Source organism: Lolium perenne, chromosome 7 (assembly GCF_019359855.2).
Source record: "Lolium perenne isolate Kyuss_39 chromosome 7, Kyuss_2.0, whole genome shotgun sequence".
Taxonomy (NCBI): domain Eukaryota; kingdom Viridiplantae; phylum Streptophyta; class Magnoliopsida; order Poales; family Poaceae; genus Lolium; species Lolium perenne.
The window spans coordinates 274,763,714-274,835,802 of record NC_067250.2 but is presented as its reverse complement, the minus strand read 5'-3'; the positions used below and the strand labels follow the sequence as shown (position 1 = coordinate 274,835,802).

The following is a 72,089-nucleotide window of genomic DNA, read 5'->3' as shown; positions in this document are numbered from 1 at the left end:
TATGGGGCAAAAGTTTATCACAATCTAGCAGATATGCACAATTAGTGAGGGACCCCTTTTGATTTTGTGCAATTTCCACTAATTAGGTAGAGAGAAGGGGTTAATTAATTAGGCCATGTTAGGGGTTATGTGTTTTAGATTAGGTTGTGTGGATTCAAATACAACTTCTTTATTTGTGTGCTATGATTAATCAAAACTAGATTGATCGACTGCGCACACATTATTAGAGGCGCATGCCTTTGCTCACAAAGTGCATGTGTGTGTTGTTGGCCACCAATTAACGAGAGAGAGAGAGAGAGACAGAGAGAGAGAGGTAGAGAGAGATCTACATACGAGAGAGCGATTGAAATCCCCAAATTAAACACATATATATATGCATGGCACATTTAATTTAATTAGAGGACCGCGAGCTAAGGCACCCCTGGCCTGCTTGATGCACAATTAAGTGTCATTGGCCTATATATAGGGTTTAATTAGGGTTTAGGGTTTAGGGTTAGGAGGTTAGGGTTTAGGGTCTAGGGTCTAGAGTTTAATGTTTATGGTGTTTAGGGGTTTAGGGATTAGGGATTAGGGTTTATTTAATTAGGGTTTAAGGTTTATGGATCATCGATCGAGTGCGCACACACACATTATTAGAGGCACACGCGCCTTTGCGCATAAAGTGCATGTGTATATGTGTGTGTTTTTTTGGCCAACAACGATATATAGATGATCGAGAGAGAGAGATTGAAATCCCCAAGAATATGTTCAAATATATATTAAAATATATGCATGAATGCATGCATGGGTCTAGGGTTTAGGGTTTAGGGTTAGCTAGGGTTTAGGGTTAGGGTTAGGGTTAGGGTTTAGGGTCTAGGGTTTAGGGTTTAGTGTTTAGGGTGTTTAGGGTTTAGGGATTAGGGATTATTAGGGATTAGGGATTTAAGGTTTTAGGGGTTGTTTAAGGTTTAGGGATCATCGATCGAGTGCGCACACACATTATTAGAGGCACCCGCGCCTTTACGTGGTAGGCCATGCATGCACACTAATTATATATATATATTATGAGGAAACTTAATCAAATGTGTTTTCATTCGAGAGAACTTGTCAAAATTCAAGTTAATTAATTTATCATCGATAATTATATAATTAATTAATGAATCTCAGGGAGATGTTATACAACATATGATCGATATAGGCCATGTCGTATATATTAATTGGTGTTAATCTACCGTTTAATTTGCTAGCTAGCTGCTATATATAGATCGAGCATGTTTTTATTAGATCGGGTTATAGCTAGCTAGTATAGTTTAGGGTTATGTGTTTTAATGAACTAGGGTTTGATTAGCTAGGGGTTAGTTATATATATGGTTTAGGGTTAATGCATGGCACATTTAATTTAACTAGAGGACCGCGAGCTAGGCACCCCTGGCCTGCTTGATGCACAATTAAGTGTCGTTGGCCTATATATAGGGTTCAATTAGGGTTTAGGGTTAGCTAGGGTTTAGGGTTTAGGGTTTAGTGTTTAGGGTGTTTAGCTAGGGTCTAGGGTTTAGTTTAGGGTGTTTAGGGTCTAGGGTTTAGGGTTTAATTAGTGTTTAGGGTGTTTAGGGTTTAAGGTTTAGGGTTTAGTGTTTACGGTGTTTAAGGTCTAGGGTTTAGGGTTTAGTGTTTAGGGTGTTTAGGGTCTAGGGTTTAGTGTTTAGGGTGTTTAGGGTTTAGGGGAGTTTTAGGGTTGTTTAAGGTTTAGAGATCATCGATCGAGTGCGCACACACATTATTAGAGGCACCCCGCGCCTTTGCGCATAAAGTGCATGCGTATATATGTACGTGTGTGTTTTTTGCCACCAACAACGATATATAGATGATCGAGAGAGAGAGATCGAAATCCCCTAGAATATGTTCAAATATATATTAAAATTGATATAGGCCATGTATATTTTAATTGGTGTTAATCTACGGTTTGCTAGCTAGCTGCTATATATAGAGCATGTTTTTATTAGATCGGGTTATAGCTAGCTAGTACAGTTTAGGGTTATGTGTTTTAATTAAGTAGGGTTGATTAGCTAGGGTTAGTTACATATATATGGTTTAGGGTTAATGCATGGCACATTTAATTTAATTAGAGGACCGCGAGGCACCCCCTGGCCTGCTCGATGCACAATTAAGTGTCGTTGGCCTATACATAGGGTTTAATTAGGGTTTAGGGTTAGCTAGGGTTTAGGGTTAGGGTTAGGGTTAGGGTTAGGGTTTAGGGTCTAGGGTGGTTTAGGGTCTAGGGTTTAGGGTTTAGGGTTAGCTAGGGTTTAGGGTTAGGGTTAGGGTTAGGGTTTAGGGTCTAGGGTTTAGGGTTTAGTGTTTAGGGTGTTTAGGGTTTAGGGATTAGGGATTATTAGGGATTAGGGATTTAAGGTTTTAGGGGTTGTTTAAGGTTTAGGGATCATCGATCGAGTGCGCACACACATTATTAGAGGCACCCGCGCCTTTACGCATAAAGTGCATGCGTATATATGTGTGTTTTTTGGGCCACCAACGATATATAGATGATCGAGAGAGAGATCGAGACTGAAATCCCCAAGAATATATATGTTCAAATATACATTAAAATATATGCACGAATGCATTGTAGGCCATGCATGCACACTAATTATATATATATTATGAGGCAACTTAATCAAATGTGTTTTCATTCGAGAGAACTTGTCAAAATTCAAGTTAATTAATTTATCACGATAATTATATAATTAATTAATGAATCTCAGGGATATGTTATACAACATGATCGATATAGGCCATGTATATTTTAATTGGTGTTAATCTACGGTTTGCTAGCTAGCTGCTACATATAGAGCATGTTTTTATTAGATCGGGTTATAGCTAGCTAGTATAGTTTAGGGTTATGTGTTTTAATTAAGTAGGGTTGATTAGCTAGCTAGGGTTAGTTACATATATATGGTTTAGGGTTAATGCATGGCACATTTAATTTAATTAGAGGACCGCGAGGCACCCCCTGGCCTGCTCGATGCACGTACAATTAAGTGTCGTTGGCCTATACATAGGGTTTAATTAGGGTTTTAGGGTCAGCTAGGGTTTGGGTTAGGGTTAGGGTTAGGGTTAGGGTTAGGGTTAGGGTTTAGGGTCTAGGGTTTAGGGTCTAGGGTTTAGGGTTAGCTAGGGTTTAGGGTTAGGGTTAGGGTTAGGGTTAGGGTTAGGGTTAGGGTTAGGGTTAGGGTTTAGGGTTTAGGGTTTAGTGTTTAGGGTGTTTAGGGTTTAGGGATTAGGGATTATTAGGGATTAGGGATTTAAGGTTTTAGGGGTTGTTTAAGGTTTAGGGATCATCGATCGAGTGCGCACACACATTATTAGAGGCACCCGCGCGCGCCTTTACGCATAAAGTGCATGCGTATATATGTGTGTTTTTGGGCCACCAACGATATATAGATGATCGAGAGAGAGAGATCGAGATTGAAATCCCCAAGAATATATATGTTCAAATATACATTAAAATATATGCACGAATGCATTGTAGGCCATGCATGCACACTAATTATATATATATATATATATATTATGAGGCAACTTAATCAAATGTGTTTTCATTCGAGAGAACTTGTCAAAATTCAAGTTAATTAATTTATCACGATAATTATATAATTAATTAATGAATCTCAGGGATATGTTATACAACATGATCGATATAGGCCATGTATATTTTAATTGGTGTTAATCTACGGTTTGCTAGCTAGCTGCTATATATAGAGCATGTTTTTATTAGATCGGGTTATATCTAGTATAGTTTAGGGTTATGTGTTTTAATTAAGTAGGGTTGATTAGCTAGGGTTAGTTACATATATATGGTTTAGGGTTAATGCATGGCGCATTTAATTAATTTAATTAGAGGACCGCGAGGCACCCCTGGGCTGCTCGATGCACAATTAAGTGTCGTTGGCCTATACATAGGGTTTAATTAGGGTTTAGGGTTAGCTAGGGCAGATGGTTAGGGTTAGGGTTAGGGTTTAGGGTCTAGGGTCTAGGGTTTAGTGTTTAGGGTGTTTAGGGTTTAGGGATTAGGGATTAGGGATTTAGGGTTTTAGGGTTGTTTAAGGTTTAGGGATCATCGATCGAGTGCGCACACACATTATTAGATCGAGGCACCCGCGCCTTTACGCATAAAGTGCATGCGTATATATGTGTGTTTTTTGGGCCACCAACGATATATAGATGATCGAGAGAGAGAGATTGAAATCCCCAAGAATATGTTCAAATATACATTAAAATATATGCACGAATGCATTGTAGGCCATGCATGCACACTAATTATATATATATTATGAGGCAACTTAATCAAATGTGTTTTCATTCGAGAGAACTTGTCAAAATTCAAGTTAATTAATTTATCACGATAATTATATAATTAATTAATGAATCTCAGGGATATGTTATACAACATGATCGATATAGGCCATGTATATTTTAATTGGTGTTAATCTACGGTTTGCTAGCTAGCTGCATGCTATATATAGAGCATGTTTTTATTAGATCAGGTTATAGCTAGCTAGTATAGTTTAGGGTTATGTGTTTTAATTAAGTAGGGTTGATTAGCTAGGGTTAGTTACATATATATGGTTTAGGGTTAATGCATGGCACATTTAATTTAATTAGAGGACCGCGAGGCACCCCTGGCCTGCTCGATGCACAATTAAGTGTCGTTGGCCTATACATAGGGTTTAATTAGGGTTTAGGGTTAGCTAGGGTTTAGGGTTAGGGTTAGGGTTAGGGTTAGGGTTTAGGGTCTAGGGTTTAGGGTTTAGTGTTTAGGGTGTTTAGGTTTAGGGATTAAGGATTAGAGATTTAAGGTTTTAGGGTTGTTTCAGGTTTAGGGATCATCGATCGAGTGCGCACACACATTATTAGAGGCACCCGCGCCTTTACGCATAAATTGCATGCATATATATGTGTGTTTTTTGGCCACCAACGATATATAGATGATCGAGAGAGAGAGATTGAAATCCCCAAGAATATGTTCAAATATACATTAAAATATATGCACGAATGCATGGTAGGCCATGCATGCACACTAATTATATATATATATTATGAGGCAACTTAATCAAATGTGTTTTCATTCGAGAGAACTTGTCAAAATTCAAGTTAATTAATTTATCACGATAATTATATAATTAATTAATGAATCTCAGGGATATGTTATACAACATGATCGATATAGGCCATGTATATTTTAATTGGTGTTAATCTACGGTTTGCTAGCTAGCTGCATGCTATATATAGAGCATGTTTTTATTAGATCAGGTTATAGCTAGCTAGTATAGTTTAGGGTTATGTGTTTTAATTAAGTAGGGTTGATTAGCTAGGGTTAGTTACATATATATGGTTTAGGGTTAATGCATGGCACATTTAATTTAATTAGAGGACCGCGAGGCACCCCTGGCCTGCTCGATGCACAATTAAGTGTCGTTGGCCTATACATAGGGTTTAATTAGGGTTTAGGGTTAGCTAGGGTTTAGGGTTAGGGTTAGGGTTAGGGTTAGGGTTTAGGGTCTAGGGTTTAGGGTTTAGTGTTTAGGGTGTTTAGGTTTAGGGATTAAGGATTAGAGATTTAAGGTTTTAGGGTTGTTTCAGGTTTAGGGATCATCGATCGAGTGCGCACACACATTATTAGAGGCACCCGCGCCTTTACGCATAAATTGCATGCATATATATGTGTGTTTTTTGGCCACCAACGATATATAGATGATCGAGAGAGAGAGATTGAAATCCCCAAGAATATGTTCAAATATACATTAAAATATATGCACGAATGCATGGTAGGCCATGCATGCACACTAATTATATATATATATTATGAGGCAACTTAATCAAATGTGTTTTCATTCGAGAGAACTTGTCAAAATTAGAGTTAATTAATTTATCACGATAATTATATAATTAATTAATGAATCTCAGGGATATGTTATACAACATGATCGATATAGGCCATGTATATATTAATTGGTGTTAATCTAAGGTTTGCTAGCTAGCTGCTATATATAGAGCATGTTTTTATTAGATCGGGTTATAGCTAGTATACTTTAGGGTTATGTGTTTTCATTAAGTAGGGTTGATTAGGTATGGTTAGTTACATATATATGGTTTAGGGTTAATGCATGGCACATTTAATTTAATTAGAGGACCGCGAGGCACCCCTGGCCTGCTTGATGCACAATTAAGTGTCGTTGGCCTATATATAGGGTTTAATTAGGGTTTAGGGTTAGGGTTAGGGTTTAGGGTATAGGGTTTAGTGTTTAGGGTGTTTAGGGTTTAGGGATTAGGGATTAGGGTTTCGTGGGTTGTATAAGGTTTAGGGATCATCGATCGAGTGCGCACACACATTATTAGAGGCACCCGCGCCTTTGCGCATAAAGTGCATGCGTATAGTTTAGGGTTATTTGTTTTAATTAAGTAGGGTTTGATCAGCTAGGGTTAGTTACATATATATGGTTTAGGGTTAATGCATGGCACATTACATATAGTTTAAATCTCAAGAATGTTTATACATGATAGGCCATATGTGCAAAGGAATTTTTTCCCTGTGAACTTGTCAAAATTCAAGTTTATCAGTGCCAATGGAAACTAGTCCAAAAAATTACATAGAGGACCAAAAGTACTAGACAATAACTAATAGAACCTGCAACTTTACAAAAAGGACCCCAAAACATATAGAAGAAAATCAATCGAGTCCTTCTCGACCGCACATCAGATCTCTGCTCCGCATCCTTTCCAGCAACTCCGTCGCCGGGGACGCACCACTTGGGACGGTGTCGCCGGTAGTCGCCAGGACGAAGGAGAAGAAGGGCCTCAGCAACGGCATATTGGCTCTGAGAAGGGCCGCTGAAAGGCCAAGATGTGCACGGGCAAGATGGATGACACCGTCGTATGCCCCGAGCTTGTGAACTTTAGCAGCTTGACTTCCCCATTGGCCAGATCTGAAGCACTGACCAAAGCAAGCCTCACCGTTAGCGCCATCACATTGATGGCACCAGATCGGGGTTTGGCCGGTAAGATCCGCCAGATTCACCATAGGCCAGATCTGAAGCCGATGACGAGATCCCCGACTCCATTGCGCCATTCTGCTCATGGGAAACACTGGATCTAAGCTTACAACAACACTAACTCCCTCGGATCCAAATTAGCTGACTCAACTTTGCTTATCTAAATATGGATGTATCCACACATGTTTTTACTCTAGATACATACACGTCTAAGGAAAGTTGAATCAATTAATTTAGTTCGGAGGGTGTACAATATACAGAGAGAAGTCGGCCTCGTCTCCGGCCAGCGAGGCCGCCGGAGAGAAGGGGGAGAGGAGCCGGGGGAGTGGGAGAGACTCGAGAGAGAAAGAGAAGAGGAAGAAATGAGAGCTCCCTGGGGAAGAACATTATTTTTGTCGTTCTGCTCGTAGCTTGAAACTGAAAATTTCGGCCGCGCGCCAAATCATCCCGCCGCATCCATTCGAAAATCCCGTGACCAGTTTTACCCTTTTAACCCTGGTCCGGAAGCTACAACCCACCGACCATGGAGGGCTCATTCGGTAACAATGAAATATCTTGCCTAGATCCCGAACCCTCCCCACAGGCCCACACCCACCCACCAACCATTCGCCCCATTAGCTCAAAAATACTCTCACACGCCAAAGCTCTGACTCTCTACAGTACTAGATCTGCTTCGCCGCCGGCATACTCCTCCACAACGTAGCCTTGATCGTGTTGGCTGTCCACCCACCTGATCCGCTCCCCCGCCGCCCTCGTCACCGACGGATCTGCTTCACCGCCGACCTCGCCACCAACGGATCTGCTTCACCGCCGACCTCGCCACCGACGGATCTGCTTCACCGCCGACCTCGCCACCGACTACCTCAGCGCAGCGGCTGTATCAACTTCACCGAATCCCTTGCCAGCCAACCAGATCTGCTTCACTAACGCCCGCTTCTACTGAAACAGGGTCGATTCATCGTCTCCCGCGTTCGCCGCCGCTGGAATGCAAGTTGCCGCCCCCGTCCACCCCGCCGCAGCTTGGTTAGTACGCTGGCCCGTTAGATCGCGGTGTTTCTTTAGCCATGTTTTGTGTAGTTATTTGCAGATCTCATATGCCGTTAACTTTCTTGATGTGTTGCTTCGCATGAAGTTTGTTTAAATATTGTACAGTACAAAAGCATTATCTGGTTGCTACCATCCTGTTCATTCTACTGACACCTGTGTGCATCCACATATTTATAGCCTTATACCCATTCATTTGCTGCCAACTATTTTTGTACTGCATGCTATTGTCGCACTGCTTTTATAGTCATGCTATGGGCATTTCCAATCTGCTTGTTCTTATACCACGTCATTAGCTCACCGCTAGCTGCTAGCTGTTTTCTCGTGTCTGCTATTCTCACACTGCTTTTATAATCATGCTATGTGCATTTCCAATCTGCTTGCTCTTATACCTCGTCTTTAGCTTATATAGTTATTGCTGCGTGCATGTCTGGTCTTTGTATTATCGTAGACTGACTTGTCAATGTTATTTTTCCTAGGGATTGATCATGCGAACCACTTATTAGAACATCCAACATTAACAGCGGGGACGCTAGGGAAGGTTGGAATCTGAGTTCTTGGTTGGTAATTTTGGCAGTTTACTTCCGTTATTATCTATAACCTATATGCATTGTTCCTTATGCAAGAGATTAACACTTGGAACCCTGCCATAGCAATGCCATTCATGCTTTACTATGTTTCTGCCTATTTGATATGCTTGTCTTGGAGAAACTGTGAAGGTGATTTGAACCTGACATTTGGTCATTCTTAATGCCAGTTTACTTTATGTGGAAAACCTTGGCATTACCCTACTCTAAATCTGAATGTCTGAAATTCGTATCTCATGCAAAGCAACATCTAGTTGGTTTTAATCTGATATCTGGTAAATATTGGCTTATTCATTTGGAAGCTCAAGTTTTTTGTTATTTGAAACCAGCTGACTTGGTCTTAAATGTGATATCTAAACACAGATTAAGGACAATGGAGCAGGAGGATTAGCATTTCACTTGATGGCTGAACCTAAAATGACAGGCATGTTGACCACGACTAGTGCACGCAAGAGAAGGAACTGCAGCGAGCCAGTATGTGCTTAGTACATGCATCTTATCTTATCTTGTGCTTATTTCTGCTACATGCTGTTATCTGATCTCTACATTGCGTAATACATGTTTGAATAGTTAATTGTTGTAACTATGTTTGCAATGTTACTGTAATGCGCTTTTAATGAAGCAGTCATCATTAGAAGATAGTCGCCAAAAAAGGATCTGTAGCGACCCTATACAACATTATGATGTAAGTTTGTGCTTAGTACAAGTTCCATACATTGTCTTATTTATGCAACTTGTTATTATCTTATATCTACATTGCATAATAAATGTTTGCATAGTTTATCGTTTAACTCTTTTTGCATTATTATCGTAATGCGCTTGTGATGAAGCAATCTTCATTAGAAGTGAGGCCCACAAAAAGTTCGATATTTCTTCCGATGCATCTTCTCATAGCCGTCAACCTAGACCATTGCTTTCATCAAACAGTAAATATCTCAAGGCTGTACTTTATAAAAGACATGGTATTGCTGCTTTAAGATCTGTAGCTGATATGTTGACAAAGAGTACACAAGATTCAATCAAGGCGATTGCCAAATGTCAACGTGTTATTGATGATGCTAATAGAAGTCCTCAATGATTCTATGTAATTTTTTTATTTGGGCACATTAATTGCCTTGTAATTTTCCTACTTGTTTTATTTGTGTATGTAATTGTGTGTATCATTGATATCAGATTTTAGGCTCATGAAATTTAATGCAAGTTGACTAGTCAAACAAGTAGGGCAATACAACAGATTGGGCCGGCCCACTTACAGTAGTGTAGGACCCACTTTCATTTTGGGCCAGCCCACTTCTTTAGTAGGCCGGCCCGGTTACACGATAGTGGGATCCACATGCTTATTGGGCCGGCCCACTATCTTGTTGGGCCAGCCCATTTGCTATATGGTGGTCCCACATGGTAAATGGGCCGGCCCTTTAACAGAAGGTGGGACCCACTGTGTTTTTGGCCCGGCCCACTATCTTGTTGGGCCGGCCCACTTTCTATATGGCGCACCCCACTTACTAATTGGGCCGGCCTTTTAACTGGAAAGTGGGACCCACAGGTGTTTTAGGCCCGGCCCACAACTTGTTGGGCCGGCCCACTTGCTATATGGTGGACCCCACATACTAAATGGGTCGGCCTTTTAACAGAAGGTGGGACCCACTGTGCTTTTGGGCCGGCCCACTATCTTGTTGGGCCTGCCCACTTGCTATATGGTGGACCCCACACACCAAATGGGCCGGCCCTTTAACAGGAAAGTGGGACCCACCTGTGTTTTTGGCCCGGCCCACTATCTTGTTGGGCCGGCCCACTTGCTATATGGTGGACCCCACATACTAAATGGGCCGACCCTTTAACTGGAAAGTGGGACCCACCTGTGTTTTTGGCCCGGCCCATTTGCTATATGGTGGACCCCACACACTAAATGGGCCGGCCCTTTAACAGGAAAGTGGGACCCACCTGTGTTTTGGCCCGGCCCACTTGCTTCTTGGGCCGGCCCAGTTGCTGTAAGGTGGACCCCACATGTTAAATGGGCCGGCCCTTTTAAGGTTTGACCAGTCTACGTTAGAGGTTCGGCCCGGCCCACGTAACTAATGGACCAGCCCGCCTATATAGTTGACCGGTCAAACTATGTCACTGGCCCGCCCGCTTAAGACGTGGCAGCCTCGTGTGGGCCTACCATCTACCACGGGGTTTCAGCGGTTAACGCCGTTAACCGCTAATCTAACGGCGTCTGCCACGTGTCAGTTTGCATGACGTCAGCAGTCAACGGGCTCCCGGAAACACTTGCGCAACGGTCCGATTTTCCGTGGCGGAAGGGCGCCCAAGCGCGACGGACCGAAAAAAACGTCGTTGGACTTTGTCTGACGCAGTTTCCACAACAGAACCCATATCGTCGGGTTAGGCCCATAGGCGACGAAAAATACCCCTTAGCGGACGATTTTGAGACGTTGTCTATCAGAACTTTTCTTGTAGTGACAAACCAAGGGGATGCCAATACCGATGATGAATTACTCCTTTGGCGGTGATGGTGATGAATCCCTCCCGCGCTTCTTACAGATCTCCTTCAGCTTCAGCTTCTCAGCTTGGCAATTCTGCACTAAGACCCGAAGAGATTCATTGTTATCTGAAGTTGGCGGTGGCGACCTTGTGATGGGTATCGAGTAATATTCCAGCATTCTACGGAGTCGGTAATTCTCCTCCTGTAGTATCTCCACTTCTCTTCTTAGTGCCCGATATTGATCACAAAACTCATCGGTAGTCCGTAGAGCTTCTTCCAGCACAGGGAAAGAGTCGAGGCCAAGAGCAGGTGGTAAGGGTCCCTGCAAGTTATGAGAGAAAGAACGTCGAGTGTCAACAGATCCCACCAAGATTTGCTTACTCCCAACAGCTTGTTGCCCTTGTTTTGACGACACCCTTTTCACTTCTTCCTCCGAAGGCCCTTTGCCCTTGTTGTCGGAGGCCATGGTGCTTCTAGATCAAAGACAAATCCTGGCAGAAACAGCTCGAAACAAAACACGTCGAGAAAACGATATACGGACCTCCAGGGGTCCGGGGGATTATATAGTAAAAAAATTCACAATAAACGGAAAGTACCAGGTCGAACCAGAGTCGGAGAGGGGCGACGAGGCGGTGTCCTCATAGGGCGGCGCGGCCAGGCTGGGACCCGCGCCGGCCTATGGGGGCACGCCCTCGTGCGTCTCCTCCACTCCGTTTCGATCTCGTAATTTTTCATATTTTCCAAAAACAGCAAAAACATTGTTCGGAAAGTAAATCGCGAACTTTTTATTACCAGTACTGTTACCTATCCAAAGTCGGGTTCTGGCGGACTGTCAATTTGACCTTTGATGAAAGCCTCCGGTGTTTCCACTCGAATAACATCAACATCTACATTATAAGAATCACCTGAGATATAGTGCTTGAGTCTTTGTCCATTCACCACTTGCGTGGCATTGCCTTGGAGAGAGCTAATTTTAATTGCTCCTGAACGATACACCTCCTCAACAACATATGGTCCTTCCCATTTCGAGAGTAATTTCCCTGCAAAGAATCTGAGACGAGACCGATACAATAGGACTTTATCCCCAATATTAATTTCTCTTTTGATAATCCTTCTATCATGCCATTTCTTAACTTTCTCTTTAAAGAGTTTAGCATTTTCATAAGCTTCACTTCTCCATTCATCTAGAGAACTTAATTGCAGCAACCTCTTATTACCGGCTAGTTTAGGATCTTTATTTAGTTCTCTAACAGCCCAATAAGCTTTATGCTCTAGTTCTAAAGGTAAATGACAAGCTTTTCCATAAACCATTTTATAAGGTGACATTCCCATGGGATTTTTATAAGCAGTCCTATAAGCCCATAGTGCTTCCTTCAATTTGCTAGCCCAATTCTTTCTAGTTTTATTAACAGTCTTTTGCAAGATAGATTTAATTTCTCTATTTGATAGTTCTACTTGCCCACTAGTTTGAGGATGATAAGCGGAAGCAATTCTATGATTAATACCATATTTAGCAAGAGTTTTTCTAAAACCTCCATGAATAAAATGAGAACCTCCATCAGTCATAATATATCTAGGTACTCCAAATCTAGGAAAAATAATATCTAAAAGCATTTTTAAAGAAGTCTCACCATCAGCACTTTTTGTGGGTATAGCTTCTACCCATTTAGTAACATAATCAACAAATGACAAGTATATGAGTGTTACCTTCTGAAGAAGGGAAAGGACCCATGAAGTCAAATCCCCAACAATCGAATGGTTCAATAACAAGAGTATAATTCATAGGCATTTCATTGCGTCTGGAGATATTACCAACCCTTTGACATTCATCACAAGATAAAATAAACTTCCTTGCATCTTTGAAGAGAGTTGGCCAATAAAAACCTGATTGTAGAACCTTTTGCGCGGTTCTATCTCCGGCGTGATGTCCTCCATAAGCACTACCATGACATTTACTCAATATCTCTTGTTGTTCATATTCAGGAACACATCTTCGCAGAATACCATCCACTCCTTCTTTATATAAGTGTGGGTCATCCCAAAAATAATGCCTCAAGTCATAAAAAAATTTCCTCCTTTGCTGAGCTGAAAAGGTTGGAGGCAAGTACTTGGAAACAATAAAGTTAGCATAATCAGCATACCAAGGACTGTCTCGCGAACTCACCTTTATTACAGCCAATTGTTCATTTGGAAAACTATCATTAATAGGAACAGGATCATAAGCAATATTTTCCAATCTAGACAAATTATCAGCAACAGGATTATCAGCACCTTTCCTATCTACAATATGTAAATCAAATTCTTGCAACAGAAGTACCCATCTAATAAGCCTCGGCTTAGCATCTTTATTTGTCATAAGGTATCTAATTGCAGCATGATCAGTATGAATCGTGACTTTTGAATCGACAATATAGGATCTAAACTTGTCACAAGCAAAAACTACAGCTAACAATTCTTTTTCAGTTGTAGCATAATTTCTTTGAGCAGCATCAAGAGTCTTGCTAGCATAATGAATAACATTCAGTTTTTTATCTACTCGATGTCCAAGAACAGCGCCTACAGCAAAATCACTAGCATCACACATAATTTCAAAAGGCAAATTCCAATCAGGAGGTTCAACTACAGGGGCAGTTGTTAAGGCTTTCTTTAGAGTTTCAAAAGCTTCCTTACAATCATCATCAAAAACAAAAGGTACATCTTTTTGAAGAAGATTAGTAAGAGGCTTTGAAATCTTAGAGAAGTCTTTAATAAATCTCCTATAAAACCCAGCATGACCAAGAACACTACGAATACCTTTAACATCCCTCGGATAGGGCATCTTCTCAATTGCTTCAACTTTAGCTCTATCAACTTCAATACCTCTCTCGGAAATTTTATGTCCCAATACAATTCCTTCATTAACCATAAAGTGGCATTTCTCCCAATTAAGAATAAGGTTAGTTTCTTCACATCTCTGCAAAACTTTATCGAGGTTTCGCAAGCAATTATCAAAACAATTTCCATAGACAGAAAAATCATCCATGAACACCTCTACAATACTCTCGCAAAAACCATGAAAAATAGCAGACATGCATCTTTGAAAAGTAGCAGGAGCATTACATAAACCAAAAGGCATACGTCTATAAGCATAAGTTCCATAGGGACAAGTGAAAGTGGTTTTCTCTTGATCTTTAGTTTTAACAGCAATTTGTGAAAACCCAGAATAACCATCAAGAAAGCAAAAATGAGTATTTTTAGACAACCTTTCTAGCATTTGATCAATAAATGGTAAAGGGTAATGATCTTTCTTAGTAACTTTATTAACTTTTCGAAAATCAATGCACATTCTATACCCTACAACTACTCTTTGAGGGATGAGCTCATCATTATCATTAGGTACAACAGTTATTCCTCCTTTCTTAGGAACACAATGCACAGGACTAACCCATCTACTATCAGCAATAGGATATATAATACCAGCTTCAAGGAGTCTTAATACCTCATTTCTTACCACATTCTTCATCTTAGGAATTAGACGACGCTGAGGTTCAACAACAGGCTTCGCATCATCTTCCATGTTAATGGCATGTTGGCAAATAGAGGGAGAAATCCCCTTCAAGTCATCAAGAGTGTAGCCAATAGCACCTCGGTGTTTCTTCAGTATTTCCAATAACCTTTCTTCTTCAAACTCTGAAAGCTTAGAACTAATAATAACATGATATATTTTCTTATCATCAATATGAGCATATTTAAGATTATCAGACAATGGTTTTAAATCAAAGACAGGATCTTCCTTTGGTGGTGGTGTTGTACCCAGATCTTCCACCGGTAAATCATGCTTAAGAATAGGTTGACGAAGGAAAATTTCATCAAGCTCATCTCTTTCTTCCCTAAAAACTTCACTCTCACTATTCTCCAAATGTTGCTGCAAAGGATTACTAGGAGCAAGAGCAATAGATGCACACTGTTCAACTTTAAAATCACTATTAGGCGAATCAATTTTATAAGGAGTTTTGGTAAATTTAGAGAAGTTAAACTCATAAGATTCACCAGCAAATTTAGTCAAAATTTTCTCTTTCTTACAATCTATAATAGCTCCACAAGTATTTAGAAAAGGTCTACCAAAAATGATAGGACAATATTTACTAGCAGCAGAACCAAGTACCAAAAAGTCAGTAGGATATTTAATCTTACCACATAGAACTTCCACATCTCGAATAATACCAATAGGAGAGATAGTTTCTCTATTAGCCAGCCGAATAACCACATCAATATCTTCAAGTTCACAACAACCAATTTCATGCATGATCTCCGTGTAAAGCTCATAAGGAATAGCACTAATACTTGCACCAATATCACATAAACCATAATAACAATGATCACCAATTCTAACAGATAGCATAGGAACACTAGCTTTCCTAGACTTATTAGGATGCGAAACAATATTAGAGGCATCTTCACAGAAAATAATATGACCATCCTCCACATTTTCAGTCACAAGATCTTTAACAATTGCAACAGCAGGTTCAACTTTTATTTGTTCTTCAGGTTCTATAGGTTTCTTTTCACTTTTATGAACCGCACTATTTATAACAGAGTACTCCTTCATTTTAGCAGAGAAAGGAGTTTTTTCAATATAAGCTTCAGGAATAACATGATCAACAGTTTCAATTACAACACATTTATTTATAGATGAATCAATTTTATCTTTATACGGTTCATGATACTTATCAAAATTCTTCTTAGGCAATTCATAATGAGAGGCAAAAGCTTTATAAAGATTTGCAACGACTTGAGAATCAAGACCATAAGTAGCACTAATATTACGAAATTTATCAGTATCCATAAAAACTTCAATGCATTTATAATCAAAGTTTATACCTGACTCTCTATCTTTGTCGTTCTTCCATCCTTCAGTATTCTCCTGGATCCGATCAAGAAGGCCCCTTTTAAACTCTTCTTTGTTGCGTGTAAATGATCCAGAACAAGAAGTATCCAGCAAGGTCTTGTCTTGAAAAGAAAGTCTTGCATAGAAATTATCAATAATAACATTACCAGGAAGCTCATGAATGGGGCATTTGAGCATTAAAGACTTCAATCTCCCCCATGCTTGGGCAATGCTTTCTCCATCATGAGGCCAGAAATTATATATGCGGTTCCGATTTTTGTGAATTTCACTTGGAGGATAGAATTTGGAATAAAATAAAGGCACAATGTCCTCCCAATCAATAGAATCCCTATTCTTCAGCAATTTATACCAAAGGCGCTGCTTTACTGCATAAAGCGATATAGAGAATAGTTTCTTTCTAACTTCATCCATAGCAATACCTGCACATTTGAATAACCCGCATAATTCATGTAAAAACAGTAAATGATCACCAGGATGGACAGTTCCATCCCCTTCATAGCGGTTATCCATAACACGTTCAATAATTTTCATAGGTATTTTATATGGTATTACTTCCTCACCTGGCGCCTCATCCACTACCGTTGCAGTAGTAGTAGATTTCCCAAATAGAAATTGAAGAGAAGATCCCTCCATAATGACTTATAGCAACAGGCAGAAATAAAATCAGCACAACAATAAAGGTTTTCCTTACCAATTCCACTTACCAACAGCGCTTCACTCCCCGGCAACGGCGCCAGAAAATAGTCTTGATGACCCACAAGTATAGGGGGTGTATCGTAGTATCTTCGATAAGTAAGAATGTCGATCCCAACGAGGAGCAGAAGGTGTTGACAAGCAGTTTCGATGAAGGATTCACTGTAAATGCTCAGACAAGTATTCAGGGGGTTTTGATGTAACAGATGAATAAAGTACGAGTAAGTAAAGTGCGAGAGTAACAATTGCAGCGAGTGGCCCAATCCTTTTTAGCACAAAGGACAAGCCGGTTTGTTTACTTATAATGACCAAACGTTCTTGAGGACACACGGGATTTTAGTCTAGTGCTTTCGCTTCATACAGCTGATTAATCTTCATTGTTTTGATAAGTGTTGTGTGGGTGAACCTATGCTAATGTACTGCCCTTCCTAGGACTAATACATACTTGTGATTATACCCATTGCAAGCATCCGCAACTACAAGAAAGTAATTAAGATAAATCTAACCACAGCCTTAAACTCTGAGATCCTGCGATCCCTCCTGCATCGATATACCAACGGGGGCCTGTGTTTCGTCACTCCGGCAACCCCGCAATTGGCAAACGAGTACAAGATGCATTCCCCTAGGCCCATAAAGGTGAAGTGTCGTGTAGTCGACGTTCACACGACACCACTAGAAGAATAACACCACAACTTAAATATCATAACATTGAATATTACTCAACCATACTTCACTACTAACATTTAGACTTCACCCATGTCCTCAAGAACTAAACGAACTCACGAGACATCATATGGAACATGATCAGAGGTGATATGATAATGAATAACAATCTGAACATAAACCTTGGTTCAATGGTTTCACTCAATAGCATCAATAACAAGTAGAAATCAACACCGGGAGAGTTTCCCCTATCAAACAATCAACATCAAACCCAAATTGTTACAGCGGTGACGAGGTGCAGCGGTGGAGACGGCGGTGATGATGATGAAGATGATGGTGATGGTGATGGAGATGATGTCCAGCTCGATGATGGTGACGATGGCGTCGATTTCCCCCTCCGGGAGGGAATTTCCCCGGCGGATTCCTGCCCTCCGGAGAGCTCTTTTCTCTCTGGTGTTCTCCGCCCTGCAGAGGCGGCTGTGGCTCTGTTCGACGTACCCCCCTGGCTTAGGTTTTCGGGACGAAGGCATACGCGAAGAAAAGGAGGCGAGAGGGGCTGTGGGCCCCCCTCCTCTTAGGGTGGCGCGGCCAGGGCAGGGCCCGCGCCGGCCTGTGAGGGGGGCCCATGGCGGCCCTCCCCAGCTCCCCCTTCTGGCTCCCTTCGTCATCTGGAAAAATATGAATTTTCGTATAATTTCCTTCAACTGTTGATCTTCCGAAATATTGCATTCTGACGGTGCTTTTTCTAGCAGAATCCTGGCTCCGGTGTGCGATCCCCAAATAATCATGAAACATGCAAAATAGATGAAATAACATAAGTATCATCTCCAAATATGAAATATATCAATGAATAACAGCAAATTATGATATAAAATAGTGATGCAAATTGGACGTATCAAAGGGGCAGAGTCGGGGGACGCTCGAGGGGCCCACCCCATAGGGCGGCGCGCCCAGGGGTGGGGCCGCGCCCCCTAGGGTGTGGCCGCCTCGCATCCCCTCTTCGTCTCCTCTTCAGACTTCTGGAAGGCTCCGTGCAAAATAAGACCGTGGGCTTTTGTTTCGTCCAATTCCGAGAATATTTCCTGTGTAGGATTTGTGAAACCAAAAACAACAGAAAATAGGAACTTGCGCTTCGGCATCTTGTTAATAGGTTAGTGCCGAAAAATGCATAAAAATGATGTAAAGTGTATATAAAACATGTGAGTATTGTCATATAACTAGCATGGAACATAAGAAATTATAGATACGTTTGAGACGTATCATCCCTCAGCACATAGTAGGAAAAGGTACGGCGAGAGGGGATCCCCTTGCCGCAGCCCCCTAGTAGGAGAAAAAGTATCCGTCTCCTCAACATTAAACCACACTCTATACTGGACCGAAGAAACACAAGACATAATCAGATCTATCCATTGTTCATCAAAACCTAGTCTTGCCATCATGTCCCTCAGAAAGCTCCATTCAACACGATCATAAGCTTTGTGCATATCAAGTTTGACAGCACAATAGCATTCTTGCCTTGTCTTCTCCCTTTGAGCGCATGGACACACTCATAGGCAACTAGAACATTGTCAGTTATTAAACGCCCTGGAACAAAAGCACTTTGGGCCGGGCTAATTACCTCAGGAAGAATTCCTTTCAATCTATTTGCAAGAACTTTAGATATAATTTTGTACAAAACATTGCACAAGCTTATCGGTCTGAACTGGGTGATCATCTCCGGGTTGTTTATTTTTGGGATCAGAATAATCGCTGTTTCATTCCACCCCGGCGGAATCACACCAGATTGCAGCGCTTCCAGAACCTCCTTTGTTATGGCACCCCCAATCAAGTGCCAGAATTTCTTGAAGAAAATTGCATGCATCCCATCTGTTCCGGGTGCCTTAAAATCACCAATTGCAAACAGTGCCTTTTTCACCTCTTCCTCCGTAAAGGGAGCTATCAGTCTCTGGTTCATCTCATTTGTGACTTTCGGTTGCACTTTTGCGATCAGCTCTAGGTCCGACCCATCTACTTCAGACGTAAACAGCTTAGAGAAATAATCCATGATTAGAGGTTTCAGCAATGTATTACCTTCCCTCCAAACACCATTGTTAATTTGTTATCCTTCAGTTTTACTATCAGATTTCTTTTCCTTCTAGCTTTCGCATAGTTGTGGAAATATGCAGAATTTCGGTCCCCATGGGTTAACCAGTTGACCCGACTCCACTGCATTTTATAAATCTCTGAAAGAAGAGCTGATTTGGATATTCTGCGGAGTGTGGATAGATCGGATGGGTAAAACTTTTAGTCCGTAACTGGCAAATAGCCACTACAACAGCTAAGGATGACCCAATCACCCAATGTAAGCAACAAGGAGATACTCTGCTGGCCCAAATTGTGGCCCATACCGGTCTGGCGTGGGGGCATTGCCCAAGGATCGGCCAATGTACCCGGGCAACGCAGCGTTTGAGACTGGTTGTCGCTATCAAAAATTGCTATTCACCAGCGTCGGGAGGCAGAGAAGCCCAGGCACTCGGCCGGGCAGCAGGGGTGGTAGGTTCGCCGATGTCTCCACTCATGCTCATTTCTTGTAGGGCTCTATCCAGACTCTGATTCAATGAATAGCAATGATCACATTCCCTGATGCATCCTATGCCCATGAACACTAATCTAAATATGGCTACTCCAATGAAAAAAAGGGATAGCAATCCCCAATGATTCTTCACAACTAGAGAGATTGAATGTCGGTGGTGTATAAATTTTCGATGCTAATTTATATCTACACTTGCGCTCTCGCACCGGATAATAGTGAGACTGTATTGTGCTCACAACCTTGTATATATGAGGACAAGGTAGTGAATCCACAACAACCATGTAGCACAAATTATGTCCTTTTTTACTATCTTACGTGCATCGTGCCGCCCCGATGAGTTTGTGCTGGTTGGAAAATACGGAAGGAGAGAACTTAATTCACTTTTTAGAATCAGCCATCATTGTTCATTGGAAAGTGAGGTTCCAAAGTGACTTACTGTTGCACCGTTAAAGTAAATGCAGCTTTAGTTCAACCTATTGTTGATTGGTTGCTAAACAGTAGACCTATGTCTTCCACTTCTTTCCCCCGTGGGTTGAATTTCCTCGTGTAATTGTTCCCTCTTTTAGCATAAAAACTACAGCGCAGGAGGTCCCCTTACGGTAAATTGGTAAAAAAACAGTACTCTTTTTTGCCAAATCGGTGTGACATGTGTGTAAGTTCGCTTTTAGTAGTTTCCAAGAGCCATTATCAAGAGATGTAATTAGCAATTCTTTTTGCGGTTTAGTGTCTTTCTCGATAAAGGAAATATATAAATACCATATCAGTTCCATCAAACATTGGTGCAAATAAAATGTTAAAAAAACATTGAGAATGCACATAATCAAAAATAAGAACAAAAAAGGCCCTACCACGGTGATAAACCACTCGCAGCAGGAACTACACACAAACCACCACCAAACACAACACAGAGCCTACTAACTAGGTTCTCCAAAAGTCGTCACACCTTCAAGAAGGGAACCTATGCACTCAGTGTCATCGCCCGATCAATAGATCATAGATTTTTATCATGGAAAAAGTCCGAAATCTTAAAATAGTGCCTTCAACAAGGTCATCGACACGTACAACAAATAAAGGTCGGGCATTGTGTTTACACCTTGAAAATCCTAGAAGACCCTGTCGCTGCTGTCTGGAGATACAATATAATATAAGTGCCGTTTGCAGGGGACGAAGGGAGAGATCGTTTTCTGTCTGCACCTGGGCGATGCGTGTGTTTCATGTATGCACCTAGGGAGTTTCGTGTTTGAGCCGCGCCCCCTCGCGCCAAACACGCGTTTGCCGTGCTAATTACCGAGGTGAAGGGGGGGGGGGGGGGTTCGTGTTAGGAGCACTTTCTATTATTGCAACTTTTTGATTCGGACAAGGCAATCCATAAGCCTATACCTAGGTATTTGTTGGACTAGGTCGTGCCTAACAAAGCTCGATGCAGAAATCCAAAAGCTACGCCCATCAGAGAAAAAGCATCCCAGGTTTCGGGCCATAGCCCGAGCCTCTTCCCTATTTCAAAGAAAACACAAGCCCAAGCTCGGCCTAGCTATCAGGCTCAATATTCAAGCCTAGACCCGGCCTAACTATCAGGCTCAATATTGAGGCACATGCCTGACCGGTAAGCATGGTTGGGTCGCGCTTCTTCACGATTCTAATACAGATAAAGATCAGCTTTCACTCAATGATGAACTTGGACCATTGGGGATTGCTAAAATTTTTTCAGTTGTAGTAGTCATGCTTTGGTTTACTCATCCTTCTGATTTGTTCATCCATGCCACGTTTATTCCTTCATCATGGTAGTATATGATACAACTGCTCAAAGACGAGTTATTTTCTCCCAAGTCCGAAAGAGGAAATCACTCGACAAGAGTGCATATCTGATACATGCTATACATTTCTGTGTTCATAACCAACAATACATTGAATGCTCACGAAGTGGGGCGGCGTCCAGGCGAGGGGTAAAAGACGGGATCCAGAGGCTGGTCGTTGGTCGTTGGCTCCAAACAAGACGTTGGCGCGTGCCACGAAAATAAAGAGACTTGGACACGTGGCTCGGGCCTCTGACTTTTGCTCCCGTGGAGCAAGTTGCATGGGCGAGAGACCATGCTGGTGGCAACCAAACAACGCTCGACAATCTACAAGGGAAGTCTCCGCCCATGCTCATTTCTTGTAGGGCTCCATCCACACTGTGTTTCAATGAGGATCCATGATCACATTCCCTGATGTATCCTAGGCCCATGAACACTAATCTAAGTATGACTACTCCAAGTGAAAAATAGGGATAGCAATCCCCAATGGTTCTTCACAACTAGAGAGATTGAATGTGGGTGGTGTATAATTTTTGCTATGCTAATTTATATCTACACTTGCGCTCTCGCACCAGATAATACTTAGACTGTATTGTGCTCACAACCTTGTATATATGAGGACAAGGTTGTGAATCCACAACAACCATCAATCACCCCTTATGTCTCTCTTTACTATCTGACATGCATCGTGCCCCGGTGTTGGTTGGAAAATATGGAAGGAGAACTTAATTCATTTTTCAGAATAAGCCACCATTGCTTGTTGGAAAGTGAGGTTCCAAAGTGACTTCTTGTTGGACCAACTAAAGACAGCTTTAGTTCAACCTCTTATTGATTGGTTGCTAAACAATATTTCCGTATAGACATAAATCTTCTACTTCTTTTTCCACTTATTTCCCCCTTGATTTGAATTTCTCCTTGTAATTGTTCCCTCATTTAGCATAAAATTACGCCACGGGAGGTCCCCTACAGTAAATTGGTAAAAAATAGTACTTTTTATTTGCCAAATCGGTGCGACCTATGTGTAAGTTCGCTTTTAGCTAGTTTCCAAGAGCCATTATCAAGAGATGTAATTAGCGATTCTTTTTGCAGTTTAGGTCTTCCTCAATAAAGGTAATATATAAATACCGCGAAGATATCAATTCCATCTAACATCCATGCATATAAAATTTGAAAATGCACAGAATCAAAAATAAGAACAAAAAATGCCTCACCACGGTGATCAACCACTCGCAATAGGAACAACACACAAATCACCACCAAACACAACACCCAGCCTACGAACTAGGTTCTCCAGAAGTCGTCACACCTTCAAGAAGGGAACCTATAAACTAAGTGTCGTCGTCCGATCAATAGATCTTAGGTTTTTACCACGGAGAAAGTCTGAGATCCTAAAATAGTGCCTTCAACAAGGTCATCCACATGTACAACCAATAAAGGCCGGACGTTGGGTTTACACCCTGAAAATCCTAGAAGATCCTGTCGCCGCCGTCTGGAGATACAATACAATAGAAGTAGTGTTTGTAGGGAATGGAAGGGAGAGGTCGTTTTTTGTCTGCACCTAGGTGATGCGTGTGTTTCTATGCATGCACCTAGGGGGCTTCGTGTTTGGGCCGCGCCCTCCTCGTGCCAGACACGCGCTGTCGTACTAATTGCTGAGGGGAGGGGGGGGGGGGGTTAGGAGCACTATCTATTACCGGATTTTTTTTTTTTTGATTTGGACAAGGCAATCCAAAAGACTATACCCGGGTATTTCTTGGACCAGGTTGTGCCTAACAAAGCTCAATGCAGAAATCCAAAGGGCCAAGCCAATCAAAGAAAAGGCACGTTGGGCTTGGGCCATGGGCCGAGCCTCTTCCCTATTTCAAAGAAAACACAAGCCCAAGCCTGGCCTAGCTATCAGGCTCAATATTCAGGCCTAGACCCAGCCTATCTATCTGGCTCAATATTGATTTTTTTTTTTTGAAACGAGGCAAAAGACTTGCCATTTTCATTAATAAAGAAGAAGCACAGAATTTGGCCAGAAAACCGGCCGAAAACCGAAACAAGTGCCCCGTCAACTGTCATGGAGCACGACCGTCGCAGGGACACAGAGCCACCCTGGCAACCCACACAAGATACACAGGCCGCCGAAGCGAGAAGTCGTCGCGGTTGACCTTCAACGTCATCGTCATCACTCTTCAGCGACTCCGACTTCACCGAAGAACCAACCACCAAGACCTCGCCGAAGCGGCACCGTGAAGCTCAAGCCGGCCAACGCCAAACAAGCGACTCCTCGTGAAGCAACAGGCAGCTCCGACTCTGATGACGAGCTCTGAAGAGGATAAGCGCAAGACCTGCGCCGAGGAAGATCATCGCCAGAGGGCCACCCCGCAGGTCATCGTACGCTGCACAAATGAAGACTCTCAACAAACCATAGCAGCTCCGACTCCACCGCAAGCGAAGCACAAGACGAAGAAGCTCGGACGCTCGCCGAAGCCAAGGTCTTGACGCTACCAAACCATCGCTGAACACCGCCATCGTTGCCACACAAGCCACCACACGGACCTCACACATCGCCGGCCACCCGCCGCGATGCCGTACGAGTCCAGCCTCAGGAAAGCACGCTGGGGAACAAAGTCTTCAAGACGACGCCCCAAGAGGGAAGCGACGTGGATCGACGCCGTCGTCCGGCCCTGCACAACACAGCCTAGGCTTTCGCCCGAAAACTATGCTCCGGGAGCGGAGGAGGTCGAAGGCTCCATGAAGGCAATATTGAGGCACATGCCTGACCGGTAAGCATGGTTGGGTCGCGCTTCTTCACGATTCTAATATAAATTTCACAAATCTTAGGCAACCTTCATGAGACGGAGGGAGTATATGCTTTATGACGATTCTAGTACTTCCATAAATTTCATTATCCTAATATCTGGCAAGACTTTATATTTGGTCATGATATTTGTTTCCTACTAATATTTTGGTCAAATAACTTTTGACTTTTCGTTCAACCTAAAATGCAAGTAAATAAAAACACGTCCAAAGTCAGACTTCCCTTGCGAGTGGCCGGCCTCGACCACGGTCGAAGAATAGTTCGGTTCATTGAACGTAGACCCTATCTCGGACTCTTCAGCCTACATACCCGTCCGGGTCCAATTCACGCAAGGGCTGTACACCTTTTTTCTTTTCTTTTTCGAGAGAGAACCGCACCGGACACGCGCGCACGTCCCACCGTTGTGGCCCTAAGAGCATCTCCACTCGTCCCCCGACGAGGCCCTCGGCGAGCGTTTTTTCCATCCGGACGGCGTAATTCGGCCCAGTCGCGCCCCGGTTCCTCGTTTTCGTCCGGATTTGGGCCTAAATCCATCCGGCGATCCCACGCCATCCCCGGCCCCCCGGGGAGCGCTCGGGGACTCCGGACGAAACGAAAGCGCGCGTGGCCCCAACTTGTCGGCGACAATGGCCTCCGATCTACGGCAAAACCCTCGTCTTCCCGATCTACGGCAAAACCCTCGTCTTCCCGATCTACGGCAATACCCTCGTCGAACGAAAGCTTTGAACTCTCAAGTGGTGCAACATAGATAGATTATATATATATTTCGAATATAATTCGAATAAACATAAAAATTACATATAAAAACTTTAAAACTAAACTACTTCTTCTTCTTCTTAGAAGGCCCCGCCTCATCGTCGTCGCGGCGACGCTTCCGGCTCGTCACCTCCTCGTCGGAGGAAGTTGAGTCCTCCTCGTCGTCGTCCTCATCAGCCTCTTCGTCCTCCTCCTCCTGCTCCTGCTCCTGCTCCTCCTCCTCTTCCTCGGCCTCTTCCTCGGCCTGCTCCACGGCCTCTTCGTCCTCCTCCTCGTCGTCCCACTCGTCCTCGCTGGCCGGCGGGGCGGAATCGTCGCTGCTGGACGATGCAGCTGGATCCCACCAATGGCGCCATCCAGGCGGCTTCCCCTCGCTGTCGGTGTCCGATGGCCAAGAGATATCGCTCATGGTTGACGGAGATGGTTGACGGAGGATGGTGACGAGAGAACAGATGAATGGCGTCGCCCGTCGAAAACCGTATATGTAGGTCTCTCGACGAAAGAGAGCGGCGGTTGCTCTTCCGCGGAGTTCGTGCTCCATTACGGCGGTTCTCGCATCGAGGCCACTTCGACCCCACTTCGACCGTTCCCGACGAGTCGTTTCGGCTCTCCAGTCCACCTCGCGACGGTTCAATGCGTCGAGGTAACTCCGACGATTGCCCTTCCCGGTGACTGCGTCGTCGCTATGCACGCGGTGGGTGCGCGTCCATGGGCTCGCGGCTGGAAAAATGGGCCTCCCCAGGCCAAAAACTACATCCATCCGGCGCTAAATTTCGTCGGATTTGGGCGTGGGGAGCCCAAACGAGTGGGGATGCTCTAAATCCTGAGCCAAGAGGCAGCTCGCTCGGTATAAGTGCTCGTCACCACCCTACCCATGTTCTTCCCCAATCCCCCAAATCTCCTACCCACGCCCAGGAGGAGAGAAGACTGCAGGCTCGGGAGACGCGGCGGCGGCGGCTAAGAGGAGTCAAATCCAATCTCTACTACTACTCCAGTACTCCTCCTCCTGCCCCGCCATCCACCCGCAGCATTCTCTCCGGCGTTTCTTGTACTAGGTGATTCCTCAATCCAGCTAAGGTCCGTCGAAGCGCTACTTCCGTTCTTGTAGTGTAGGAATAGGAACATGGAGGGATAATGATGCCGTTGGGGGCAGCAGATGTGTCTTGGTTGGTTGGTTCGCGCCTGCTCGAGCCGGCGATTTGGATTTGGGGGGCGATGGCGACATGTCAGGACGTCTCTGAATGGCTCCTTTGTGGGATTAGGATTTAAGAGACGGGGACATCTATCTAGTTAGCGTCTTGGACGATATTCCTAAATTTGCTGTCTTTGGACAGGGCAATAAAAAGGAGAGAGAGGGATTCATCAAGATGGTGCTATGGGTCTTCGGGTACGGCTCCCTCATCTGGAACCCAGGCTTCGATTTCGACGACAAGATCCTGGGGTTCATCACGGGCTACAAGCGGACGTTCAATCTCGGTATGCTTCTGCCGCGGACCTCTCAACTTGGTCGCTGTTTTCGTCTTGGTGTTCGTCTCTGACATTTTCTTTTCTCTGCAGCTTGCATTGACCACAGAGGCACGCCAAAGGATCCAGCCAGGACCTGCACGCTTGAATCCCAAGAGGGAGCCATCTGCGTAAGCACACTTTAGTGGAAGCTACGAATTCAAAATCTACCAGCACATAATAGTATTCACATTGCTATGACGATGCTGTAGAATACTTCTTCTCTAGGAACTGCATTCAGACAACAACGAGTTACCATGAACCTTGATTTTCTTAAGTTGTGTGCTGCTTGTGCGGGGCAGTAAAACTCAAGTTAAAATGGACTTCCCCTCCTCTGGCTGCGGCTGCAATGAGTATATAATCTTTGCTATAAGGTGACATTGGTGTAACATGGTTATGTTAGGATTGGTGGCAAACTCTTAACTTTCTATTTCTTCGTACAACCTACTTTGGATAGTTCCTCACTCATCCACCTTAACCCAAATATATTTTCTGTAGCAGTTCTATTCGCCAAAATGAGTAGGCCAACATGGCTAAATCTTCCTTCATTCACTATCCAAATGCTTTTGGAATGCTATGACATCCTTTTTTTTTGTTTCCTCGTTCCAGTTATGTTTTATATTTACAGTGGATCATTTTACAGTGGGGAATTGCATATTGTGTCAATGGTGGTCTAGAAAAAGAGCGAAAAGCAATGCAGGTATAGTGATTTTATTTCCCCTTGTTTCGCTTCAAAGAAACATTTTATTTATCATGCTAGAATTATATTGATAATGTACTTAATTCACCATAGTACTTGGAGAGAAGAGAATGTGAGTATGATCAGAAGATCTCTGTGGATTTCTACAAGGTACTATTTCTTGCGCAAGGCAGATGTGTAGAGATGTTTCTATTTCTCCTTTTTTTTATCTGAATTCTTATTTTCTTTTGCTCAACACCAATGCTCAGGATGGAAATTCTCTGGAACCAGCTGTGACGGGTGTATTAGTGTAATGATCAAACTTGATTACTGATTTTTTTAATATTCCATGTTAATTGTCTGCCAAACTTACTTGGTCAATGTGCAGTTTCGTATCCACTCCTGATCCAGTTGGCAACAAATACTATCTTGGCCCTGCTCCGTTGGAGGATATGGCAATGTGCGCTGCTGAACCCTTTGATCCTCTTCAATTGATTATCAGCTTCGTTGAGCAGCTCATTCTGACTTCCTTTTCTGCGTTTTTGTTTACAAAACCAGGCAAATTGCTACAGCTAGTGGCCCTAATGGAAATAATAGAGACTACCTGTTCTCAATGGAGAAGGCACTGTCCAACATAAGTAAGAAACTGTCTTTCATGGTATCATAATTTTGTCAAGCATGTAACATGTAGCACATACTTTTTTCTCATCCATCTTTTCTGTTGGACATTCCAAACACGACAGTTTAACTGCCGCCTTGTTAGTAGTTGTTTGTTCTGCTCTATTGCCCACTCCTTGCGTATTAGGAGAACATGACTATGACTGCATTAGCTGACTCATAATCGATCTCTTACAAATTATGGTATGTTGATGTCAGGCCATGAAGATGATTCCATCATTGAGCTTGCTGATGAGGTGAGGAAGGTGCTGAGCAGGTTGAATGAGAAGAAGATTACCGGCCCTGACATACCACTTAAATCTCAAACTCCTCTTGTGCACTTGTCACCACTTCTTGAAGGCACTGTAGTGGATTCGAGATACTAAGAGTGGCATGTCTTGATCAGCTGAAGAGATGGCATTTTCCTCTGACCATACTCTTGATATTCTCCGATTGAAAGTTTTGTTCTTTCCTTCAGCTCTGGCATCACTGAGGATCCATATGTACCGATTTACTCGTGGCAAAACTATATAGCTTCCAGAGTGCTAATGCCAAAGCATGTGACTTCAGCGTTGTTGCTTCGTTTGGTACCCGAATAATAAATGCATTTGGCTACTTTAGACATTTACAGTAATTATTGCGGTATCATGCTTTGCTTTTTGGGAGAACAAGGGCTGGCTTGGTGGCTTAAACTCACAGTTGTCAGCTCGCCCACCCGGGATCTAATCGTAGGACGTACGGTGAGTGGTCGGACTAAAAGAAGGGGGGCTAGACCAACAAGGACTGCTAACTCTGAATGTTACATCATTAACTCATTGGGTCTAAAAATTTACTCACACCCAGTATCCTCACTGAAACCATACAGACAGAAGCCGAGTTTGCTCCAGATTTAATCACTGCCATGCCAAGTTTACACTTCAGACAGAAGATGAGTTTGCTCCAGATTTACTCACTGACATGTCAAGTTTACACGTCATTTTTGTTCACAACGACAAGTTTATTTCATCATCCTCAGCCCTAGCTCAAAGGCCCACAACAATATTGCTCTTGCTGTGGCGTTTTTTCTTCACATCGTTTTTTTCCAGAGTAGTGGTTTCTTTGCGAATAGGACACTGACATTAAAAGAAACATCAAATAGTACAAAGCAGACTAAGAAAAACGAAAATTAAAACAAGATAGTTGAGAAATCCTTCATCTTCAACCGAAAATTACAACAAGATAGTTGAGAAATCCTTCATCTTCAACCGCTAGATCGTGTTGACTGCGTGCCGCCGCTGCCGCTCCTCCGTGAGTCGGCTTGACGTTGTCAGTTGCGGACGGAAAGTCGCCGAATGGTCGAAAATACCACATCCGTCCCGGAGACGAAGTAGGATGAACCACATCCGTCCTGGAGACGAAGAAGTAGGATGAACTGCCAATGAAGCTCCTTGACGATCCGAAGATCCCCACATCCAGACGAAATCCCCGAAAACCACACCACACCCACAAACTTCTCGATGTCACCGTCGCATCGCCACCACCACCTGAGTGCCGCTCCTACAAACAAAATCCCTAAAGACAAGAAACGAAGCCCCCAAAACTGGAAAACAGAGCCCTCCCGCAGACAAGAGCCGTGATCCGCCACACCTCCATGGCTCAAAGGCCACGGGTTGACGGGAGGCAGAGGAACCCTAGTCACCTGAGGATCCCCTCACAAGTCACACCCCTGGATATCAAGCCGTTGAAGAAGCACAACATGCTGATTGATAAAATAGACAAGTCATTATGGAGCAAGAAAAAAGATGACCAACACTCACAAGTTATAATAATCCATATTGTCAATCAAAATTTCAGTATTATGCTAATATGCTAAATTATGAGCAAACTTAATCTGAATATACTGAAATAATAACATATAGCTATGCATTGGCATTGAAAAGGCAATGTGCATCCAAAGCCTTTGTTGAGGCGTGCACATGCCCCTCGCATTCTTCATGAGTTTGCCATTCTTGTACGCTGTCACTAAAATATAACATCGTTAGCGGTGTGACATTTCGGTCACATTGTACAAAATACTCTTACACAATTTTTTTTTTGTAAAGTGCACCAAAATGTCACTATAGCAACAGTTCAGTGGAATTAGAGTAGTATTCTATTTGTCTTCAACTAGAAAAATTAGGCTTGATGCCTTCAGATGGGCTCAAAAGACTTTCTTGTATAGTGTCACCAAAATAGACTCTACGGGAGTGATGTTTTGGCACATGGGAGCGTATGCTCCCTTTATTTTGAAATACATGTTAGATACATTTTAAAATGTCAAAAAAATTGAAACAAAAATTTCGCACGTACATGTTTATGTGCTACGCGTTCACAAAGTCGTTTCATGAAAAATCGACATGTTATGTGACGTGTGTAAAAAAGAAAAAATTCGGTGCTGAAACAAAAACTTGTAACAAGATAAATTTTCTCCTTTTCGCTTAGACTACAAAAAATATCATTTTTTTCGTGAAACTTGACGAATACACATATATTATGGAGATGTACATGTAAATTTTTTTGTCAAATTTTTTTAACACTTGGAAATATGTTTTTGTGGTAGAGGGATCATACGCACCCGGGAGCCGAATTGAGTTTCTGCCTACTTTGAAAAGGATTCAAAACTAGGAGCATGAACTTACTACTAAAGTTGAGTCAAGTGATGAGCCAACCAAATAGGGATTATACATAGAGCTTAGATAATATGATGAACCATTTGTAGGACATAGTAAGTGTGCCAACACTGGCGGGATGGGTTTATAAATTCAGTTATTTCTCAACACTTATAGCCAATGATAGAAGAACCAGTAGTAACTATCTATAAATAGTAGCATCTCAAGAAACTAAACAAAGTATAGCTAACCAAAATCTAAATTAACAGTCGTTGTATGTCATAGGGTCTACACAAATATAAATCAATAGTTGGTCAGTTGCATGTCATAGGCTATACACAAATCTGAATCAAGAATTGCCCAGTTGCATGTCATAGGCAGGAGGGCCGGTACCATAGGGGGTACATTCCGTGAAGCGCCCCAACCAAGTCCGGTCTGGCCGATGGGACTCCCTTCTTGTTGCTGGGCCTGAGAGGGCCACAGGAGTAGGCGTAGACGAATGCTACTGGGCTCGAGAGCAAGGGTGGCGAGTGCGAAGGAGGCGATGAGACCACGAGGGTGAGGGTGCGTTGTGGATTCTTGCGAGCTCGGGACAACGTATATCCTTGTCACTCGAGTGATGTAGAAGGAGGAACATATCGACACCGTGAGGAGAAGGTGCCTCTCCGCGACTAGACGCGTAGATCCAACAACCGGCCAAAGTAGAAAAATAAAAAATAAAATGTTCAAGTACAAAAATGTCAAAAATAAAGAAGTTCATTTTTTTTTAAAAGTTCAAAAAATACCGACCAGGAAAACCTCTGGAAACCAATAGAAACGAAATAAAAACGAAAAAGCAGAGAGACCAGAAAAATCAGAAAAAAGGAAAAAAAAACAGAAGAAACCTGGCGAAAAACCCAAAAAGAAAAAAAATCCATCTCTGATGGGCCAGGCCCAGCGCGCGTCACTTCGGGCGACCCAGATCATCGGTCCGCAATGAGGGGCGAGTAGAAATTGGCACCAAGAACTAGCAAAAGTGTTACTAGTACTAATATTATTTGGAGTTCATTTCTTTGATTGGCAAATCGAGTTGAGGCAGTCATGTTCAAACACAATTGGTGGATTTCAGAGAACTTTTCGTTTGAACAAGGCATGCCATCTATGTTTGCCAGCATGCAACCACTACCTGGTTCCATGTCTTGAGATCGAAGGATTTTCAAAAAAAAAGTTATGTACAGTATAAGAGTCCACGCGAATCGCACTATTTGCTGCAAAATGGCACACATGGTTGGGACATGGTCGCGATAGCTAACAGATAATCTTGCTCGTCGACGAGCTTCCTACTCAGCCACCTGTATGACATGACAGAACAGTGGCTTCCTGCTTCCATGATGCGCAATTAAACTATGGATTATAGCACACAGATCCGTCTGATGGAATTAGCACCTTATCAACCGGATGTGCAACGTAGTTGGATTAGCAACAGATGGCCACCTAACCTCGTCCCGTGTCGCTCTCCCAACAAACACAGACAATGACTTCCAAATCCCAATGTCAGAATGGCCATTGATTTGGGACTATAATTTACTCATCCAAGATCCTTGGTGGCATACAATGAATGATACAAGCCGAGTCAACTGTGCTCGTCGTTTCCATTAGTGATAATGTTAAAAAAATACTCCTCAGTTTTCGTCACATTGTCGGGTTTATTACATTTCATCACTGTGAAAGTTTATCCCATCACTCCTGGGACTATCATACAATTAATTGTCTGTTTTTCCCCAGAAGAGGAATCACTAGGCATAACTGATGATACACACTGCAAGTTATGCGAGCAGCGGAGCTGATCTACGTGATATATCGGCATGTATCACATTTAACATCAGCCGGATCCTTGGCGCAATGGTAGCGCGTCTGACTCCAGATCAGAAGGTTGCGTGTTCGATTCACGTAGGGTTCAAACCCCGAACTACTTCCGCATATTTTTTTTTCGAAATATATCGAATTAAGGCATTGGGAGAGGATTGAGGATGCTAGCTTTCACCTGCGATTACACTGTCGCCACAAGCAGGTTAGATCAATTTTTCTGGTGCATCCCAAGCCTATGTATGCAATGCAGCCTACTACGAACAAACTTAAGATGTCCGGCGAAATGAACCTTCAAATTTACTCGAGGATTCATCGTGATCAGAACATACATAAAACTTACATTGTGTATTGCAATTGCTTGTGTGCTCTCTTTGGGTCAATATATACACTCACTGGATGGAAGGAGTACTACATCTAGGTCTGCAACAACCATTGCTCACAAAGACACAAATGGCTCAGTTTCCACACATGATTTTTTTTTAGGGACATGAAATGGTTGGTATTTCAAATTAACTCTTACTTACCTATCTCACATGCAAATATGCGCGTGATCCTGATCCAGAGAGAGAGAACGCAAAGAACACTACTCAGCTTGTTTCCAGTGGCAGCTACCTCATGGACCAATGCAGAGCTCCTTCAGGTACAACCATACTCCAAAAAATGCACCTGGTATCGGCAAGTTTTTTTTACCTTGGGTCAGACCATAATATCGTTTGAGAACAATTGAATTTTATAGGAATTTGTAAACACATTACTTCGTTTGGAAATTCAGGCGTCGCAGTCGATCTGACATAGGAATCACGCCACACAGAACGATGGCGGTCAGACTAAGAGCATCTCCAGTCGCGTCCCCCAAACCGTTCCCTAAACCGCGCCGGATCGAGCGTTTGGGGGACGTGTTTTGTTCGTGCCGCGTTTGGGGGACGTCGCTCCCCAGCCGCGTACCCCTAACGCCGCCCCCAAATAAATATTGGTGCACGAAAATAAAGGTTTTCATTCAGATTTGATTATATATTACAAAATTTGAATGAAAACGGCTAGATTTCATCTAAACCTAGACTACTGACCGCCAGGCGGTGCGTTCGACAGCCCCGCCCCGTCGTCGCCTCCCCTCTGCCGAAGCTCCTCCTGCGCGCGCCTCCTCTCCTTGCGTTGGGCGGTGGCCAGACGCCGCCGCTCCAGCCGCGCGTCCTCGTCCGCCCTCCCCTGCTATGCCGCCTAGAGGGAGAGCTCGACGGCGCGACGAATCTGCGCCTCTTCGCGGGCACGGGCGTCATCCTGAAGCTTTTTCTCTGACTCGAAGGAGTCGACGAGCGCGCGTTGTTGATCGGCCGTCTCGTCCGGGTGCGGCCCATCGTCGTCGGACCACTCGAACTCGTCGTCCACCACCTCGGTCTCCTGCTCCTCCGCCTCGGCCTCCTCCTCCTCCTCCACATCCGTTGGCGCCTCCATCATCGCCGCCGCCAACGCGTCCGCCTCTGCCGCCAACGCGTCCGCCCGCCTCCCCCAGATCGCCGCCAGCGCCGCCTCCCGCTGCTGACGCTCCTTCGCCGCCAGCTGCTGCTGGCGCTCGACCGACTCCCGCCGTCGGTGCTCGATCGCCTCCCGACGTTCACGGTACAGCGCATCCCGCTCACCGCGCTGGCGCCGGCGCTCGTCAGCCCACCGCTGCTCCATCTCCTCCGTCCGGCGCCGTCGCGCCTCTTCTGCCGTTGAGGAGTCGAACACCGCAATGGTGTCCGCCATCGCCTCCTTGTGCCACGCTGCTGCCGCCGCGGCCTCGTTAGCTGCGGGGCCAGGGGCGCAGAACGCCGCTAGATCCGCCGCGTGTACCGCCTCACGCTGCTGGCGGGCCTGCTGCTCGAGTGCCTCCCGCCGCTGCTGACGATGTGCACGCCAGTTCTGCATCCCTCGCCGCCGCCGCTCTTCTTGGGCCGCGGGTTGATACGTCCAAAACGTATCTACTTTCCCGAACACTTTTGCTATTGTTTTGCCTCTAATTTGTGTATTTTGGATACAACTAATACGGACTAATGCTGTTTTCAGCAGAATTGCTCTGGTGTCTCGTTTTTGTGCATAAATTCAACTTTCAGAAAAATCCCCGGAATTTATGTCAAAGGGCTTATTTTTCCAGAAGATTCACGGAGCCAGAAGGGCAGGCCTGGGGGAGGCCCAGGGGCCCCACACACTAGGCCGGCGCGGCCTAGGAGGGGGGCGCGCCGCCCTAGTGTGAGGCCGCCTCGGCCAGCCTCTGACGCCCCCCTCTGGACTATTTAAGGGTTTCAATCTAAAAACGCGAGACGGGAAGTCGAAGTCGCCAGAAGCCATCCAGAACACCGCCGCCATCGCAAAACTCCGTCTCGGGACCAGAAACTCCGTTCTGGCACTCCGCCGGGACGGGGAATTGGAGGAGATCATCGCCATCATCACCACCGACGCCTCTCCATCGACCAGCCTTGTTTCCCCCATCCATGTGTGAGTAATTCCCCCGCTGTAGACTGAAGGGGATGGTAGGGATTGGATGAGATTGGTCATGTAATAGCATAAGATTGTTAGGGCATAGTGCCTAGTGTCCGTAATTGGTACTTTGATGATATTGTTGCAACTTGTTATGCTTAATGCTTGTCACTAGGGCCCGAGTGCTATGATCTCAGATCTGAACATGTTATTGTTTCATGATGATATTCATTGTTTTATGATCTTACCTGCAAGTTGTATACACATGTCGCTGTCCGGAACCCGAGGCCCCAAAGTGACAGAAATTGGGACAATCGGAGGGGAAGGCGGTGATGTGAGGATCACATGTGTTCACGGAGTGTTAATGCTTTGCTCCGGTGCTCTATTAAAAGGAGTACCTTAATTTCCAGTAGATTCGCTAGAGGCCCGGCTGCCACCGGCTGGTAGGACAATAGATGTTGTGCAAGTTTCTCATTGCGAGCACGTATGACTAAATATGGAACACATGCCTATGGATTGTTTAGTACTTGGATACTGTTTTATTACTATCTGCAAATGCCCAACTTTGATTGTTACATGAGTTTCTCTCATCCATGCAACACCCGTTCATCCATCCCTGTGCCTACAGTATTTTAATCCTACTGTTTACTATAATCACTACTGCTGTCTTTGTTACACTGCTGCTGATATTTCACTACTGCTACTATTATAAAACTGTTACTACTGATAAACTCTTGCGAGCAAGTCTGTTTCCAGGTGCAGCTGAATTGACAACTCCGTTGTTAAGGCTTTCAAGTATTCTTTGTCTCCCCTTGTGTCGAATCAATAAATTGGATTTTACTTCCCGCGAAGACTGTTGCGATCCCCTATACTTGTGGGTCATCACGGGGTCGGTGTCGACCTGCGAATCCGGGAGTGGAAGTGGAGGAGACGGCGGTGGAGGGAACTGGCCAGCGCCTAGGCGGTTCGCTATTGCCACTGGTGGTGGAGGAGACGGTGGAGCGACGAGGGCTGTGTTTGTTTCCGGCGGCTGTGGTGGCTACCAGTGAGCCGAGAGACCTTTTATAGATGCCGGCGTCGGGAAGAAAACGCGGGAAGAGGCGGGAAGATCGCGCGGGAACGGGCGGTGGCGTGCGAACGCCGGCGACGCGTGGAGGCTGCGCAGCACCGACGGGACGTCTCGCCTGCCCCTCCCTCGCCATTAAGGCAAAGATGTCGTCGTGTGTCACTGCACGTGAATAACTTCCACCGCGAGGTAGGCGACGGTTAAGTTAAAATTTATTGTGCCGCTGACGCGTCGGCCCCGCCACTCCCCGCGTCGCTTTTCGTTATGTCCGGCGTGCCCGGTGCGTCCCCTGTGGGACGGGGACGGGCTCAGGGCGCCGGACACCGTATCGGGACGCGCCGGACAAAAGTGGGCTTTGTGGGACGCGGCTGGAACCGTTTTTTGGTCCGGCGCGTCCCAAATTGCTTTGGGGAACGCGACTGGAGATGCTCTAAACAGACAGTGTGCAAACTCGAGGCTTGCTCCAGTACAGCACCCTCCCAAAACTCACTTTGGGTACTAGGGTCATTAGCCAATTAATTAGAGCTGGCCCTCATAAGCCCATGTCCAAACCCAATAGACCCACATATGGGTATACCATATACCGCATAGAACTTATCCCCAAGCCCGATCGTGGTCCTTGCCGCCATGATCCTCTCCCGTTGCCGACAGTTGCATCAAGGCCGACCGCTCCACATCACTCCTCGTCACTAGCGCCGGCGAAGGCGATCGTCCAGACCACACTTATGGTTTCTGTTTTGCACCTCAACGGCGATGGCAGGAGCAGGGCATGTCTTTCATTGCCGCTGGATTTGCCTTCCATTGCCGCCCAATTGTCTTGCGTGAAAAAAATAGGGTTATATGTACAAATCTGTATACATGCGGCTGAGCCGTACGGGTTTCTAATAGGCTAACATATTAATTAATTATTCGTTAATTAGTCATAAAAGACAATCATTCCCTTAATCGCGAAGGGGTATCGTAAGATCTCATCCATTCTCGTGTTTGAGTTTGGATGAGTTTGAGGAGAGGGGTTGTACTGCAGCAAATGCCAACAGATTTACTAGTTGGGATTCCATTGCGGGCACCGCTGTCAGCAAAGGAGCTTACCTCATCTCAACTACCAACACCGACAAAAAAAGTGAGTGTATAAATGGGGATCTTGGATGAGTGTAAATTTTGGTACTAATCAATTGTTTTCTGACATTGGGATTTGTTTTTGGTACCAATCAGTTGCCTTTCTGACATTGGAATTTGGTTCACTCAACCATGATTTTCCGTGATACAATCATACACGAGCCGAGCATGCTCCTGATCTTCTCATCACGATGTCAAGTTTATACAATAGTTTTCTTCACACTAACAATTTTATCCTTTATTTTTAAGACTAGTCACAATGGAAAGTATCATACTTCCCCCGTATCGGTTTAACAGGCGCGTATGTAGTTTAAAATTTGCTTTGACCATTATTTTGGTCAATAAGATATAGAATATATGCCACAAAAATTATATTTTAAATATGAATCTAACGGTATAGATTTTGTATACAAATAATTTATATTTTATTGACTAAATTAGTGGTCAAACTTTATCTTAAACTGCGTGCGCGCTTGTTAAATCGATACGGGGGGAGTACACTAGTATCATGCACATGATACTAGTTTATGATACGACCCCCACAATACATAGTATCATAAGATAGTATTATAGTATCATCATATTTAATGTGGGCATTCAAAATAAACGCTCCAACAAACCGCTACATAATACAGCGCGCGGAAAACTGTGGCCCAAGGCACTGGATATTTAGCTACGCGGTACCGCGTACAGTAAAAAAACGGTGCACAAAAGACAACCGCCGCCCTGACACTTCCGCGCGTCGTCCTGCCGCCACTAAATCCTCTGCCCTCTTCTCATCTGATGACTTCGACGTACCTACCGTCCGACTCCGACGCGGAAAATTAATGACGCGCAACTCCTCTTCATCCGCCGCGCGTCCATTCAGCTGAATCGCCCATCCACTGCGGCGGATCGGTCGCGCCGTCGCCAGTCTACAAGCGGCTTCAATCGCTCCCGCCGACGTTGATTCGATGCGGCAATGCCCCTCCCGCGTGCGACATGTCCCCTTCACCATCTCCTCTTTGCCGCCTGCACTTCGCCGCCTTCACGGTGCTGCCCGCAAGGTGCTCGAAGGTATGCCTGCGTGCTCGACCTGTAGTTTTAAATAACATTTTTTTGTAGCTCGTTTCTTGAATGTTGTTGCAGATTCTGTTTAGATGAGTATTCATATGATTCATCCGATGTTGAATGGGACATTCAAGAAGAAGAAGAGATGTTAATGCTATGATACATGCACGCAAACAAGAGGCCGCAACATGGTGGTTCTATTCTCGATCGGCATAAGTTGTGGTGGGTGAGCATAGAAGGACACGAGAAGTTGATGCGTAGCTATTTTTGCGGAGGATCCCATATTTTGAGAGAACTATTTTCGTCGGTGTTTTTGGATGAACATAAAAAAATTTAAACGTATCACAGAGGAGCTCAAGAAGTACTACGGCAAGTTTTCTGAGCAAAGGAGGAACGCTGCTGGAGAACTTGGGCACAATACTAAGCAAGAAGTCACCGCTGCTTTGTGTATGTTGTCATATGAGATACTAGCTGATCTAGTTGATGACCACTTGGCGATGGGTGAGATTCAAGCTATCAAGTGTGTCAAGAGCTTTGCCATTGGAATTGTGAAGGTGTTCGGCGAGGTTTATTCGAGAGCGCCCACTGCTGAATATATGGCTAGGCCTCTTGAGTTCAACATGAATCGGGGATTTCCTGGTATGCTTGGTTCAATTGATCGCATGCATTGGAGTTGGAAGAATTTTTCTACCGCATGGCATTGGTGTGGCCGATTATGAAACATGGATTTGACATGCTTTTTTCGGATTGTCCGGTAAGTTGAATGACATCAACGTTCTCCAACGGTTACCCTTGATGAACATAATTACATTGTGTGAAACTCCACCGGTCGAGTTTGTAGCCAATGTGCGCACATACAACTGTGGCTACTTCCTAGCCAATGACATCTACCCAAAGTGGAAAATATTTGTGAAGCCAGTTCAGAAACCATCTGGTAAGAAACATGTTCAATTCCATAATGCACAAGCGGCAGTAAAGAAAGATGTTGAGAGGGAATTCGGTATTTTGTAAGCCAAATTTGCTATTGTGAGAAGACCGGCTAGATTTTGAGATCAATAGGTCCTTTGGTATATCATGAATGCTTGTATCATCATGCGTAACATGATTATCAAGGATGAGCGTGGTCAAGACAACCACTACTTGCACTATGAGTCTATGAAGTATCCCACCGGGTATGTGCTGGAATTTTTGGGCATTTGGCCTTTGGCCCATGGCTCATTATCAAATTTTGAAACTCACATGGTCCATACCAAAAATCAGTGGCAGCACTAGTGGGGGCTAAAGTTTTAGTCCCACATTGTTAGTTGGGAGAGAGTTGGAGTGGTATATAAGGTGGGCTGTTCTAGCCCTAGTAAGTGAGTGAGAAGAGAGAGAGCCCTCGCACACTCCTCCTCCGCCGCCCGCCACGCCACGCCTCGCCACGACGGGAATCTCGCCGCGCCGCGCCGCGGGTCCGGGAATCTCGCCGGGTTGCGCCGCCGCCTTCGTCTTCCTCATCCCGTCCGTCGGTCCGGAACACTGCCTCTCGTGAACCTGTACGGGTGAGGGGCAATCAGTTTTGGGGAGCGCTCCGGCGCGACTACTGGCATCACAACGTCGTCATCGGACGACAAGTTCCTCCACAACGACAACTTCTTCCCGGACCTCAGCGACTTCTTCGACAACCTCAACATGGGCGACAACGAAGCTGCTGCGAAGTATGTGATTTTGTCGTTTCTCTTCCAGTCTCTGTTAGAGTTTCTTTTTCTAGTTTGTATGCTAGATGCGATCGATTTCTCTTGTTTAGATGTGATCTGTTCATCTACATTACTAGTATGCACGATTAGTTTATTTGTTATTTTCATAGTCATGATTTATCAATTACTTGTACGGATTATTTCATATGGATATTTGCTTATATTTCCAACAATCCAAAAACCTGATTATAGGCAAATTAATTCAAGCAGCGTTGCTGCCGCTACTCGACCTCCCCTCTTTGATGGTATGCATTACAAGAGGTGGCGCACAAAGGCAGTTCTATGGTTTACAAACCTAGGCTGTTTTAGCGCCATAGATGCTAGACCTGAGGGGCCTCTCTCTGCAGAGGAGCAGGAAAAGTTTGAGAAGGTCGACGTCATGTTTAAGGAGGCCTTGTTCAGCATTCTTGGGGACAACATTGTTGATCCTTACATGGCTTTCGACCATGGTAAAGATGCGTGGGATGCGCTCGAGGCCAAATTTGGGGTCTCGGACGCTGGCACTGAACTGTATGTCATGGAGCAATACTATGACTACAGGATGACTGATGAACGCTCCGTGGTTGAGCAGGCTCATGAGATTCATTCTCTTGCCAAAGAACTCGAGCAGTTTAAGTGTACCTTACCGGACAAATTTGTGGCCGGTGGCATTATTGCCAAGCTTCCTCCTTCGTGGAGGAACTTTGCTACTTCTCTGAAACATAAGAGACAATAGTTTTCCGTTTCGGATCTCATTGGCTCGCTTCATGTGGAAGAGAAAGCGAGAGCAAAGGACACACGCGCTCGTAGTTTTGAGGGAGGTTCTAGTGCCAATATGGTACAGAAGAAGAACTTCCAATCTCACAAGTCTAAGCATAAGAACGATGGAAAAGGCAAGTTTGATGAGAAGAACAGAGCCTCCAACTCAACCAACTTCAAGAGGAAGACTCCTTATAAGATGAAAGGGAACTGCCATGTTTGTGGCGCTCCTGGACATTGTGTTGGAGATATGCCCAAGAGGCAATAATAAATGGTTATTATAATATATCTTTATGTTTATGATAATGTTTACATACCATGCTATAATTGTATTAACCGAAACATTGATACATGTGTGTTATGTAAACAACAAGGAGTCCCTAGTAAGCCTCTTGTATAACTAGCTTGTTGATTAATAGATGATCATAGTTTCATGATCATGAACATTGGATGTTATTAATAAACAAGGTTATGTCATTATGTGAATGATGTAATGGACACACCCAATTAAGCATAGCATAAGATCACGTCATTAAGTTATTTGCTATAAGCTTTCGATACATAGTTACCTAGTCCTTTCGACCATGAGATCATGTAAATCACTTATACCGGAAGGGTACTTTGATTACATCAAACGCCACTGCGTAAATGGGTGGTTATAAAGGTGGGATTAAGTATCCGGAAAGTATGAGTTGAGGCATATGGATCAACAGTGGGATTTGTCCATCCCGATGACGGATAGATATACTCTGGGCCCTCTCGGTGGAATGTCGTCTAATTAGCTTGCAAGCATATGAATGGTTCATAAGAGACCACATACCACGGTACGAGTAAAGAGTACTTGTCAGGAGACGAGGTTGAACAAGGTATAGAGATACCGATGATCAAACCTCGGACAAGTAAAATATCGCGTGACAAAGGGAATCGGTATCGTATGTAAATGGTTCAGTCGATCACTAAAGTCATCGTTGAATATGTGGGAGCCATTATGGATCTCCAGATCCCGCTATTGGTTATTGGTCAGAGAGAGGTCTCAACCATGTCTACATAGTTCGCGAACCGTAGGGTGACACACTTAAGGTTTGATGTCGTTTAAGTAGATATGGAATATGGAAAGGAGTTCAAAGTTTTGTTCGGAGTCTCGGATGGGATCCAGGACATCACGAGGAGTTCCGGAATGGTCCGGAGAATAAGATTCATATATAGGAAATCATATTCCAAGTTTGGAAATGATCCGATGCATTTATGGCAGGTTCTAGAAGGTTCTAGAAAAGTCCGGAAGAAATCACTATGGAAGGCGGAGTCCCGGAAGGACTCCACCTAGCATGGCCGGCCAACCCTAAGGGGGTGGAGTCCCAGGTGGACTCCACCATAGGTGGCCGGCCACCCCACCTAAGGGAAAGGTGGGAGTCCCACCTTGGGTAGGACTCCCTCCTTGAGTAGGTTTCCCACTTTTGGGAGGTTTTGTTGTTGGGGTCTTATTCGAAGACTTGGACTACAACTCTTGGGGATTTCCACCTATATAATGAGGAGCATAGGGGAGGGGCCGGCCACACCAATACCACCATGGCCGCACCACCTAGGGCTGCCCATGGCCGGGGCCCCAGCCACCCCCTCTCCCCAAACCCTAGCGGTTCCCTCCTCCCTCTCTCTCCCACATAGCTTAGGCGAAGCTCTGTCAGAGATCTCCACCACCACCGCCACCACGCCGTCGTGCTGCCGGGATTCCGAGGAGGATCTACTACTTCCGCTGCCCGCTGGAACGGGGAGAAGGACGTCGTCATCAACACCGAACGTGTGACCGAGTACGGAGGTGCTACCCGATTGTGGCACCGTCAAGATCTTCTACGCGCTTTTGAAAGCGGCAAGTGATCGTCTACTGCAGCAACGAGAGCCTCCTCTTGTAGGCTTTGGAAATCTTCAAGGGTTAGTCTCGTTCATCCACTCGTTGCTACCGTCTTCTAGATTGCATCTTGGCTTGGATTGCGTTCACGCGGTAGGAAAATTTTTGTTTTCTATGCTACAAATCCCTATAGTGGTATCAGAGCCGTGTCTATGCATAGATGGTTGCACGAGTAGAACACAATTGTTTTGTGGGCGTTGATGCTTATGTTGTCTTTAGTTCGAGTACTTTGCATCTTTGTGGCATGGTGGGATGAAGCGGCTCGGGCTAACTTTACATGACCGCGTTCATGAGACTTGCTCCACGTTCGACATGCAACTTGTATTGCATAAGTGGCTTTGCGGGTGTCTGTCTCTCCCACCATAGTGAAGATTCAATTTACTCTTTCTATTGACAACACTAGTATCACCGTTGTGGTTCATGTTCGTAGGTAGATTGGATCTTACTCGAAAACCCTAAACCACGTAAAATATGCAAACCAAATTAGAGACGTCTAACTTGTTTTTGCAGGGTTTGGTGATGTGATATGGCCATGTTATGATGATGAATATGTATGAGATGATCATTATTGTATTGTGGCAACCGGCGGGAGCCTTATGGTTGTTTTTAAATTTCATGGTGAGTAATATTTCAAAGTAGTTGTAATAGTTGCTACATGAGGTGAACAACCATGAAGACGGCGCCATGGACCTTGACGCTACGCCGACGATGATGGAGATCATGCCCGTTGATGATGGAGATCATGTCCGTGCTTTGGAGATGAAGATCGAAGGCGCAAAGACTAAAGGGCCATATCATATCACATATGAATTGCATGTGATGTTAATCCTTTATGCATCTTATTTTTCTTAGATCGCGACGGTAGCATTATAAGATGATCCCTCACATTAATATCAAGATAATAAAGTGTTCTCCCCTCGTATGCACCGTTGCAACAGTTCGTCGTTTCGAAGCATCTCGTGATGATCGGATGTGATAGACTCAACGTTCACAAACAACGGGTGTAAGCCATGTTGCACACGCGGAATACTTGGGTTTGCTTGACGAGCCTAGCATGTACAGACATGGCCTCGGGACAACGGAAACCGAAAGGTTGAACACGAGTCATATGGATGATATGATCAACATGTTGATGTTCACCATTGAAGCTACATCATCTCACGTGATGATCGGTTTTGGTGTAGTGGATGTGGATCGTGTACCACTTAACAACTATGAGGGATGTTGTATTAAGTGGGAGTTCATTAGTAATTAGATTAAAATATGAACTAATTATCATGAACATAATCTGAGTAGTATTTTGAATTAATTTTGTAGTATTAGCATCCATTTTCTACCATGCGCTAGTCTTGTAATTGAGATAGAAATACTGTTAAGTCTGGCAAGAAACTTTACGGACTGGTACCATATTGTTAAAGAATCAAGAATTGATTAAGTCCTATTGCAAATTTTTAGTAAACCTCACATTGTTAATTCAAAGAACTATGGTTTCAATTAGTACCTAAAGTTATCTTGTATTCGTGAAACTTGAAGTTCAAATCTGTTTGAAAAGTAAGGAGCTGAAAATTTAGTTTTCAGAAATAATCAAGGTATGAGATATATGTGATATCTAAGACCTTATTGCAAGATGATAGAGTATAATTTGGTGAGACTACATAAACTCATAAGTTTTATGGGAATGTATGAAGGTTGAAGACGCCAGGCGTCCCAATCCTCCAACTATTGGGGCACTAACGATATTCGCATATCCATGAAGTGATAGTCCTTAGTATGCACCGTTGCTAAGACTCGTAGTTTCGTAGCATCACGTGATGATCGGGTGTTATAGATTCTACGTGTGCTTACAACGGGTGCAAGCCAGATTTGCACATGCGAATACTGAGGTTAAACTTTACGAGCCTAGCATGTACAGACATGGTCTCGAAAAGTCGTCATGATATGATGGATAAAATTATGAGTGAAATTGTTCATCATATTAAAAGGTTACTAATAATGAAATCTGAAAAACTTGTCATATGATGATCAACTTCAAAGTAAGAACCTCAAGGTTATTGGTATTTGACCAACAAACCTAGAAGTTAATGATGTTGAAGTGTTTTCTGAATAATGAGGAAAGCTAAAAAGAGAAACTACAAAAGATATTTTGGCAAAAAGAAAGAAAAGACTAGAAAGTCTAGATCAGGTGTATATAAATGATATACATGTTATGGTTGTATTCCTAGTTAGGTCATACAATGAAATTCTTGGGTATTAGTACCATATTGGTTGGTATGAAGTGTCATACAAAATAACGCAATACAAGAATACAATGGCCTAAGTGACTGACAAGGAATATGATAGGAATGCACGTCTGGAACAAAAATAAAGTGTTATTATGTTCGTCGTTGGCATTCTATCTAGCCCTTATAATTTATAATAAAGAACTTAATAATTGTTATTTTGCTCTGGTCAAATAAAAACAATGAGTTGTTGAAATTATGACATTACTCCATGTACGATGGATAAGTTATTATAAATCTTAATGGTGAAACACACATACATAACTCTGACGCTAAAATGCCATAAGGCAAATGATTTGAATTCCACTTATTTGTGGAACCGCCATTTAGGTCATGTTAGAAAGGAACGCATGAAGGAACTCCATGCAAATGGATTTTTGGAGTCATTTGATTTTTGAATCGTCTGGCGCTTGCAAATCTTTCCTAAAAGAGAATGACTAAAATACCGTTCATAGGCCAAGAGTTGAACGGGCAACTAACTTAGTGAAAACATACATGATGATATATGTGGTTCACTGGGCATAGTTGTGTGCGGGAGATTCTTCTACTTCATGAAAAATTCCAACAATGAATTGAGTATATATATGTGGATATATTCGATAAGGAAGAAGTTTGAAACATTTGAATGGATTCAAATAAATTTCAGCATGAAGTGGAAATCATCGTAATAGAAAAGTCAAATATCTATGATTGGATCATAGTGGAAATATTTGAATTACTAGTTTTAGCGAACATCTAAAAAGAGTTATGAAATTGTTCCACAACTCACGTTTCTTGGAGTATCATAGTGATGATGGAGTATCTGAGAGATGTATCCAAACCTTGTTGGGTCAATGATGAGATAAAATATTGATGCCATTATATTTTTGTGGATTATGCTTTAGAGACTACCGCTTTTACACTAAATAGAGCATCATCATGATCCGTTGAAATGACACCATACAAGTTATGGCATGGGTATAAACCCTAATAGTCCTTTCTTTCAAATTTTGGTCTAAGAGTTTTCAACCAAAATCGGATAAATATCTTTGTTGGTTATCCCAAAGAATTGATTGGGAATTCTTTCCACTATGAAGTAAAAGACAAAAGTGTTTGTCAAATGTTACTTGCTTATTTCCAAGAAATTGTTTTCTAGCGAAGTATTTGAGTGGGAGGACAATAGAACTTGATAAGGTTTATGAACCTGAGCATAATGATCAGAGTAGCGCAGCATCGGAAATTGGTTCCGGAAGCGGCCACGACGATCATGGCTTCCATGACTACAAAGTGTTTTAGCCATGGAGATCGAAGTAATTATTGAACCTTATATGTATGGTTTACTTTGTGATCAAATAAATGATTTGTGGACAAAGGATTGATTTTGAACAATGATAAAGCAACTACAAACAAAGAAGTTATGATGGGCCCTGACTCCGTTTAAAATGGCTATACGCCATGAAATCCAAGATAGATGAATACTTATTGATAGTAAATGGATCTATAAAATTGATGAAGCTTGACTTGTTGAAAAGTTGTTTACGACAAAGTTCAAAGAGTTGAATACGATAAGATTAGATCTTCCGTAGCAATGCTTATAGTCTATGTGGATTATTCTAGTAATCACTACATATTTCTTTTATGAGATATGCTAGTAGGATGGCAAAATACATTACTTATCAGAAGTGTGTATTAAAGGTGTATACAAGATACAACCAAGAGTTTTGCTAGTCCGTGGAATACTAGATAGGTATACGAACTTCAATTGGATGAAGTAAGTATCGCGGAGTTGGAATCTTCACCAGATGAAATAGTCAAAGAGTTTTTGATTTCATCAGAAACGATGAAGATGCTTGCATTTGCAAGATATTAAGTGGGAGCATTGAGACATATTTATAATACTTTATGTAGATGACATATAGTTGGTTATAAATGATGTAATTATATACTTGATTAAAAGGTTTCATTGGAAATTAACTTCAATGAAAGGATATGGACTGAAACAAATTTAGTGTCAAGATCTATGAAGATAGATTGAAACACATAATAAGTTTAAGTCAAAGTACATAGAATGGATATTGAAGTAGTTCAACATAGAAATATGAAGAAGGTGTTCTTTTCATTTCAAGGTTTAACAAGACTTGAGTGTATTTGACACTCAATGAGTAAAACCACATGAGTGATTTTAGATCACGAATAATATGTACAAAATCAGATGTCATGTGCTCTAAAGAGTTATGAGCATATACCAGAATGATTTATGTAATGATCATTGGATAACAGTAAGAATATCTTGAGTACTTTAGAAGAACCAAGGATATATATATAATTTTGTATGGGGTAATGACAAACAAATCGCTGTAATGTGTTGCACCGATATTAGTTTGGTCACATATAAAAATAAATTTCAATCTCAATTAGGCTAAGTGTTGTTTAAAAGTTAGCACAATGAGCTAGAATAAGTCTATGCTAGATTTAGATGTGTTCTAAATATTGTGACGGATTCTACAGAAGAAGGCAGAGTATGTCATTGTTTTGACAATGATTGAGGATGTTAAGTCGAGAAGTAGTTCTTTGAGAACTTGGTGTAGTTCCGATAGTGTCAGAACTTTGAAGCTATATTGTGTATGACAATATTAGTGACATATTTCAGACCGCGGAATTAAGGTTCCACCAGAGGACTGAACATATATGATTATGCTGACTCATTTGGAAAATGAGTGATGCGTTGAGACGCAAATGAATTGCAAAATACATACGTTTTCTGAGCATGTCAGATCCGTTGACTAAAACTTCTCCCGTGAGCAAAACATGATAAAGCACCGGAAGGCCAAGGTGTTATATCTTTACATATGTAAACTAGATTATTGACTCTAGTGCAAGTGGGAGACTGTTGGAGATATGCCCAAGAGGCAATAATAAATGGTTATTATAATATATCTTTGTGTTTATGATAATGTTTACATACCATGCTATAATTGTATTAACCGAAACATTGATACATGTGTGTTATGTAAACAAAAGGAGTCTCTAGTAAGCCTCTTGTATAACTAGCTTGTTGATTAATAGATGATCATAGTTTCATGATCATGAATATTGGATGTTATTAATAAACAAGGTTATGTCATTATGTGAATGATGTAATGGACACACCCAATTAAGCATAGCATAAGATCACGTCATTAAGTTATTTGCTATAAGCTTTCGATACATAGTTACCTAGTCCTTTCGACCATGAGATCATGTAAATCACTTATACCAGAAGGGTACTTTGATTACATCAAACGCCACTGCGTAAATGGGTGGTTATAAAGGTGGGATTAAGTATCCGGAAAGTATGAGTTGAGGCATATGGATCAACAGTGGGATTTGTCCATCCCGATGACGGATAGATATACTCTGGGCCCTCTCGGTGGAATGTCGTCTAATTAGCTTGCAAGCATATGAATGGTTCATAAGAGACCACATACCACGGTACGAGTAAAGAGTACTTGTCAGGAGACGAGGTTGAACAAGGTATAGAGATACCGATGATCAAACCTCGGACAAGTAAAATATCGCGTGACAAAGGGAATCGGTATCGTATGTAAATGGTTCAGTCGATCACTAAAGTCATCGTTGAATATGTGGGAGCCATTATGGATCTCCAGATCCCGCTATTGGTTATTGGTCAGAGAGAGGTCTCAACCATGTCTACATAGTTCGCGAACCGTAGGGTGACACACTTAAGGTTTGATGTCGTTTAAGTAGATATGGAATATGGAAAGGAGTTCAAAGTTTTGTTCGGAGTCTCGGATGGGATCCAGGACATCACGAGGAGTTCCGGAATGGTCCGGAGAATAAGATTCATATATAGAAAATCATATTCCAAGTTTGGAAATGATCCGGTGCATTTATGGCAGGTTCTAGAAGGTTCTAGAAAAGTCCGGAAGAAATCACTATGGAAGGCGGAGTCCCGGAAGGACTCCACCTAGCATGGCCGGCCAACCCTAAGGGGGTGGAGTCCCAGGTGGACTCCACCATAGGTGGCCGGCCACCCCACCTAAGGGAAAGGTGGGAGTCCCACCTTGGGTAGGACTCCCTCCTTGACTAGGTTTCCCACTTTTGGGAGGTTTTGTTGTTGGGGTCTTACTCGAAGACTTGGACTACAACTCTTGGGGATTTCCACCTATATAATGAGGAGCATAGGGGAGGGGCCGGCCACACCAATACCACCATGGCCGCACCACCTAGGGCTGCCCATGGCCGGCGCCCTAGCCACCCCCTCTCCCCAAACCCTAGCGGTTCCCTCCTCCCTCTCTCTCCCACATAGCTTAGGCGAAGCTCTGTCGGAGATCTCCACCACCACCGCCACCACGCCGTCGTGCTGCCGGGATTCCGAGGAGGATCTACTACTTCCGCTGCCCGCTGGAACGGGGAGAAGGACGTCGTCATAAACACCGAACGTGTGACCGAGTACGGAGGTGCTGCCCGATTGTGGCACCGTCAAGATCTTCTACGCGCTTTTGAAAGCGGCAAGTGATCGTCTACCGCAGCAACGAGAGCCTCCTCTTGTAGGCTTTGGAAATCTTCAAGGGTTAGTCTCGTTCATCTACTCGTTGCTACCGTCTTCTAGATTGCATCTTGGCTTGGATTGCGTTCACGCGGTAGGAAATTTTTTGTTTTCTATGCTACGAATCCCTACACATTGGGCTCCTGATTGCCCAAAATGCCATGATCGGCGTGGGAACAGCGGCAAGTCCGCAAATGTTGTTATTGGCGTTGATACTGAGATGAAGGACGTTGGGTACGGTATTTCCCCTACTGTCCTTTCAGTATGTAATTCTCCTGATTGGTGGATAGACACCGGAGCCAATACACATGTATGTTCTGATGTGTCTATGTTTTCTTCTTATCAGGTCGCAAGGACTTCCTCCGTGCTGATGGGAAATGGCTCACGTGCTTCTGTTCGTGGTGTTGGTACGGTGGATCTGAAGTTTACTTCGGGAAAGACCATCCAGCTGAAGAATGTGCATCACGTTCCCTCCATTAATAAGAATCTCGTTAGCGGATCGCTTTTATGTCGAGATGGCTTTAAGTTGGTTTTTGAGTCCAATAAAGTTGTAATTTCCAAGTGTGGACAATTTGTTGGAAAGGGTTATGTGTGCGGACGCTTGTTCCGCTTATCTTTGTCAGACTTATATACTCAAATTATTAATCATGTTTGCAATGATAGTGAGTCCGATATTTGGCATTCACGACTTTGTCATATTAATTTTGGGTGCATGACGCGGCTAGCGAATATGAATATAATTCCGAAATTTGCTATTGTCAAGAAATCCAAGTGCCAAGTATGTGTGCAAGCTAAGCAACCACGTAAGTCTCATAAGACTGCGGAGGCAAGAGACTTGGCACCGCTGGAGCTTATACATTCGGATCTTTGCGAAATGAATCGTGAATTGACAAAAGGAGGGAAAAGATACTTCATGACTTTAATTGATGACTCTACTCGATATTGTTATGTGTATCTCCTGAAATCTAAAGATGAAGCTCTTAATCACTTCAAAATCTTTAAAGCTGAAGCAGAAAACCAACTTGATCGAAAGATCAAGCGGCTAAGGTCTGATCATGGTCGAGAGTATTTTTCCAACGAGTTTGATTCTTTTTGTGCGGAACATGGTATTATCCATGAGAGGACGCCTCCCTACTCACCTCAGTCAAATGGGGTGGCCGAAAGAAAGAACCGTACTCTAACTGATTTGGTTAACACCATGTTAGATACATCGGGTCTATCCAAGGCATGGTGGGGGATGCGATATTGACTGCATGTCATGTCCTAAACCATGTCCCCACAAAGAACAAAACCATTACCCCTTTTGAGGAATGGGAAAGGAAAAGGTTGAAACTCTCTTACCTACGAACTTGGGGCTGTATGGCGAAAGTAAATGTGCCGATACCCAAGAAGCGCAAGCTTGGACCAAAAACCATGGACTGTGTTCTTCTGGGATATGCGTTTCATAGCATTGGCTATAGATTTTTGATAGTAAAATCTGAGGTATCCGACATGCATGTTGGTACAATCATGGAGTCGAATGATGCGACTTTCTTTGAGGACATCTTTCCTATGAAAGAAACGTCTAGCTCATCAATTCAGGAGATGCCCAGTTCATCTACTCAGAAATTATTTCCTGAACCTACCATGGCTATAGAACACTTTGATAATCCTGTGGAGGATGACAATGAAGCTCCCAAAAGGAGCAAGAGATAGAGGACTGCAAAGTCCTTTGGACATGATTTCATTGTGTACCTCGTGGATGACACTCCCACTTCTATTTCAGAAGCCTATGCATCTCTGGATGCTGACTACTGGAAGGAAGCTATCCGTAGCGAGATGGATTCCATCTTAGCCAATGAAACTTGGGAAATTACTGATCGTCCTTATGGGTGCAAACCTGTAGGATGTAAATGGGTGTTCAAGAAAAAGCCTAGGCCTGATGGTACTATTGAAAAGTACAAGGCACGTCTTGTGGCCAAGGGTTATACCCAGAAAGAAGGTGAAGATTTCTTTGATACATACTCACTTGTTGCCAGATTGACCACCATTCGAGTGCTACTATCCTTGGCTGCCTAACATGGTCTTCTCGTTCATCAAATGGATGTTAAGACTGCTTTCCTAAATGGAGAGCTTGAAGAGGAAATTTATATGGAGCAGCCTGATGGATTTGTAGTAGATGGTCAAGAAGGAAAGGTGTGTAAATTACTGAAGTCTTTGTATGGCCTTAAGCAAGCGCCTAAGCAGTAGCATGAAAAGTTTGAAAGAACTTTAACCGCTGAAGGCTTTGTTGTAAACGAACCTGACAAGTGTGTATACTATCGCCATGGTGGGGCGAGGGAGTTATTCTTTGTCTCTATGTCGATGACATATTGATATTTGGGACCAACTGATACGTCCATTTTGCATCACTATTTTATATCATAATTTGCTGTTATTCATTGATATATTTCATATTTGGAGATGATACTTATGTTATTTCATCTATTTTGCATGTTTCATGATTATTGGAGGATCGCGCACCGGAGCCAGGATTCTACTGGAAAAAGCGTCGTCAGAAGGCAATATTTCGGAAGATCAACAATTGACAGAAATTATACGGAAAATCCTATTTTTCCAGAAGACGAAGGGAGCCAGAAGGGGGAGCCGAGGAGGGCCGCCATGGGCCCACCTCATAGGCCGGCGCGGGCCAAGGCCTGGCCGCGCCGCCCTGTGAGGAGGGGGCCCACAGCCCCCTCTGGCCTCCTCTCCTTCGCGTACATCTTCGTCCCGAAAACCTAAGCTGGGGAGGATAGTCGCAAAGAGTCACAGCCGCCTCTGCGGGGCGGAAAACACCAGAGAGAAAAGAGCTCTCCGGCAGGCTGAAATCTGCCGGGGAAATTCCCCCCCGGAGGGGGAAATCGACGCCATCGTCACCGACATCGAGCTGGACATCATCTCCATCACCATCATCATCATCTTCATCATCATCACCACCGTCTCCACCGCTGCACATCGTCACCGCTGTAACAATTTGGGTTGGATCTTGATTGTTTGATAGGGGAAACTCTCCCGGTATTGATTTCTACTTGTTATTGATGCTATTGAGTGAAACCATTGAACCAAGGTTTATATTCAGATTGTTATTCATCATCATATCACCTCTGATCATGTTCCATATGATGTCTCGTGAGTAGTTCGTTTGGTTCTTGAGGACATGGGTGAAGTCTAAATGTTAGTAGTGAATTATGGTTGAGTAATATTCAATGTTATGATATTTAAGTTGTGGTGTTATTCTTCTAGTGGTGTCATGTGAACGTCGACTACATGATACTTCACCTTTATGGGCCTAGGGGAATACATCTTGTATTCGTTTGCCAATTGCGGGGTTGCCGGAGTGACAGAAACCTAAGCCCCCGTTGGTATATCGATGCAGGAGGGATAGCAGGATCTCAAAGTTTAAGGCTGTGGTTAGATTTATCTTAATTACTTTCTTGTAGTTGCGGATGCTTGCAAGGGGTATAATCACAAGTATGTATTAGTCCTAGGAAGGGCGGTGCATTAGCATAGGTTCACCCACACAACACTTATCAAAACAATGAAGATTAACCGGCTGTATGAAGCGAAAGCACTAGACTAAATTCCCGTGTGTCCTCAAGAACGTTTGGTCATTATAAGTAAACAAACCGGCTTGTCCTTTGTGCTAAAAAGGATTGGGCCACTCGCTGCAATTGTTACTCTCGCATTTTACTTACTCGTACTTTATTCAACTGCTACATCAAAACCCCCTGAATACTTGTCTGTGAGCATTTACAGTGAATCCTTCATCGAAACTGCTTGTCAACACCTTCTGCTCCTCGTTGGGTTTGACACTCTTACTTATCGAAAATACTACGATACACCCCCTATACTTGTGGGTCATCAAGACTATTTTCTGGCGCCGTTGCCGGGGAGTGAAGCGCTATTGGTAAGTGGAATTGGTAAGGGAAACTTTTACTGTTTGTGCTGATTTTATTTCTGCCTGCTGCTATAATTCATTATGGAGAGATCTTCTCTTGAATTTTTATTTGGAAAATCTACTACTACTGCAAAGGTAGTGGATGAGGCGCCAGGCGAGGAAGAGGTTCCATACAAAATACCTATGAAAATTATTGAATGTGTTGTGGATAACCGTTATACAGGGGATGGAACTGTCCATCCTGGAGATCATTTACTGTTCTTACATGAATTATGCGGTTTATTCAAGTGTGCATGTATTGCTATGGATGAAGTGAGGAAGAAACTATTCTCTATATCGCTGTCTGGTAAAGCGGCGCATTGGTATAAATTACTGGATGATGGGGATTCTCTTGAATGGAATGATATTGTGCCCCGATTTTATTCTAAGTTCTATCCTCCAAGTGAAATTCACAAAGACCGGAACCGCATATATAATTTTTGGCCTCATGATGGAGAGAGTATTGCCCAAGCGTGGGGGAGATTGAAGTCTTTAATGCTCAAATGCCCCATTCATGAGCTTCCTGGTAATGTTATCATTGATAATTTCTATGCAAGACTTTCTTTTCAAGACAAGACCTTGCTGGATACTTCTTGTTCTGGATCATTTACACGCAACAAAGAAGAGTTTAAAAGGGACCTTCTTAATCGGATCCAGGAGAATACTGAAGGATGGGAGAACGACAAGGATAGAGAATCAGGTATAAATTATGATTATAAATGCATTGAAGCTTTTATGGATACTGATAAATTCCGTAATATGAGTGCTACTTATGGTCTTGATTCTCAAGTTGCTGCAAATCTTTATAAAGCTTTTGCCTCTCATTATGAATTGCCTAAGAAGAATTTTGATAAGTATCATGAACCGTATAAGGATAAAATTGATTCATCTATAAATAAATGTGTTGTAGTTGAAACTGTTGATCATGTTATTCCTGAAGCTTATATTGAAAAAACTCCTTTTCCTGCTAAAATGAAGGAGTACTCTGTTATAAATAGTGCGGTTAATAAAAGTGAAAAGAAACCTATAGAACCCGAAGAGCAAATAAAAGTTGAACCTGCTATTGCAATAGTTAAAGATCTTGTGACTGAAAATGTGGAAGATGGTCATATTATTTTCTGTGAAGATGCTTCTAATATTGTTTCACATCCTAATAAGTCTAGGAAAGCTAGTGTTCCTATGCTATCAGTTAGAATTGGTGATCATTGTTATTATGATTTATGCGATATTGGTGCAAGTATTACTGCTATTCCTTATGAGCTTTACATGGAGATTATGCACGAAATTGGTTCTTGTGAACTTGAAGATATTGATGTGGTTATTCGGCGGGCTAATAGAGAAACTATCTCTCCAATTGGTATTGTTCGAGATGTGGAAGTTCTATGTGGTAAGATTAAATATCCTGCTGACTTTTTGGTACTTGGTTCTGCTGCTAGTAAGTATTGTCCTATCATTTTTGGTAGACCTTTTCTAAATACTTGTGGAGCTGTTATAGATTGCAAGAAAGAGAAAATTTTGACTAAATTTGCTGGTGAATCTTATGATTTTAATTTCTCTAAATTTGCCAAAACTCCTTATAAAGCTGATTCGCCTAATAATGATTTTAGAGTTGAACAGTGTGCATCTATTGCTCTTGCTCCTAATAATCCTTTGCAGCAACATTTGGAGAATAGTGAGAGTGAAGTCTTTAGGGAAGAAAGAAATGAGCTTGATGAAATTTTCCTTCGTCAACCTATTCTTAAGCATGATTTACCAGTTGAAGATCTAGGTATAACGCCACCACCAAAAGAAGATCCTGTTTTTGATTTAAAACCATTGCCTGATAATCTTAAGTATGCTCATATTGATGATAAGAAAATATATCCTGTTATTATTAGTTCTAAGCTTTCAGAGTTTGAGGAGGAAAGGTTATTGGAAATATTGAAGAAACACCGAGGTGCTATTGGCTACACTCTTGATGACTTGAAGGGGATTTCTCCCTCTATTTGCCAACATGCCATTAATATGGAAGATGATGCAAAGCCTGTTGTTGAACATCAACGTCGTCTAATTCCTAAGATGAAGGATGTGGTAAGGAATGAGGTATTAAAACTTCTTGAAGCTGGTATTATATATCCTATTGCTGATAGTAGATGGGTTAGTCCTGTGCATTGCGTTCCTAAGAAAGGAGGAATGACTGTTGTACCTAATGATAACGATGAGCTCATACCTCAAAGAGTAGTTGTAGGGTATAGAATGTGCATTGATTATCGAAAAGTTAATAAGGTTACTAAGAAAGATCATTACCCTTTACCTTTTATTGATCAAATGTTAGAAAGGTTGTCTAAGAATACTCATTTTTGCTTTCTTGATGGTTATTCTGGGTTTTCACAAATTGCTGTTAAAACTAAGGATCAAGAGAAAACCACTTTCACTTGTCCCTATGGAACTTATGCTTATAGACGTATGCCTTTTGGTTTATGTAATGCTCCTGCTACTTTTCAAAGATGCATGTCTGCTATTTTTCATGGCTTTTGCGAGAATATTGTAGAGGTATTCATGGATGATTTTTCTGTCTATGGGAATTCTTTTGATAATTGCTTGCGGAACCTTGATAAGTTTTGCAGAGATGTGAAGAAACTAACCTTGTTCTTAATTGGGAGAAATGCCACTTTATGGTTAATGAAGGAATTGTATTGGGACATAAAATTTCTGAGAGAGGTATTGAAGTTGATAGAGCTAAAGTTGAAGCAATTGAGAAGATGCCCTATCTCAGGGATGTTAAAGGTATTCATAGTGTTCTTGGTCATGCTGGGTTTTATAGGAGATTTATTAAAGACTTCTCCAAGATTTCAAAACCTCTTACTATTCTTCTTCAAAAAGATATACCTTTTGTTTTTGATGATGATTGTAAGGAAGCTTTTGAAACTCTAAAGAAAGCCTTAACAACTGCTCCTATAGTTGAACCTCCTGATTGGAACTTACCTTTTGAAATTATGTGTGATGCTAGTGATTTTGCTGTAGGTGCTGTTCTTGGACAGCGAGTAGATAAAAAATTGAATGTTATTCATTATGCTAGTAAAACTCTTGATGCTGCTCAAAGAAATTATGCTACAACTGAAAAAGAATTGTTAGCTGTAGTCTTTGCTTGTGATAAGTTTAGATCCTATATTGTTGATTCAAAAGTTACAATTCATACTGATCATGCTGCAATCAGATACCTAATGCAAAAGAAAGATGCTAAGCCAAGGCTTATTAGATGGGTACTTCTATTGCAAGAATTTGATTTACATATTATAGATAGGAAAGGTGCTGATAATCCTGTTGCTGATAATTTATCTAGATTAGAAAATATTGCTTATGATCCTGTTCCTGTTAATGATAGTTTTCCAAATGAACAATTGGCTGTAATAAAGGTGAGCTCGCGAGATAGCCCTTGGTACGCTGATTATGCTAACTTTATTGTCTCCAAGTACTTGCCCCCAACCTTTTCAGCTCAGCAAAGGAGGAAATTCTTTTATGATTTGAGGCATTATTTTTGGGATGACCCACACTTATATAAAGAAGGAGTGGATGGTATTCTGCGAAGATGTGTTCCCGAATATGAACAACAAGAGATATTGAGTAAATGTCATGGTAGTGCTTATGGAGGACATCACGCCGGAGATAGAACCGCACAAAAGGTTCTACAATCAGGTTTTTATTGGCCAACTCTCTTCAAAGATGCAAGGAAGTTTATTTTATCTTGTGATGAATGTCAAAGGGTTGGTAATATCTCCAGACGCAATGAAATGCCTATGAATTATACTCTTGTTATTGAACCATTCGATTGTTGGGGATTTGACTTCATGGGACTTTTCCCCTCTTCAGAAGGTAACACTCATATACTTGTTGCTATTGATTATGTTAATAAATGGGTGGAAGCCATACCCACAAAAAGTGTTGATGGTGAGACTTCTTTAAGAATGCTTTTAGATATTATTTTTCCTAGATTTGGAGTTCCTAGATATCTTATGACTGATGGAGGTTCTCATTTTATTCATGGTGGTTTTAGAAAAACTCTTGCTAAATATGGTATTAATCATAGAATTGCTTCCGCTTATCACCCTCAAACTAGTGGGCAAGTAGAACTATCAAATAGAGAGATTAAATCTATCTTGCAAAAGACTGTTAATAAATCTAGAAAGAATTGGGCTAGTAAATTGAAGGAAGCATTGTGGGCTTATAGAACTGCTTATAAAAATCCCGTGGGTATGTCACCGTATAAAATGGTCTATGGGAAAGCTTGTCATTTACCTTTAGAACTAGAGCATAAAGCTTATTGGGCGGTAAGAGAACTAAATAAAGATCCTAAACTTGCCGGTAAGAAGAGGTTGCTACAATTGAGTTCTCTAGATGAATGGAGAAGCGAAGCTTATGAGAATGCTAAACTCTTTAAAGAGAAAGTTAAGAAATGGCATGATAGAAGAATTATCAAGAGAGAATTTAATATTGGGGATAAAGTCCTATTGTATCGGTCTCGTCTCAGATTCTTTGCAGGGAAATTACTCTCAAAATGGGAAGGACCATATGTCATTGAAGAGGTGTATCGTTCATGAGCAATTAAAATTAGCTCTCTCCAAGGCAATGCCACACAAGTGGTGAATGGACAAAGACTCAAGCATTATATCTCAGGTGATTCTTATAATGAAGATGTCGATGTTATTCGAGTGGTAACTCCGGAAGCTTTCATCAAAGGTCAAATTGACAGTTCTGCAGAGTTCAACTTTGAATAGGTAACAGTACTGGTAATAAAAAGTTCGCGTTTTACTTTCCGAACAATGTTTTTGCTGTTTTTGGAAAATATGAAAAATTACGAGATCGAAACGGAGTGGAGGAGACGCACGAGGGCGTGCCCTCATAGGCCGGCGCGGGCCCCAGCCTGGCCGCGCCACCCTATGAGGTGGGTCCCTCGTCGCCCCTCTCCGACTCTGGATCGACCTGGTACTTTCCTTTTGTCGTAAAAATTCCTGCTATATAACCCCCCGGACTCCTGGAGGTCCGTATATCGTTTTCTCGACGTGTTTTGTTTCGAGCTGTTTCTGCCAGGATCTGTCTTTGATCTAGGAGCATCATGGCCTCCAACAACAAGGGCAAGGGGCTTTCGGATGAAGATATTCAAGATCCCGAGTGGAAAGAGGTGGACGAGAGCGTCAAGGAAGAAGATGAAGAAGAAGTGGAGGAAGACTCGCATGCGCACCCGTGTGCTACCATCGCTGGCATCAGGGTGGTGGAGAACCCTTTCAGTGCCAAGAGGAGCGCAAGAATTCGCACCGGAGGAAAGGTTCCACGTCACTACCTAGCTCCAAAGACATCTTCTCCAGGAAGGATGAAGCCTGAAGCTGAAGAATGGGGAAATAACTCCAAGAGTTGGGACTCGCCATCGGACATACTTCTTAACCGCGTCGAGCACAATTCGGAGATGATCCGCAACCTCATGTACAAGATTGATGAGCTTCAGGAGCTTGTTGAGAAGCTTGTCAAGAATTCATCACCACCACCGCCGAAGGAGTAATTCATCATCGGTATTGGCATCCCCTTGGTTTGTTCCAAGCTTGGGGGAGTGCCGCGGTATCACATCATCACTATCTTTTACTTTTTACTATCAAGTAGTGTCATATCATGAGTAGGGAAGTTATCATATAAGATGGGTTGCAGTGTGGAAGTATCTCTCCTTTAGTTGGTTGTCTATGTATCCCTTGGTGTGAGTTATCGTTATGGAATATTAATGAGAAGTCTTATCATTTACATATTGCACATCTTGTTTTAGTTTGCAATCTCTATTATATGATTGATCTTCTTATTAGTATTGGTATCACTTTGGGAGCATTGAGTAAATCTATTTGGTTTTGGCAAACTTAGCATTGGTCAATAGCAACAACACTTTGAAGTTCAAGTAGAAAAGAGAAATACATGTAGATATGTTGTTTCATTATCTTTCTTTCTTGTTAGCTCTTAGCTTATTATTCTGAAGTTAAAATTGTTTGTGCTTACAAGGAAGATGCATGATTGTTTCTATCACATGTGTATTTGTTTGTTTCCCTCAACTCTTATGCTTGCTAATCAACCTTGCTAGCCAAAGACCTGTATTGAGAGGGAATGCTTCTCGTGCATCCAAACCTTAACCCAAACCTATGCCATCAGTGTCCACCATAACTACCTACTATGTGGTATTTCCCTGCCATTCCAAGCAAATACTTCATGTGCTACCTTTAATCAATTCAAAAGTTATTACCTCTTATTTGTGTCAATGTTTTATAGCTCATGAGGAAGTATGTGGTGTTTTATCTTTCAATCTTGTTGGGCAACTTTCACCAATGGACTAGTGGCTTCATCCACTTATCCAATAACTTTGCAAAAAGAGCTGGCAATGGGGTTCCCAGTCCCAAATTAATTAACTTTCATAATTTTACAAATAGACACTCCTCCATGGTATGTGATTGTTGGATGGCACCCGAGGATTCGGTTAGTCATGGCTTGAGAAAGCAAAGGTGGGGAGGAGTGTCATCTAAATAAAACTAAAATAAAAGGGCACTCCTTCATGGTATGAGATTGTTGGCAGGCACCCGAGGATTCGGTTAGGCATGGTTTGTGAAAGTAAAGGTTGGAAGGAGTGTCAACTAAAAATCTTTATGCGAGCCGCTCTTCGAGAGTTTGTCTGGCAAGGGGGTTAGAGAACCCACTACCGTTCGTTGACAACAACAAACACCTCTCAAATTGTTACTTTTATTCTCTTTATATGATTTTAAAACTGAAAAAGCTCTAGCACATGATTTAATCCCTGCTTCCCTCTGCGAAGGGCCTGTCTTTTACTTTATGTTGAGTCAGTAAACCTATTTCCCTCCATCTTAAGCAAGCATTTCAGTTGTTGTGGTCAAACCATCTATATTGTGATTTACTTCATCATGTCTTTTATTCTTCCTTGTTTAGTACAAGTTTTATCTGAATGAATATAGCTTTGAAGGTTATCAATGATTATGAGGAGATTATTATGATTGAGTATGCAAGTTGTGCCATATGAGCTTTAACATAATATGTTAATTGTTCTCTGACCAAGAACGAAGTTTGCCATCACCGATTATGATTTCTTATGCACCCTTATTTGTGATTACCCTCTACTTGTTTCAATTTGAATTATATGAGGAAGTTGTTCATTAGAATGTCTTGTGTGAATTGATATGATGCTTCTTGTCCGTATTTCATTTATCGACTCTTCACTCCATAAACATGTGGTCCTGTTTACCGAGTTCAGTTTCGCTTGGGGACAAGCGAAGTCTAAGCTTGGGGGAGTTGATACGTCCATTTTGCATCACTATTTTATATCATAATTTGCTGTTATTCATTGATATATTTCATATTTGGAGATGATACTTATGTTATTTCATCTATTTTGCATGTTTCATGATTATTGGAGGATCGCGCACCGGAGCCAGGATTCTGCTGGAAAAAGCGTTGTCAGAAGGCAATATTTCGGAAGATCAACAATTGACAGAAATTATACGGAAAATCCTATTTTTCCAGAAGACGAAGGGAGCCAGAAGGGGGAGCCGAGGAGGGCCGCCATGGGCCCACCTCATAGGCCGGCGCGGGCCAAGGCCTGGTCGCGCCGCCCTGTGAGGAGGGGGCCCACAGCCCCCTCTGGCCTCCTCTCCTTCGCGTACATCTTCGTCCCGAAAACCTAAGCTGGGGAGGATAATCGCAAAGAGTCACAGCCGCCTCTGCGGGGCGGAAAACACCAGAGAGAAAAGAGCTCTCCGGCAGGCTGAAATCTGCCGGGGAAATTCCCTCCCGGAGGGGGAAATCGACGCCATCATCACCGACATCGAGCTGGACATCATCTCCATCACCATCATCATCATCTTCATCATCATCACCACCGTCTCCACCGCTGCACATCGTCACCGCTGTAACAATTTGGGTTGGATCTTGATTGTTTGATAGGGGAAACTCTCCCGGTATTGATTTCTACTTGTTATTGATGCTATTGAGTGAAACCATTGAACCAAGGTTTATATTCAGATTGTTATTCATCATCATATCACCTCTGATCATGTTCCATATGATGTCTCGTGAGTGTTGCGGTCAGAAACCCACCGGCGAGCAACGACGGGCAACACAGGAGAGCCGGGAGCAACTTAGGGCTGCGGCTGGCCCTGGTCCCTCCGAGCGACGGCCCGCACAGAACTCCGGCACGCACGTCCGATGCTGGTGCAAGGGCGTGCCACCTGACCTATACCTGGTCAGGAAGGTGATGGAGATGCCTCGCTTAGTTTCCTGCATGGCATACACGTAAACATTAAATACGAGCCTCGATCGGCTCTCAGGTTGTCCTGTGAATCGGCTCAAAGAGCCGATCCACCCATGATTCACACGAGGTGTAAGAATATATGGTGGTCCTGCTTGATCAAGATAAAGCTAAAACGATCTACGACGATTTGGGGTTTTCACCGCATAATCGGATCATCCTACTCGTGATTGGGCCTCGCGGCCACGCACGGTGATCGTAAGCCGATCCTAGACAAGGCCTAAAAACCAACACGAGGTTGATCCCCGGAACATCCTGTCTAGGGCTAGCAAACTACACCCTACGCGCCGCTGGATCCTCCAACCCTTTGTAAGGCCTAACTATTGCAGATATTAAACTAATCCTTGAAGAACAAGGAGCAACCGTAACGGATCGGATCTACTGAATAATGATCAAGCGGGGTGCCGCCCCTACACCTAAGATAGGTGTAAGGGCGGCTAGATGTATAAGGGTTGCACTACAACATCATATGATACGAAGAACAATGCTAACCCTAACACATCTATGATAACTACATTGCTCGCCATCAAAAAGGCTTCAGTACGAGCAACGCATGAACGACGAATAAACTTGTACTGCCTAGATCGCAAGATGCGATCTAGGCAGCATGATGCTTACCCGGAAGAAACCCTTTGAGACGAGGGAGTTGGCGATGCGCCTAGATTGATTTGTGGTGAACGTGATTGTTGTTTATTTCATAAACCCTAGATACATATTTATAGTCCGTAGACTTTCTAACGTGGGAATAATCCCAACCGTGCACGAGACAAACTCTAACTAATCGATACGTATCCTACTATATTACAGATACATGGGCCAACTAGCCCAAACTTTGCATATAAGGCCGATTCACATAATTCTTCCGTATATAATCTTCAAGCCCATCTTGATCGCGGCCCACCTCTGACTCGGTCAAATTCTGGTGATAACACATGCCCCCCTGGTTTTGGAATTGATAATTCCAAAATCACTCTACTTCTCTTCGTCGGGTCATGTCGCGGCAGAGCAAAACCGTCGCAGCATCCTTCATCATGATGCCCTGCCTTCTCAACTTTTCCGCGTGATTTGTCCGTTGTCCTTTTGGGTACCGCCTCCTCGGAAACTGCTGTGGCATTGAATCTCTACTATATCCCCTTTATTTAACCGCTCTGAGCAGTTTGCCACTTCATCCCCTTGCTCTATTCTGGCCATCGGCACCCAAAAAACCCCAATCTCCCGTAGCCATGTCCTCTTCTTCTTCCTCCTCCGCCTCGTCGGTCTTCTCCGACTCTTCCTCATCTCGCGAGCCGACGCCGGAGTGGGGCTCGTTGGCGGCGCATGACATTCTCGCCCCAACGACGTGGGACAAGGAGGAACATGATTCCTCCATCTGGTCCGAGGATGACAAATCCTTGACCGACGGAGAGGGCGACCTTCGATTCCTCATCGAAGGGGAAGAGGAGGCGGCGAGCGAGGACGACCGCTTCTCCTGGGACGATTTCACCTCCTCCGAAGAAGAGGCGGAGGAGGACGACGACGACTCCCTCGAAGGTTACCCACCGGCGAAACGCCTCCGCACCTGGTGGGACGACGACAGCGATGACGATGATGAGGAGGATGAGGCTCCCGTAGAAGGCTACGGGAGCTCCGATGAGGAGCCTCCCAGCAGCTGCGCCGGTGGCAGCGACAACGATGAGGGCAGCAACGGCCCTTAGATTAGGGACTAGTAGTAGTAGTCGGCTTTTGTTTTCTCTCCTCTGAGCAATCGGCTCTTTCTTTTGTAAGAAATCCCTCTATTAATGAAGAAAATATTCCTCGATTAATTTTGCTTCCTTGCCAGCTTTGCCGATCGTCGAACGAAGTCGCTGTACAGAGAGCCGATGGAAAGGCATCGGCTTGCATTATAAACGCGATTTGAGGCCAAGCCGTCGCCTAATCACGTGGTCCAACAGGTCTAACTCACGTCCAAACCATCCTCCAACCTTAAACGCGCAGACTGAACTCCTCAGCAACCCACTAGGAGATTCATCCCAAATATCATGATTTCTGGTCTGAACCGATTCCGTTAACCTGCTTAATTGAGCTTATTCCTCTAGAGTCGATAGCAACGTATCGGCTTTATTATTCTGAAGTCGATGCCCGTGCATCGGCTGTACTCGCATACTGTTGTCTCCGTATGTTTTCTCAAGTCGATGTCTGCGCATCGGCTGTGATGATTTATTTTTTTTACTGGCCGATTCAAAATCGGCCTCCATACCTTACTGCCCATCATGCCACATGCTTGGGAAATACTTCTTGAGGTGTTGACCATTGACGGCTACTGGGAACTTAACGCCGTCCAACTGCTCCAGCATGTATGCATTACCTTTCAAGGCCTGGACGACTTTGTACGGACCGTGCCAATTAGGAGACCATTTGCCATATGCCTTGTCCCTAGTTCCTAACGGCAACACAGCTTCCCATACTAGATCACCAACTTGAAACTCCTTTGGTCCAACTTTCTTATTGTAGGCACGAGCTACCCTGGCTTTGTTCTCTTTAATCTTCTCCAACGACCAAAGCCTGAGTTCTGTTGCGTCCTCAATAGTGTCACTCATCAAAGCTGCATATTCTTCAGCTGTTAGATCATTCTGAAACGTGACACGTCTTGATCTAGCCGTAATTTCCCAAGGTAATACGGCTTCCTGTCCATAGACGAGCTGGTACGGCGAAGTTTTTATAGCTCCATGGCACGACATGCGGTAGGCCCACAAAGCTTCTGATAACTTTTCATGCCAATCCCTAGGGTTCTCGTCAATTTTTCTCTTGATCAGCTTGATCAGGCTCTGATTGGACGCTTCAGCTTGCCCATTGGCTTGAGCATAGTAAGGAGATGATCGGATCAGCTTAATCCCCATGTCATCGCAGAACTTTCTGAATTCTTTAGAAATAAAGACCGAACCTCCATCGGTCGTGATAGTTTGGGGAATCCCGAACCTATGAATGACGTGTTCTTTCACAAACTTGATCACATCTTCTGATTTCACCTTCTTCATAGGGACAGCCTCCACCCACTTGGTGAAGTAATCTGTGATAACCAAAATCCATTCATGTTTTTTACTCGACGCCGGATGGATTTTGCCGATCATATCCATGCCCCACCCTCGAAACGGCCAAGGCTTGATGATAGGGTTCATTGCTGACGCGGGTACTATCTGAATCTTCCCGAACATCTGGCACGCTTGGCACCCCTTGTAGTACTTGAAGCAATCTTCAAGCAAGGTGGGCCAATAAAACCCTGATCGCCTAATTAGCCACTTCATCTTATGAGCCGACTGATGAGTTCCACAGGCGCCTTCATGCACCTCATGTAAGAGCCGATTAGACTCAGTTGGTCCCAGGCACTTGAGTAGTAACCCTTCCAACGTCCTGTAGAACATGTCGTCTCCTATGAGGACATACTTCATGGCTTTGTATCTTATCCGTTTAGGTGCCCCCCGAGCCGAATCTTTTAAGTAATTAAAGATTTCGGCTCTCCAATCATCCTGTTTCAGGAACTGCACCTGAACTTCTGACCCGTCAGATATGTCTATATAGCCTGACGCCATTTGTGCGAGATTGTTGGCCTCGGTGTTTTGGGATCTTGGGACCCAATTAAAGTTGATGTACCGAAACTGTGTCATCAACTCACGGCATTCCATCCAATATGGGAAAAGCGATTCACTCTCGCACTTATATTCATCCGTGAGCTGGTTAATCACCAACTTGGAGTCTCCAAAAAGCTCTACTGCTTCTGCCCCGGCTTCCAGTAACAACTCCATTCCCTTACGCACTGCCTCGTATTCCGCGACATTGTTGGTGCAAGGGGTAGATAGTCTGATGGAAAAGGAGTATGCTGCCCCCCGAGGCGACACGAGCAGAATGCCGATGCCACAACCATCGTCGCAAGCCGATCCATCGAAGAACATAGCCCATGCACGTATAGACAGTGCTGCTATATTGGTACTGATCCGTTCAGCTATAAGATCGGCCAACGCTTGCCCCTTGACTGCTTTCGCAGGCTGATACTGAAGATCGAACTCTGACAACGCAAACATCCACTTACCAAGTCGGCCTTTCAAAACAGGGGCCGACAGCATGTGCTTGACAACGTCTGACTTGCATATGACGATGATTTCTGCCGTCAAAAGGATGTGATGAAGCTTGGTGCAGGTGAAGAACAGCAGAGGCAAAGCTTCTCGACCTCGGGATACCTTGTCTCTGCGTCCAACATCCTTACGCTGAGGTAGAAAATGACCTTTTCAACACCCTCGTAGAGTTGCACCACCACCGAAGCGATGGACGTGTCGGCCCATCGACAAGTAGATGTAGAACGGCCTGTCTTGTTGGGGCGGAACTAGCACAGGCGGCGTCGTCAGATACCGCTTAATCTCATCAAACGCCTGCTGCTGTTCTGCCCCCCAGTGAAACTCGTCGACAGATTTAGTTTTCACCAGTGCCATGAACGGCTCGATTCGTCCTGACAGATTAGAGATGAATCGTCGGACAAAATTGATCTTGCTGATGAGACGTTGGAGTTCCTTCTTCGTGGTGGGCGGCTGCATGGTACGCACCGCCTCTTGACTTTTCAGGCCGATCTCAATTCCCCGTTCATGAACCAGAAAACCTAGGAACTGACTAGCCGTCACACCAAAAGCACACTTCTTCGGATTCATTCTCAGTCCGAACTTCTGAGTTCGGTCTAGGACGCGCCGTAAATCATCCAAGTGTCCCTCCATGGAGACAGATTTGACTACCACGTCGTCGATGTAGATTTCCACCAACTTGCCGATCAGATCGTGAAATATATAGTTCATGGCTCGTTGGTACGTTGCACCAGCATTCTTCAACCCAAAGGTCATGACTACATAATCAAACAAGCCTACTGCCCCTGGTACTCTGAATGCGGTCTTGTGTATATCTTCTGGAGCCATGAAGATTTGGCTATAGCCGGCGTTGCCATCCATGAAGCTCAACACCTTGTGGCCAGCAGCTGCATTAATCAACGTTTCTGCCACAGGCATCGGATACTCATCTTTTGGAGTGGCTCTGTTGAGATCCCGGAAATCGATGGCCACACGCCATCGGCCGTCCTTCTTCTCTACAGGAACGATACTGGAGATCCACTCAGCATACCTGCATGGCCTGATGAACCCGGCGGCCAACATCTTCTCGATCTCTTTCTTGACTTCTTCCAGAATTTCGGCCTTCATCTGACGTGCTCGTTGTTGGAACGGCCGAAATCCTTGCTTAAGGGGGAGCCGATGTTCAATGATGCTCCTGTCTAACCCAGGCATCTCTGTGTAATCCCATGCAAAGCAATCTGGATATTCTTTTAACAGAGCTATCATCTGACCCCTGAGCTGTGGATCTAACTTCTTGCTGATAAAAGTTGGTCGCGGCTTGTCCCTAGGACCGATGTTGACTTCCTCTAGCTCATCAGCCGATGTAAACCCATACCCTAACTTCCCGTCACCCGTGAGGTCGACGCCAAATGCAGGGAGAGCGTGTGGCATGGATAATACGGGCTGATTGCTGGAATCGGCCTTCATCTTGATCGTAACCAGGACTTTTTGGAAGCGTCGGGACCGATCGCGTGGAACGGCTCCTTCCTTGTCCTCGCTATGAGAGCAACTGCCCTCGTCACTGTCCCTACCAGGGCGGCGCCCAAGTCCCACCATGTTGACGCCGAATGAGAATCTTCGCTGGCACCTCCCGGGGTATGTGCATTCCACCATGTCGACGGCGTATGCCGGCGAATTCGGCACTTCTGGTGTTGTCAACGGAAATGGCGGCGGTGGATGGGATTGGAGTGGCATCTCTCCTCGGTAAGTCCCGAGAGCTGGTCCTGAAGGGGAGTACTGATGCCTCATGATTTCCTGGATCATCCGAAAAGCGACACGCTCCAACGTGTTTACCAGGCTCTCAGAATGGTGGTGCAGCGAGTGAGCCACCATGTAGCTAATCTCCTGGCGCAGGGACCTGGTGCATTCTTCTGAAGGGGCGGACAGGTCCACTCCATCGAGCGCGCCTTCCGGTGAGAACCCTTTCCACCTGATGCCATGTGAGCGGGTTCTGTGAAAGGAGCCGATGAGGTCGGCTTCGAGGATCGCTTTGACCTCGTCATACTTCTTCTTGAGCTCCTCGGTCAGATCCTCATACGTGACTGGAGTGCCGTCCGCCATCTCAGACGTAGATGGCGATGTGGTTGATGTCGAAGATGGTCCCACCGGGCGTGCCAGAATGTGTTTCGGTCAGAAACCCACCGGCGAGCAATGACGGGCAACACAGGAGAGCCGGGAGCAACTTAGGGCTGCGGCTGGCCCTGGTCCCTCCGAGCGACGGCCCGCACAGAACTCTGGCACGCACGTCCGATGCTGGTGCAAGGGCGTGCCACCTGACCTATACCTGGTCAGGAAGGTGATGTAGATGCCTCGCTTAGTTTCCTGAATGGCATACACGTAAACATTAAATACGAGCCTCGATCGGCTCTCAGGTTGTCCTGTGAATCGGCTCAAAGAGCCGATCCACCTATGATTCGCACGAGGTGTACGAATATATGGTGGTCCTGCTTGATCAAGATAAAGCTAAAACGATCTACGACGATTTGGGGTTTTCACCGCATAATCGGATCATCCTACTCGTGATTGGGCCTCGCGGCCACGCACGGTGATCGTAAGCCGATCCTAGACAAGGCCTAAAAACCAACACGAGGTTGATCCCCGGAACATCCTGTCTAGGGCTAGCAAACTACACCCTACGCGCCGCTGGATCCTCCAACCCTTTGTAAGGCCTAACTATTGCAGATATTAAACTAATCCTTGAAGAACAAGGAGCAACCGTAACGGATCGGATCTACTGAATAATGATCAAGCGGGGTGCTGCCCCTACACCTAAGATAGGTGTAAGGGCGGCTAGATGTATAAGGGTTGCACTACAACAGCATATGATACGAAGAACAATGCTAACCCTAACACATCTATGATAACTACGTTGCTCGCCATCAAAAAGGCTTCAGTACGAGCAACGCATGAACGACGAATAAACTTGTACTGCCTAGATCGCAAGATGTGATCTAGGCAGCATGATGCTTACCCGGAAGAAACCCTTTGAGACGAGGGAGTTGGCGATGCGCCTAGATTGATTTGTGGTGAACGTGATTGTTGTTTATTTCATAAACCCTAGATACATATTTATAGTCCGTAGACTTTCTAACGTGGGAATAATCCCAACCGTGCACGAGACAAACTCTAACTAATCGATACGTATCCTACTATATTACAGATACATGGGCCAACTAGCCCAAACTTTGCATATAAGGCCGATTCACATAATTCTTCCGTATATAATCTTCAAGCCCATCTTGATCGCGGCCCACCTCTGACTCGGTCAAATTCTGGTGATAACAGTGAGTAGTTCGTTTGGTTCTTGAGGACATGGGTGAAGTCAAAAATGTTAGTAGTGAATTATGGTTGAGTAATATTCAATGTTATGATATTTAAGTTGTGGTGTTATTCTTCTAGTGGTGTCATGTGAACGTCGACTACATGATACTTCACCTTTATGGGCCTAGGGGAATACATCTTGTATTCGTTTGCCAATTGCGGGGTTGCCGGAGTGATAGAAACCTAAGCCCCCGTTGGTATATCGATGCAGGAGGGATAGCAGGATCTCAGAGTTTAAGGCTGTGGTTAGATTTATCTTAATTACTTTCTTGTAGTTTCGGATGCTTGCAAGGGGTATAATCACAAGTATGTATTAGTCCTAGGAAGGGCGGTGCATTAGCATAGGTTCACCCACACAACACTTATCAAAACAATGAAGATTAATCGGCTGTATGAAGCGAAAGCACTAGACTAAATTCCCGTGTGTCCTCAAGAACGTTTGGTCATTATAAGTAAACAAACCGGCTTGTCCTTTGTGCTAAAAAGGATTGGGCCACTCGCTGCAATTGTTACTCTCGCATTTTACTTACTCGTACTTTATTCAACTGCTACATCAAAACCCCCTGAATACTTGTCTGTGAGCATTTACAGTAAATCCTTCATCGAAACTGCTTGTCAACACCTTCTGCTCCTCGTTGGGTTCGACACTCTTACTTATCGAAAATACTACGATACCACCCCCTATACTTGTGGGTCATCACCAACCTTACTATCATTAAGGAGGTCAAGGAGTTCCTATCTCGTTGTTTTGAGATGAAGGACTTGGGAGTAGCTGATGTGATCTTAAACATCAAGCTGCTGAAGGATGACGATGGTGGGATTACATTGCTTCAGTCCCACTATGTGGAAAAGATCCTGAGTCGCTTCGGGTATAGCGACTGCAAATCTTCTCCAACGCCTTATGATCCTAGTGTGATAATTCGTAAGAATAAAAGAATTGCTAGAGATCAATTGCGATATTCGCAAATCATTGGCTCGCCTATGTATTTAGCCAGTGCCACGAGGCCTGACATCTCCTTTGCTGTAAGTAAACTCAGCCGTTTTGTGTCTAGACCTGGAGATGTTCATTGGCATGCTCTTGAGAGAGTTTTGCGCTATTTGAAAGGCACCGCGAGTTATGGCATTCACTATACTGGGTATCCAAGGGTACTTGAGGGTTATGGTGATGCAAATTGGATATTTGATGCTGATGAGACTAAGGCCACAAGTGGTTATTTGTTTACACTTGGAGGTGTCGCTGTTTCCTGGAAGTCTTGCAAGCAGACCATCATTACGAGGTCAACTATGGAAGCATAACTCACAGCATTAGACACAGCCACTGTTGAAGCAGAGTGGCTTCGTGAGCTCTTGATGGATTTATCTGTGGTTGAGAAACCAACACCCGCTATTCCTATGAACTATGATAATCAAACTGTGATCGTCAAAGTAAACAGTTCTAAGGATAATATGAAGTCATCAAGGCATGTGAAGAGGAGACTGAAAACTGTCAGGAAAATGAGAAACTCCGGAGTTATAGTGTTGGATTATATCCATACGTCTAGAAACCTGGCAGACCCCTTCACAAAGGGACTATCACAAAATGTGATAGAAACTGCATCGAGGGAGATGGGTATGAGACCCGCACTATGAGCTGCCCACGGTGGTAACCCACTCTATGTGATCAGAGATCCCGTGATTTAGGGCTGGGAGACAAGCTGTTGGTCAGCTGAGAGGAGAGTATATCCCTATAACAATTTTACCACTCCGTAAGATGCAATACTCTCCTAATCTGCATGGCAGGATGATAATTATCTTAATGTGTTCTAAGTGGCTTATTTTAGCAGAGATGTTGTCCTGCAGAACATCTTTTGAAGAACACACCTATATAAGTATGATTGTTAAACGTCGCAATCTATGAGAGTTGGGTGCTCTCTAGTAATCTCATGAAAGGTCCTGGAGTATGACGTATAAGCTCCAAACCGCGAGAAAGCCTCGCAGCAGCCTAGTATCGGTCTAGGATTTGTATGAAGCTAGTGCGCAGAAAACTTGTAGTTCAAGGCATAGTCCACTATCCAAGTTGCAATCTAGTGTAATATGAAGCTTTAAGTGGAAGTTCAACTTAACAGTCTCCACGACATACCGGTATATAAAACAATGTTCTGGAAACTTATTGATGAGATGTGCCAATGAGAGTTTGTGGGGGATTGCTGGAATTTTTGGGCATTTGGCCTTTGGCCCATGGCCCATTATCAAATTCCGAAACTCACATGGCCCATTCCAAAAATCAGTGGCAGCACTAGTGGGGGCTAAGTCCCATATTGCTAGTTGGGAGAGAGTTGGAGTGGTATATAAGGTGGACTGTTCTAGTCCTAGTAATTGAGTGAGAAGAGAGAGAGCCCTCGCGCACTCCTCCTCCTCCTCCGCCCGCCTCGCCTCGTCACGCCTCGCCTCGCCTCATCACGACACGTCACGACGCGCCGCGGGTTGTGGGAATCTCGCCGAGCCGAGCTTATCTTTTTGCTGTTTGGAAATTAATTGTGTAATCAATTTTGAGTCATTAACGGACGCGTTACTCAGCCGTTTTGCCTTCCGGTTTTTCTGGATCGTGGCTGTGCCGACTCGGACGTGGGCTGCGCCCCACGACCTTCCCGAACCGCACTACATAAGACCCGGCGACCCTAGCCACTATGACTAGACGCATACGCGACTACCTGTTTCCAGTTCATTGCGCCGCCGCCTTCGTCTTCCTCACCCCGTCCGTCGGCGTGCACCGACTGCCAAGACAGTAGGCCTCCGGAACCCTGCCTCTCGTGAACCTGTACGGGTGAGAGGCAATCAGGTTATTGGGGAGCGCTCCGGTGCGACTACTGGCATCACGATGTCGTCATCGG

At 43.8% G+C, this 72,089-nt stretch overlaps 1 protein-coding gene and 1 non-coding gene across 3 annotated transcripts; both read left to right on the top strand.

Moving 5' to 3' along the window:
* The first annotated feature begins 26,174 nt into the window (after positions 1 to 26,174).
* On the top strand, positions 26,175 to 28,775 carry LOC127312657 (gamma-glutamylcyclotransferase 2-2-like). Of its 2 annotated transcripts, none has more exons than XM_051343195.2 (9): positions 26,175 to 26,367; positions 26,647 to 26,788; positions 26,870 to 26,946; positions 27,459 to 27,515; positions 27,609 to 27,665; positions 27,764 to 27,804; positions 27,883 to 27,954; positions 28,053 to 28,132; positions 28,371 to 28,775. In XM_051343195.2, the coding sequence occupies exons 2-9, from the start codon at positions 26,680 to 26,682 to the stop codon at positions 28,535 to 28,537; spliced, it is 660 nt and encodes a 219-aa protein (XP_051199155.1). In that variant the 5' UTR covers positions 26,175 to 26,367; positions 26,647 to 26,679; the 3' UTR covers positions 28,538 to 28,775. The 2 variants fall into 2 exon arrangements, with proteins under 2 accessions (XP_051199155.1, XP_051199156.1); XM_051343196.2 differs by having other exon boundaries at positions 26,175 to 26,389.
* Positions 28,776 to 32,645: 3,870 nt separating this feature from the next.
* TRNAW-CCA (transfer RNA tryptophan (anticodon CCA)) lies at positions 32,646 to 32,717 on the top strand. The gene has a single exon. It is a non-coding gene; the product is annotated as a tRNA-Trp (tRNA).
* Positions 32,718 to 72,089: the final 39,372 nt, after the last annotated feature.

Excerpts from the sequence above, each read along its gene's own strand:
- LOC127312657 (XM_051343195.2), top strand. The coding sequence starts at position 26,680 with ATGGTGCTATGGGTCTTCGGGTACGGCTCCCTCATCTGGAACCCAGGC. Across the intron at positions 26,947-27,458 it reads CCCAAGAGGGAGCCATCTGC|TGGGGAATTGCATATTGTGT; the intron begins GTAAGCACACTT and ends ATCATTTTACAG. Across the intron at positions 27,516-27,608 it reads AAGAGCGAAAAGCAATGCAG|TACTTGGAGAGAAGAGAATG; the intron begins GTATAGTGATTT and ends AATTCACCATAG.